Source organism: Rana temporaria, chromosome 4 (assembly GCF_905171775.1).
Source record: "Rana temporaria chromosome 4, aRanTem1.1, whole genome shotgun sequence".
Classification (NCBI taxonomy): domain Eukaryota; kingdom Metazoa; phylum Chordata; class Amphibia; order Anura; family Ranidae; genus Rana; species Rana temporaria.
The window spans coordinates 186,249,575-186,321,663 of record NC_053492.1 but is presented as its reverse complement, the minus strand read 5'-3'; the positions used below and the strand labels follow the sequence as shown (position 1 = coordinate 186,321,663).

The 72,089-nt window shown below is 42.7% G+C and overlaps 1 protein-coding gene across 1 annotated transcript; it reads right to left on the bottom strand.

The window, feature by feature from the left end:
• Nucleotides 1-55,409: 55,409 nt before the first annotated feature.
• LOC120936823 (leucine-rich repeat-containing protein 15-like) lies at nucleotides 55,410-68,473 on the bottom strand. Its single transcript, XM_040349515.1, has 3 exons — nucleotides 68,404-68,473; nucleotides 61,902-62,006; nucleotides 55,410-59,330 (listed from the first exon to the last, which is right to left on the bottom strand). Exon 3 carries the CDS (start codon nucleotides 59,321-59,323, stop codon nucleotides 56,570-56,572), a length of 2,754 nt encoding a protein of 917 aa, XP_040205449.1. The 5' UTR covers nucleotides 59,324-59,330; nucleotides 61,902-62,006; nucleotides 68,404-68,473; the 3' UTR covers nucleotides 55,410-56,569.
• Nucleotides 68,474-72,089: the final 3,616 nt, after the last annotated feature.

The following is a 72,089-nucleotide window of genomic DNA, read 5'->3' as shown; positions in this document are numbered from 1 at the left end:
GGAGGAGGATGTCGTCTATGTATCTGGCCTACAGGACAAGCTCCGGTCACGTTTTGTGCAGCTGCTCTTATTTGGTTTGCATTTTCACCTGTTTTTTTGCACCTTTTGGTTTAGTTTTTGGACTAGCGCAATATTTCCCTTCTTATTATTATTATTATTATAGTTTGTTTCATTTTATTATTATTCCTGAAAATAATGTTTTATAGAGAAGCCCTAAGTGTCAAATAGGCAAGGTACCTTATTTTTGTTTTCCTTTTTTTTTGGTTGAACTTTTGCAGCCACAGAAAATCCACAGCATACTAATGATAAAACACCAAATAAAACACTACAGGCATCCCCCACTTTTAAGTACACAATGGGGTTTATTTACTAAAGCTGGAAAGCGCAAAATCAGGCTCACTTCGGCACAGAAACAAATGAGCTCCCAAGTTTTTTTTACCAGGCTTAATTAAACAAGCTAGGTTTAGAAGCTCATTGGTTTCTATGCAGATGTGAGCCAGATTTTGTGCTTTCCAGCGATAGTAAATAATCCCCATTGTGTACTTAAAAGTGGGGTATGCCTGTATTAGAAAAACCTGGTCTGTACTACCATCTGTGCTCACTCAATATTTGCACTTGTGACCAGTACCGGGACAAGGTCATCTAGCGCCCCGGGGCGAACATGCCAAGTTGCACCCCCCCCCCAGATGTATGAGCATTATGTGTTAGGAAAAACCACCCACAAAAACACTGAGCACTAATCTATGTGCTTACCCCTAGGTATCATTTACCCCACATCCCAGTACAAATCTGCCAGACAAAATTTCCCCTCTCAGAACAAATCTTTGTCATCGTCCCCCATGCCTCAAATCCCCCAGCTCAAATGCCTCCCTCCCCCAAAAAAATCATCCTTCCTAGTACAAATCCTCTACCCCTAAAAATGTCCCCTTCTAGCACACATCCCCCCACACACACTTAAAATCCCCCCACTCCCAGCACAAATCCCCCCGCCCAAATCCCCCCTCCTAGCCCAAATCTTCTCCCCTTATCCCCCTCCCTACACAAATCCCCTAAATCACCACTCTTAGCACATTTTCCCCCAAATTTCCCCTCCTAGAAAAATTCTTACCCCGTGCCATTCCCCAAAACCCCCTTCCATCGCAAATCATCTCCCACCAATCTCATTGTGGAGCCCCCCACTGCTCACATGATATCACAGTGCCCAGGGCAGCTTACCCTCCTGCCCACCCCTTGTCCCAGACTAGTGAATAAATAATAATTTTCAATCATATACAATATGTGTTAAAATAAACAATACATGACATATCTGGTGATTTAAAAAGCTCATCAATTAAACATATACAAAAGAGACTGAAGAAAATAACAAGTGTGTCTTATGATATAGTACAGCACTGTTGTGAAAATACCAGGTAAAAGAGTTGCAAACATCATATTCTGTCCTATCTTCCTCATCAAATTCCTAAATAGTAGATGTTGACACAATTAAATTATCAGCACCTAACTTTCATAGGACCACTCAGTAATTACATCTTCCTGTACTTAAAGCGTTTGTTACCCCAAAACTTCATATTCCTGATATGTGCCTGCTGTACCATGTACTTGTATGAAAAAGTCTCCTGTTATCTTTGTATTGCTTACTTTTTGTGAAATCCCTGGTGTTCCTACCAGTCCCTTTGCTTTCCTATTAAATACTGACCACACTAAGCAGGAGAACACACCGTGGTCAGTTCTCTAGCTTTGCTGGGAACTCAGCCTGCTCTCCTCCAATGATCAGATCTATCACTTATAAAAAAAGGGGGGGGGTATTTATAATTTTATTTATGTCTAAACAAAAATATTTTGCCTTACTATTTTAAACTGAATGGGTTGTTTTACCAGGTCGTTTACAATCACTTTATGTATCCTCTCTAGTTATCCTGCATGCACTAGGCCCACCATAGAAATTAGTATGTGCTTTCAGCCATTACTCTCTAGGGTTGCACCTTATCAAGATGGAACACTTGCATGTGTGTATATGATCCCCCTTCCTCTGTGGAAGATGTTACAATTGTGCCATTTCTGATCTCATAATTGGGGAAAACCTCAAGCTTTACCAGAGTACGAGACAATCTGTATGGTCCCAGAACCGATTCAACATGGCTTAACCCGGTCCTATTTTTCACACATTCTCAAGAACCTTCCACCGTCCATAGATTGACATGTTTTTTATTTTCTGTACACTGATCGCATTCTCTGTATGACTGTGAATATATATATTTTTTTATTAATTATTCTTGCAGTAATAGGAATCCATTATAGGTAGTAACATGATCCTAATGATTACCACAACTATTCATAATACAGTTATAACTCTAAGGTTTTCTAAATATATGATAGAGATGTTTTAGGCTAATTGGAATTTAGATGAGTTTAGTATATTTTCTCACCAAGTCTAGTGGACTGCTAAGTAGGTAAATATTAGGATTCAAAGGAATTTCAAACTGTACAATGTCTTCAGTTCTATTAATCAGTCCACCAAGAATAAAATAAAAAAGTACTTTTACTTTTTCAACCAAATTGGGATAACTACTTTATATTTAATACATGTCCACACAAAACTTTAAAAAAAAAAAATACATAGAAAATTGTAGTTTACCATTTTTAGATGATCTATTCTGGACCCCATCAAGAAAAAAAAATCCTACATAGGTCTCTTTGTTTATGAGGAAGCTGGGCATCTGTGCTTGCCATAATTAACCCTGTCCATACTGTGCAAGCAGATCTACATTATCAGTTGTAACTAGAATTGAACAGTATCTGTTTTAGCAAATAGTTAAACGTTAAGGGGCTGGGCTTCTTGCATTGTATGTTAATGAGGACAGTCTTGGGACAGGTGAAGTCTGAGATTGTTCAAAAAACCTCTTCCTTTAACCACTTAAGACCCGGACCATTTTGGTGGTCAAAGACCAGGCCACTTTTTGCGATTCGGCACTGCGTCACTTTAACCGACAATTGCGCGGTCGTGCGACGTGACTCCCAAACAAAATTTACGTCTTTTTTTCCCCACAAATAGAGCTTTCTTTTTTTTTGGTATTTGATCACCTCTGTGATTTTTATTTTCTGCGCTATAAACAATTTTGAAAAAATGCAGTATTTTTTACTTTTTGCTATAATAAATATCCCCCAAAAATATATAAAAACAATTTTTTTCCACAGTTTAGGTCGATACGCATTCTTCTACATATTTTTGGTAAAAAAAAAATCACAATAAGCGTTTATTGATTGGTTTGTGAATGGACGTACCTGTATGCCAATCTGCCTGCCCATGCCATTCTGTCAATGTAAATAGTCGTGCGGCGGTCAGCAAGAGGTTAAAAGGAAAGAAATATTGGAAAAAACTATTTTAGGAATTTTTGTGCGAATGGGAGCATATTACAAACATATAGAGGGGCTTACTCAAATTTGACTGCAAATTGGAATACAGTTAAGAATCAACCAGAACAGTCAAAACTTGAAAGCTTGGCAGGGGTCATGTGGCATTTTGCTTTCAGGAAGACCATAAACAAGCTTTATGTCTGGCCATATGAGAAACACTACTTGATAAGAAAATATTAAAGTACCTTCTTCCTCTTATATAGAAAAATGGGATATTGTGGAGGCAATATGGACTTTTGTGGTACAGTATGAATTACAAAGTCAATTTACAAAAACATATACATTTATTTTACAAAATCATACATAATAAAATCAGCCTTAACCTCTTGGGATCCGCGCTATAGTCAAATGACGGCTACAGCGCGGATCCCAAAATCCAAGTGGACGTCAATTGACGTCCGCCCCTTTGCGCGTTCCCCGCGCGCGCTCCAGAGCGCGCAGCGGGGAACTGCTGTGCTGGCCGCGTCCCTTGGACACAGCCAATCACAGATCGCCAGGAACGGCCAATCAGAGTGGCCGTTTGCGATGCGATCTGTGCGGCCAATGAGAGATGATCTCATATGTAAACATATGAGATCATCTCTCATTGCCGTTTTACACAGAGACAGCGGTGCTGTCTCTGGAGAGGAGACCGATCTGTGTCCCTTGTACATAGGGACATAGATCGGTCACCCCCCCCCCCCAGTCACCCCCCTTCCCCCACAGTTAGAACACTAATTAGGGTACACATTTAACCCCTTCCTCACCTCCTAGTGTTAACCCCTTCAATGCCAGTCACATTTATACTGTAATTAGTGCATATTTATAGCACTGATCGCAGTATAAATGTGAATGGCGCCAAAAATGTGTCAAAAGTGTCCGATGTGTCCGCCATAACGTCGCAGTCCCAATAAAAATCGCAGATCGCCGCCATTTCTAGTAAAAAAATAAAAAATAATAATGATTCTGTCCCCTATTTTGTAGGCGCTATAACTTTTGCGCAAACCAAAAATATGTAGAAGAATACGTATCGGCCTAAACTGAGAAAAAAAATTGTTTTTGTTTTTTTAAATTGGGATATTTATTATAGCAACAAGTAAAAAATATTGTATTTTTTTCAAAATTGTCGCTCTTTTTTGTTTATAGCGCCAAAAATAAAAACCGCACAGGCGATCAAATACCACCAAAAGAAAGCTCTATTTGTGGGAAAAAAAGGACGTCAATTTTGTTTGGGAGCCACGTCGCACGACCGCGCAATTGTTAGTTAAAGCGACGCAGTGCCGAAAGCTGAAATTTCACCTGGGCAGGAGGGGGGTATATGTGCCCAGTAAGCAAGTGGTTAAATACATAGATCCTAGACATTGGATGCTGCTATATGTGGAACATCCATTCTCACCCACATAGCCAGCACCAAAAACTTGTGAATCTTTTTTGGCCTCGAGATTTGTATTGGCCTCGAGTTTGTATTGCTCAAAATTCCATCTTTCCATTGGGTCCTATCCTTTCCTACTGTGGGGTTACTATCAGAGGGATTAGTCTATACCTCAGTATTCTACTTTCAATACATGACAATATACCATGAAGATTGGTCATTAGTTATGTATTTTGATGTTATTATTGTATATCTGATTCATATGCTTTTTTGTAGATCTTTTTCTGACTTATACTCCTGAAGAAGGGCATAACATGTATAGTGTACAACGGGAAGATTAGTATCCGTACATCCAGTGTGGATTGACCATCTATATCTAATGTCCCTTGTATGTCAGATAAATGGATTTTCCACATATAGCAGCATCCAATGTCTAGGATCGATGTATTTCAGGCTGATTTTATTATGTATGTTTTTGTAAAATAAATGTATACATTTTTGTAAATTGACTTTGTAATTCATACCGTACCACAAAAGTCCATATTGCCTCCACAATATCCCAGTTTTCTTTTGTTAAACCTGCAGTCTGAATGAAAGAACTCAGATTCCTCTATCCATGCCAAGCTGTAATGATGGAGGAATCTTCCCAACTTTCTGTGGCAGCTGATTGGCTGCAGTCACTGTTTGGCAGACAATTTCTCACCTGGCTCCTTCGATCTTCAGATCAAAATTTGTTAAGATGAGTGGTGGTGGCAGGACCGCCCACAGAGCGAATTTCGGTCAATTCAGCAGAGATTGGACTAAATTTGATCGATGAGTGGCCAGCTTTAGAGGCTTGCTCCCTTATTTTATATAGGATTCACATATATGGTGTTCAGTAAAATGCATACAAATATGTGACTCTATTGTTGTGAGGAAGTAAAGACACAGTATTCCTTTCCTTTACTTAGGACATATGGGATAGATATCTCTGAGATAATTAATATGTTGCTATATTAAAGAGATCATTCTCTAAGGTGAGTTTACATCCTTACAAACTTTAAAAAAAAAATGTCTTAAAAGGAGTCATATTATAGGAGTTTTTGTACAAAATTAGAAATATTTAGATAAAGAAATATATCTAAAGGGGAATTTTGAAATCCATCTCTTAGCTCAGAAAAGTTTTTTTTGTTGTCAGCAAGATATGAAAGATATCGAATTCCCTTATTTCTCTGTGAATTCATTCTACCTGACTCCAGGCCCTGAGGAAAATCTTGATTATCTACAGGAGGAAAAAGAAGGAACACCAAGGTTACATTTTGTTTAATTTATTTTAAAACGAAAGCCTCGTACACGCGACTGGTTTTCTCGGCAAAAACCAGCAAGAAAACTGCTTCTTGCCGAGATTCCCATTCTTGTGTTTTACGAGGCTTTCAGGTTTCTCGTCAGGAGATCTGGCCAAAATCACGACGAGAAAAAAAGAGAATCTGCTCTCTTTTTTCTCGTCGAGATTCTTGTTGGCCTGTTTCCCGACGAGAAACCCGAGTGTGTTTATACTTACCAGTCGCCGTGGAAACCCGCGCATGCTCGAAATGACTTTGACGCATGCGCGGTAGCTTCCATGGCATAGGTAAGGTGAAGCAAGATGGCGGCTAGGGCATCGAATGTGACGAGTGCATGCTCATCGTACGTGATGACATCACCGCGTTCTTTCCTTTCAAGAGAACCGCGGTTCTTTTGAAACGAAAGTCTATACACTCGGGCGGCAAGAGTTTCTTGTCAAGAATCTTGTCAGGGAAAACGATGGGTTTTTCCTGACGAGATTCTCGGTTGTGTGTACGAGGCCTAAGAAAAAAAAGAGGTCGTGGGTATGGCGCTGCTCTTCTAAAGTGTATATGGGTGTGTGTTTCCCTTTAAATCGAAATAGATAAAAATAGGTAAATAAAAGTGCTTAGTGCTCTGTGTTTTCCCATGTGTCAGACCATTATTTGGTGAAACTTGGATATAATCAGTTATTAAAGGGTTGGAAAGGTTTGTTTTTTATTTTCTAAATAGGTTCCTTTATGCTAGTGCATTGTTGGTTCACTTAGCTTTTCCTTTGATTTCCCTTCTAAATGTTTTTTTTTCTTTGTCTGAATTTCTCACTTCCTGTTTCTCCTCAGTAAGCTTGCCCCCATCATCCATGGGGGTTAGTCATCCAGAACAGCTTACTGAGAAAGAACAGAAAGTGAGAAATTCAGACAAAGAAAACAAAGGAAAAAAAAACATTTAGAAGGGAAATGGAAGGAAAAGGTAAGTGAACCAACAATGCACTAGCTTAAAGGAACCTATTTAGAAAATAAGAACGAACCTTTACAACCCCTTTAAGCTGATGAATTTACAAATATACTATTACTCAAAAAATATGTAAATATTAAACTTTGTTTAAACTTCTTCTCAATATGTGCAAAAATCCCACAGTTAGATTACCAACACATACAATAAAAAAATGAAAAATGCAATATACTGTACGTACTTGTCACTTTATTTTCATTTTTTAATTGTCTGGTCACAGAATGGGCAGGTCCAGAGCAACATGGCTTCTGGAGTGTGTTGAATGATGCTGGCTATCAGACTGAGGACACCTAATGCAGAAAAGTACTGTATTCCTTCCTCCAATCTCTGGACTGGAAGTGAATATTGCAGCAAAATCTGGTTTACTTGTCATTTTTTTACTTTTAGGGCTATTAATTTTTATCTTGCTATGTTTTGCTCTGCTTTAAGGTAAACTGATTCTCGTGTTCTGCTAGACTTGCAAAATATCCTAATCACCAGCAAGTACCTTGATTTTGACCAAAGTGGATATAAAACCCTGCCTACAACACTAAAACAACCCATAGATTATGCTGTTTTTTTCCTTCCACCAGTGGCAGCCCGTGATGCAGGGGTGCAGCCCCCAATCCATGCGCCCAGCCCCTAATCTACATGCAGGGCACCAGATGCATGAATTCCAAATTGTTATTTTTATTTTGAAGCACATGATTAGAGCCTGAGGCTCTAAGTGGGTTCAAAAAAGAGTGGGCTCAGGGTTCAGAAGACTGATTGCCGCTGTCCATCTCCTGCGAGTGGGGAGGGGGGGGGGAGTTAAATTGAGCACCAGCCACCACTGCCTTCCATTAAGGGTGAAATGCAAAAAAAATGCTTGATTCCCCCATCACCACAGTCATTGTTGATGGGGAAATCACTCCCACAATGCTGTTGTGTTCTGCCAACAAGGAGCCTTCGCTTAAGCAGAACACAATGGTCACTGCTATTGGCTATAGCTGCTGGCAATGATCGCATGAAAAAAATAAGATATGCTGGCTGTACTGAATTAAATTGATGGATCAACTTCAGTAGAACTAGCCCTCCCATAGATGAATCAAATATCAACTAGTCCCTTCTGAGCTGGCCAAGATTCCATCCATCTATGGCTAGCTTAAAGCTGGCCAGACAATAGTAGATTAAAAACAAACTTTCTTACAAGCATTCCTACAAAAATTTGTATCCAAACTCTCAGTACATTTGATGGCTTGATTAATGTCATTTGATAGTACAGTATTTTAAAATGTTATTTGCTTTTAACATAACATTTTGGAACAAACTGAAGTTTCCAAACTAAAATTAATTTGCTTTTTCCATCCTGCTCCTTGAAATTTTCTTGTCACTTTGGCCGAAAAATAAAATCCATTTGACCCCACTAATGATTAGAATATTGAAGTAATGTTCCTAAAACAAAATAAATTTAGAATGAAACTGCTATTACCTTATGGTAGCTGTACATCTGTAAAATTTTGTTTGAAAGTTCATACACAAATTCTAAAAGCTTCTCAGAGCACGATGTTGTACCATCAGCAACTCAGCAAATTTCATTTGAAATCACTTAAAATTTTTGTTTAATTGCCATGCAAATGTTAACATTTTATTTTGAAATGCACAGAAGTCAAAAAATGTTAGTTCCTGAGAACCTAAACAAATGTTTGTGACAGACAGAAAAGTTCTGGTCCTTTTGATATCTACCAGAGGCAATCTAGTTCTTCAATTTATGTTAGTTTCATTTTATTTGAATTCATATGGTAACTATTTTTTCTATAAGTTATGTGATCACTTCACCCATGCAGTGGAGCCGTATCGAAGATGCTATGTTTATTAATAGCCAGATTCAGATAGACTGGCTTACTTTTGAGGCGGCGTAGCGTATCGCATACACGCTACGCCGCCGTAAGTCAGAGAGGCAAGTGCTGTATTCACAAAGCACTTGCCTCCTAAGTTACGGCGGCGCAGCGTGAATGGGCCGGCGTAAGCGCGTCTAATTCAAATGAGGATGAGGGGGGCGTGTTTTATGTAAATGACTCGTGACCTGACGTGAGCAATTTGGAGCAATATCCCAGTGTGCATTGCTCCAAAGTACGCCGCAAGGACGTATTGGTTTCGACATGAACGTAAATTACGTCCAGCCCCATTCACGGACGACTTACGCAAACGACGTAAAATTTTCAAATTTCGATACAGGAACGACGGCCATACTTAACATTGACTAGGCCAGCTATTTGTTCGACTAACTTTACGCCGGAAAATGCCTTACGTAAACGGCGTATCTTTACTGCGACGGGCAAGCATATGTTAGTGAATCGGCGTATCTCGCTGATTTACGCATTCTAAATCAGTCACTGCTATGGTCTTTGAAAGCCTCATTAATTACTGTACTGTCCCCAGCCCCAGTGCCCCAACTTGTCACCTGACCTGCTCCAATCAGGTTCTCTTTGCTCACCTTCTAATCTGGACTGTTCTGGTGTGGTGGGCCTTTGAGCGCCAGTCTTTTTTCCCTGGTCAAGGTTGGGGGCCCCCCTAGGCAGTCGGGCGGCTCGGGCCGCAGGCGGGAGGAGGAGAAATCAGGCAATGCACTGTGGGAGTCGGGACGGGCAGTCAAACCATGGATCTAAGCCAGCCAGCACTACAGAATGCCGCCACCTGCCGGGAGGTCACTGAAGCCTCGAGGAGTCAGGAGGTGCTGCTGCCGCGGTGGGAGAAGTAGAGGAGGTGGTTGGACTGGGAGAGCAGGGCAGCACTGTGTAAAGGCCTTAATCCTCTCTGCCTCGCTCTGAGACTCTGCAAATGTGACGTCACTGGTTGCTGGATGCCAGGCGGGGCAACCCAAGCAACCAGTTTGGCAATTGTCTATTAGGGTGACTGTGTGTCCTCATTTCATTCCGGGACACTATATTGTCCTGGAATGAAGGTGCCCAGGACACGGGACTCAAATGCGAATTGCGGGACAATCCCGGGCAATCGGAGACACGTGGGCACCCTACCGCTTGCTCATTACTCAATGACCAGTCGGGGATATTTGTGTTTTTGCATTTTATTTGGAACTTAGGTGGGAGAAGGGATGGGTGGGATACTCCAACTGGAGCTATTCACAATGGATAAGGACAACTCTCACGTGACTTCATCAGATTACTTGCTAAAGCAGTCACACTGCTTTAACCATACAGCCACATGTATGGAGGAATTAAGTCTTCTTGCTCTCACTAGCAGCAGACTTAATGTACTACATTATCCGCAGGATACTCTCTAGCATTCCCTTTACTGACACCCATCCACTGACTCTTCTAGCTGAAGGGGGCGGCCCTCACTTGACAGGCCCCAAAGACACAGATCTGTACTCCCAGTAGGCAGAATCAGATGGTGTCTCCTTTCCAGTCAACTCTGCAAGACCTTTGGGTTAAGCTTCTCTTTCTTTAGGCCCCTCAGTCAACCACCCATGGCAGCACAGCCTCCCCCCGCAGGAGAGAGCAGCCACTGCTCCCTCCTGGACTCTTTTTCCCGGCTCAAACAAACTAACTCTGAGCACATGTACTCTAGCTTTTTATACAGTATCCCAACATGCAATGCAACACTTTCTCTCTGCCAATTGCCAGGGCTGTAACAAAGCCTGTGCACGGACTTGTCAGGTCCCCTCCCACTGTCCAATATGCCTGCCTATTGGATCAGTGGGGGACAGTCAGAACAAGCTGAGCTGCACCTGAGTACAATGAGCAGACCTAACCATTAGATTCTGCTCCTTGGTAGGCAGAGAGGACTATAAGTTTTACCTGATCATCTTTGGGTAAGCAGAAAGACCAAAAACTATACTCTCGCCTAGCACCTACCTAGGACAGTGCTATATCTTCACTACAGTCATAAACAATCATTGAATTGTCACAATTATTCATTAGAAAATTGAACTGACATTTAGAAAACCACCTTTTTAAAATGAAATTCTAACTGTGTTTGGCTAGCTATAGAACTTTTTTTTATGGTGGGTGTGTCTTTTTTATAAGTTAGATTTTGTTTAGTTTTGTTATCAGATACGGGGTGGAAAGATGTCCTTTACCAGTTCAAGATTAGGTGAATAACCCAGTGGCAGATAAACTCCTAGTTTAAAGAAAATCCAGTTTGAGTGCCCGGAGATGTAGAGAAGCCAGCTATAGTCTTAAAATTGGGCTTATGTACTGGGGTTCATTTACAGTACTACTACCGGAGAGTGCAAAATCTGGTACAGCTCTGCATAGAAACCAATATGCTTCCATTTTTTTTTGTCAAAGCTTAATTGAACAAGCTGAAATTAGAAGCTGATTGGCTACAATGCACAGCTGTACCAAATCTTGCACTTTTAGTAAATCAACCCCACTGTGTTTTGTGGTACTTCCTCTTCTCTGGTATTAGTAGTACAGTAGTTAGTTATTTAGTAGTAAAGTGGGAAAAAAAAACTAAAAAAAACTTGGTTAACCTGCCTGGCGGTATCCCAGAGCGTGACTCAGGGTGTTTTTTTCATGCTGCGATCGGTATCCCCGAGTCACGCTCGGGGTAGCTGTGCAGAGTGTGCAGCGGCGCGGCTTACCTGCTCGCAGCATCCACAGACAAGTTACTCACCTTGTCCCTGGATCCTGCGATGCATCCCCGCTGTGTGAGCGAGCGGGTCCTCGCTCGATTCACAGTGTCCCCGTGTGCCGCCGATCTCCGTTCCCTGCAACGTTACGACGCACGGGGGCGGAGAACGGCGCCAAATTCAAAAAAGTAAATAAACAAAATACACACAGTATACTGTAATCTTATAGATTACAGTACTGTATGAAAAAAATACACACACCCCTTGTCCCTAGTGGTCTGCCCAGTGCCCTACATGTTCTTTTATATAATAAAAACGGTTCTTTCTGCCTGAAAACTGTAGATTGTCCAAAAGTGTCCCTTTATGTCAAAAATGGTTTTAGAGCAGCTAGAAAACAGCGATAATAAATTATAATCACTTGCAGAATTGTGCGATAGTGATTTGTGGGGAAATACGTCATAAAAAAATAAAACTAATGACAGCGATAATTCTGCAACTGAGCAAATTTCAGTGATTTTGAGTTGATTACATTATTAAATAATTTTTATTATAATTATATTATTATTTGTTATAAGTATTTATAATTATTTATTACATTATAATTTATAATTTTGTTTGTTTTTTTAAAAAAAATCATACCCGGGATGCCTATTAGATTCTTGTTTGGTCAGATTTAAGTAAGTTATTCCTAAAAATTACAGACCTACAGTATAAAACGCCAAATTTCCTTGTAAAATAATTGTACCGCTTTTGGTACGTAATTCAAGACAGAATCATACCGCCAGGGAGGTTAAGTATCTTGGCTGAAGTTTGGGGCAGTAGTAATATTGTAACTATAAAAAAAAAAAAAAAAAAAGAAGCAAACTCAAATATGTGTAGTCTGTCTCCCTCTACAGAAAATACAAGGAATTGCTAGAACAAGGCAGTAGTTTGAGAAGTCAGGCATTGCTGAGAAATAAACTAGAAATACAGCTTTCCTGCAAACATGGAATATGTTCTTCCTCTTTTCTAAGGTTGACCATACACTATACAGTCTGATTGTGAATCTAAAGAAGATTGTACAGTCAGTCAACTATGTAAGGGTCTGTCTGATTTGATGCTAATTGAATCAGTTATTTAGGTTTGACATTTTATTACATAGTTTCAGTAAATACACACTATAAGATTTTCTGCAGATTTTTGTCTTCAGATTTACCAAAACCATATAATATGAGGTCAAACCTTAAGGCTTCATTTCCATGGACGTTTTTACAGCCACTTTTCTGAGCTTTTTTTGCAGCTTAAAAACGGCTCTCCATGTTAGTCTATGGCCTCATGCCCACCATGACGTTGTTAAGCTGTAGATGGCTGAGCCGTTTTTAAGCTGCAAAAAAAACCCAGGACCAGTGCGTTCTGAAGCTCCAGCCTTAGAGCTGTAAAAACGCCAGACGTTAAAAAAAAAACATGGACAGGCGTTTTTAAGCTGTAAAAAAGGCTAAAAAAAGTGGCTGTAAAAACGTCCATGGAAATGAAGCCTATGAGTTTCAATTTGTATGAAATCAGGCAGGCCCTTGTACTACATGGTTTTGGTAAATCTGAAGACAAAAATCTGCAGAAAATCGAATAGTGTGTATGGGGTTTAGGCTCCATGCACACAGGACATTCAAAAAAGTCTTTCTGAACGTCGGATTGCTGGCAGGAAAACCCTGCTTTAAAAACATGTTTTTAACAGCGTTTTTTAAATGCGTTTATGCACGTTTTAGAGTGTTTTTCAGCGACTGTGTTTTTGGGTGCTTTTTTAAATTACACATTACATTCAGCTCTGCAATGTAAAAAACGCTGATAAAAGTACGTTTATGAGAGTTAATGTGCGTTTTTCAGCGTTCAACATTTTTTTTGGTCAGAAGAACTGCTCTTGAACGTGATTTTAGGGCGTTCAGACAACAGCCCATAAAAACCCCTGCTGATAATCTTCTGAAAAAAAAATTGTCCATGTGTTCAGAATAACTAGCAGCAAAAGTAGAACTAACCTCACAGTGCAGACTTCTATATATAGTGCTGTTCAATAAATTATCTGTATGGTCAGCAGATACATACTGAAGAAAAAAAGGACATTTTAACCCCTGAAGTGGAAAAAGAGATTAGCGTAAAAAAATACTGCTTAAAGCGGAAGTCCGCTGAATTTTTTTTATTAAAAGCCAGCAGCTACAAATACTGCAGCTGCTGACTTTTAATATTAGAACACTTACCTGTCCTGGAGTCCAGCGCCGTCCGCAGCAGAGGACGAGCGATCGCTCGTCACTCTGCTGCTCCCCCCGTCATCGTCGGTGAGGGAACCCGGAAGTGAAGCGCTCCGGCTTCACTGCCCGGTTCCCTACTGCGCATGCGCGAGTTGCGCTGCGCCTGCTGATTGGCTCCCGCTGTGTACTGGGAGCCGAGTGTTCCCAGCACACAACGGGAGGGTGACGTAATGCCCGCAGTCTGCCCGAGACTGTGTGGCCAGAAGTGGGTGCAAATACCAGTCTTTAGACAGGTATCTGCACCCCCTCCCCCCTGAAAGGTGTCAAATGTCACACCGGAGGGGGGGAGGGTTCCGATCAGCGGGAGTTCCACTTTAGGGTGGAGCTCTGCTTTAAGAGGGAACAAAAAAGATGGTAGGAATTAAACATACCAAACCATATAAATATGAAAAAAACATTGAAACCTATTTAGGGTAAATTTAATAGAAAAAAAGAGCCACTGGCTAAAACAGTGATATTACCCAACCCCAGCACCACATACAGTATAGGCAGGCTTTTTATAATCCCACTTGACTAGTCATAATGGGGATAAAACCTGCATGGATGTTATCCCCAATATACGGGATGATAACAAAATATCCTAGACTTTGCATACACGGTACAACCGTATTCCAAATGCGGACTACGGAAAATACTGTAGGAGAACCTAATTTCCATTCCTTCTAACAGATCAAATTCATACAGTATATCAAATAGACTCATGGAATCCATGCTATACCATGTGCTTAATGGAATCTACTCTAATCCTCAAATTCAGTCACCCACCTTATAAAGGCACACTCACCTACATTGACCCCTAAGTAAATAAGGTTGTCAAATATAACATGCTGAATGAAACATCCAATGACACTTGGACTCTCCAAAACAGCCGTCAGCTTTACAAATGCTCCCCCTATATAACTTGATCAAAGAGAGTATGCAAACACCATTACGCAACATATAACGTTTTTTAAAAGCAATAAAATCCTAAAGGATATCTACTCACATTAATGCTGTCTCCCTGCACTTGGGATACAGTCTTGGCTGGTGCTAGACTATTTTGCACCCTAGGCAAGACCCGCTATTTGCACCCTCCCCCCAAAAAAATATATTTTTTTAAAGTAAAACAACATGGTTGTTAAAGCGGGGTTCGACCCGCTATTTAAAAAAAAAAAGTCAGCAGCTACAAATACTGTAGCTGCTGACTTTTAATAAGGACACTTACCTGTTCTAGGCGCCCGCGATGTCGGCCCCACCGAGGCCGATCCCTCGATCCTTACTGAGGGAAACAGGCAGAGAAGCCTTGCTGCTTCACTACCTGTTTCCTACTGCGCATGTGCGAGTTATGCGGCACTTTGTGAATGGGTGGCTGCTCTCTGGGATACACACAGTTCCCAGAAGGCAGCGCGCCCCATTGACCAGAAGACAACGCAAGGAGGACGAGGATGAAGACTAGGAAGAGGCAGATTAGGAATATCCGCATAGCAACCGAAATTTCTGGTAAGTAAAAAAACTTTTTTTTTCATTTTTTTTTTTTTTTTTAACATTTTGGTGAATTGTTTTTTTTTTTAGGGTGGACCTCCACTTTAAAGCGGAGTTCCAACCACAATTAGCATTTTTTAAATGTATGTCCTTTCATCCTGCGTTTTTATAATATAAATCTGGTCACTTACTATTTTATAATCCGCCGCCGATCCGCATAGATATTCAAAAAAGATAGTTTATAAAACTATATCTACACCGTTGTCATTTTGCTTGTGGGCATTGTGAAGCCTATGGGCACTTACTTCCTGGAAGTCTTGGATGGGGAGTGATAATTGGACAGTGCACTGCATCCTGGGAAATGATGACACACATTTCCCAGGAGCATTAGGGGGAGATGATGTCAGAATCCTAGGTGGTTTCAAAGGCAGATTTCGTGGGACCGCATAGCAACAGGCATTTCCAGATGAGTAAAAAAAAAAAAAACTTTTTTTTTTCTTTTTTATTCGTAAGCTACAGTTTAAAGCAAAATTGTTTTTTTGATGAAACCTCCACTTTAAGGATGACCATCACATCCTTAGCAACCAATGTGTCGTCAGCTGTCAGCTGAATATAAAGAAAAGAATTGCAGCCACAAAGAAAAACAAAATCCATACCAAACCCTTATCCAAACATGCAGCCCGGCAGGCGAGTCAAGGAAGTGGGGTGAGCGAGCACCCCTTCCCTCCCAAACCATACCACCATGCTTTGAGGCAGGGTGGCTTGAGGACAGGGGCCCCTTCCCCACAACCATGGCCGGTGGTTGAAGGGGTCTGAAAGCTGAAAATTGGCCTGGGCAAGAAGGGGGTGAAAGTGCCCTGTAGGCAAGTGGTTAAGGAAAACAACTTTAATGAGAAGGATGAAGGAGTTTTGAGGCGCTGAGCAACCTTAAACTATGTTTTCCTATGTTAGCCTGTGAACTTAAAATTCATTGTAACAGACGATTATTGTCTACATTCGGTCTTGCTCATCTAAAGCTGACTATCCATAGCTCATTTTTTATTTATTTTTTACTTGAAGCTAAAAAAACTGACCTAATTCCGACACAAACAAGGTGGATGGGGAAATCCTCCCTGCTGTGTCATTATATTCTGATAGCGGAGGAGTCAGCTGGACTCCACCACTGTCAGAATACTAAGGTTTTCCAGCAAGCCTGTCAGACTGTAGACTGACTGCTTTCAAACAGGACTAGCCATAAATGGATCGACATTTGACCAGTCTTTTCTGAACCGGCCAAAATTTCCATCCATATATTGCCACCTTTAGGCTGCTTTCACATTGCAGCGTGGAGCCGCGGTGACGGTATAGCCGCGCTATTTGTAGCGCGGCTATACCGTCGTATTTACCGCGATATTCGGGCGCTAGCGGTGAGGTTTTAACCCCCGCTAGCGGCCGAAAAAGGGTTAATACCGCTGTATTACCGCGCTTTCCCATTGATTTCAATGGGAAGGTGCGGTATAGGAGCGGTGAACACACCGCTCCTATACCGCGGTAAAGATGCAGCAGGACTTTTGGTGCGCTCCTGCTAGCGCACCGCTTCAATGTGAAAGCCTTCGGGCTTTCACATTGAACACTGCAGGGCATGATTTTTCATGAGGTATAGCAGCGCTATTTTTAGCGCTGTACCGCATGAAAAACGCCCCAGTGTGCAAGGGGCCTTACTATCGCTGCTGTTTTAGCGGAATGAAGTTCATTGTTGACTTGCTTTGCTTGAAAAAAAATATGTACACCTGCAAGCTTGTGTGTATCTCTCCCTAGCTCAGTGATTGGAAATTAGAATAACGACCCTTTGAAGGAAAACCTTACTGTTTTCCTTCAGCTGGAAGGCCATTGGAAGGGCCTTCAACAGTGCAAAGTTAAACCTTTCTCACTGACTAGATGGGGTTCTCTTTCAGTAGCACATAATGGGTCTTTGCCAGGATACGCTTTGTTTTGTATTTATGCCAGTTATTAGCCTGTGTGCCTCTGTCTACCTATATGCAGGTGTTCCTCTTGCTGTCATTGACCACAATAGAAGGTGTGCAACTCACAATGTGGTTTGGGTGCTGGGAGCTTGCAGCAGCAGGTCTGAAGCAGGCAGGATGCAGGTGTTGTGAAAACACACTGGCAACTACTTCTTCTTTCATCTTTCATCCATTATTAGGGGACATCTATCTCAGATGTAATAACCACGACTTGCGATCTGTAGCTTGGTGAACTCTAAACCAACCACGCGTATGAAATAAATTCCAACCAACATCACTAGTCCTGTGTCAGCTTGTCCGCAGATAACAGTTTCAACTCTGTGATGCCAGGTGTACACAACAGTCTGTAAAATCAAGATTAACAGAAGACGTAATCTTATACATGCCTAAGTGTTTTCTAGAAAAACAGAGCAGGTATATTGTTTATAAACCTTGGAGAAATATATGGCCGTTTTGTGTATATTTTGTTTATTTTTTGTGCAAATATAAGAAAAAATGTATTTGAATATTTAGCATTTTCATTTTTAGCCAGCAGGTGGAGTGCAGGATTATTTTTCCTGTTTTCCAGGCTAACCTTATCTGTTATGCAGACAAAAAAAACTGTTGTTTACAGCACCCAATAGTTCAAGCTAGAATTTACACACAATTTGATGATTTAGAGCAGTGAATCCTCCATTTTTTTCCCAGGAAGCTCTAAAAAATTGTTCCATAAGTCAGTGGTTCTCAACCTTCTAGTGCCGTGACCCCTTGATAAAATTTCCCAAGTTGTGGGGACACCTAACAGTAAAATGATTTGAGTAGCGTGGGTTGTCAGCACCCAACCCCCGGACATCTCTTCCCCTCGTACATTATTAAAACCTCTTATGGTAAATTTTAGGATGTACCACTCTCTGGATGCCATTGTTAATCAGGAGCAATCTGCTCTAATTTCAGACAATGGCCTGGATTCAGAGAGCAATTGCGCCTGCGTAATCATAGTTACGCAGCGCAATTGCTGACTTGCGCCGGCGTTGCGAATGCTCCTGATTCAGGAACATCGTAACGCCGACTGCAGCCTAAAATCTGCGTGGCATAAGGCTCTTATGCCACGCATATTTTAGGCTGCATTCTTGCGATGGCCGCTAGGGGGCGCTCCCATTGTGCTCAGTGTATAGTATGCAAATTGCATACTAACACCGATTCACAATGTTGCGCGAGCCCTGCGTACGCAAGTTACGTCGTTTCCGTACAGCGTGTTTAGCGTAAGGCTGCCCCTTCTGATAGTAGGGGCAGCCAATGCTAAAGGATACCCGTCGTTCCCGCGTCGCCAAATTTGAATTTCACGTCGTTTGCGTAAGTGATTCGTGAATGGCGCTGGACGCTATTCACGTTCACTTGGAAGCAAATGACGTCCTTGCGACGTCATTTGCCGCAATGCACGTCGGGAAAGTTTCCCGACGGAGCATGAGCTCTACGCTCGGCGCGGGAGTGCGCCTAATTTAAATGATTCCCGCCCCCTATGGGATCATTTATATTAGGCGCCCTTACGCAGGGCAATTTTAAAGAGCGCACACGCAATTTACGGAGCTACTGCTCCGTGAATCGCGCGCAGCGCAGATAATTTGCGGGGGCGCAGGGCAAAAATGCTGCCCTGTGCCTCCGTAAAAAAGGGGCAAATCTCTTTGAATCCGGGCCAATGCTATTTACCTGGCTGTCAGGCTCATTTAAAAGCTTCAGTGCTTTCTGAGGCACAGACCTGGAGCCGATATGTTCTGATAATACTGATACTGATAATACTGCTTTAGTAGATTACCGTTCCAAATCTGTATGATTGTTCAGGATAAATGATTGCAGTTACAATAGGAGAAATGGCATCCCTTATCAATGGCAGCCTCATATTTCTATCCAAACTGTTTATTTTTTTACATCATAATGCAGTTAGAAAATAAGTCTAACATATGCAGTATCCAGGTAAAAGAAAAAAAAAAAACACAAAGACATACAAAACATAAAGTCAGGGTGCTTAGTACATTGGGAACCCAGTAATTGGAATGTAACATATCGTTGACAGCTTCACCGAATAGAAGCATTTTGTTTTGTGAGAAGGTAGGTTTAAAGGGTAAGTACTAATAAAACGATTTCAGTTTTAGATGGAGGTGGTGTTGTATACTCTGTAATGAGGTTACATAGTTACATAGTAGGTGAGGTTGAAAAAAGACCATCAAGTCCAACCTATGTGTGTGATTATATGTCAGTATTACATTGTATATCCCTGTATGTTGTAGTCATTCAGGTGCTTATCCAACAGTTTCTTGAAACTATCGATGCTCCCCGCTGAGACCACCACCTGTGGAAGGGAATTCCACATCCTTGCCGCTCTTACAGTAAAGAACCCTCTGCGTAGTTTAAGGTTAAACCTCTTTTTTGCTAATTTTAATGAGTGGCCACGTGTCTTGTTAAACTTTCTTCCACTAAAAGTTTTATCCCCATTGTGGGGTCACCAGTACGGTATTTGTAAATTGAAATCATATCCCCTCTCAAACGTCTCTTCTCCAGAGAGAACAAGTTCAGTGCTCATAACCTTTCCTCATAACTGATATCCTCCAGACCCTTTATTAGCTTTGTTGCCCTTCTTTGAACTTTTTGCTCTATTTCAAGTACATCCTTCCTGAGGACTGGTGCCCAGAACTGGACAGCATACTCTAGGTGCGGCCGGACCAGAGTCTTGCGGAAGAATTAATCGTTTTTTCTCTGGAGGTCAGTCCTTGGTTCTGCTGTTTTATCCAACTGCTAAAGCCAAAGAACATTTTTTAGCTCTTGAACATCAGTGGGTGTTTATTGATGGGGTCCAATTGGATAAAATACGCCACTGGGTGATTCATCCCGAAAGTATAGACCCTAGCAGCCTAGCTGTCATCTCATAGATAGCTTGCAATACTCAAAGTCTGAGGAAGATTTACTAAAACTGGAGCACTGAGAATCTGGTGCAGCTGTACATGGGAGCCAATCAGCTTCTACCCTAAGGGCTAGATTCAGGTAGGAGATACGACGGCGTATCTCCAGATACGCCGTCATATCTCTGAGTTGCGGCGTCGTATCTCTGCGCCTGATTCATAGAATCAGTTACGCATAGATTTCCCTAAGATCCGACTGGTGTAAGTGTCTTACACCGTTGTATCTTAGGCTGCATATTTACGCTGGCCGCTAGGTGGCGCTTCCGTCGATTTACGCAAAGGAATATGCTAATTAGGTAGATACGCCGATTCACAAATGTACGTACGCCCGGCGCTATTTTTTGACAGCGTTTACGTTAGGCTTTTTCGGCGTAAGGTTGCTCCTGCTATTATGAGGCGTATGCAATGTTAAGTATGGACGTCGTTCCTGCGTCAAATTTTGAAATGTTTACGTCGTTTGCGAATATGGCTGTACGTAAGTTACGTTCACGTCTAAAGCATCGACGATTTCTGGCGGAATTTCGAGCATGCGCACTGGGATTCTTTTACGAACGGCGAATGCGCCGTTCGTAAAAAAACGTCAAATACGTGGGGTCACACTAAATTTAAATAAAACACGCCCACATCATCCAAATTTGAATTAGGCGGGCTTACGCCGGAGCACATACATTACGCCGCCGTAACTTAGGGCGCAAGTTCTTTCTGAATACGGAACTTGCGCCCTAACCTACGGCGGCGTAACGTATCGGAGATACGTTACGCCCACACAAAAGTACGCTGGGCTACATGAATCTAGCCCTAAGTTTGTTTAATTAAGCTTTGGCAATAAAACCTGGAAGCTGATTGCTTTCTCTGCAGAGCTGCACCAGATTTTGCACTCTTCAGTTTTAGTAAATCACCCCCATAATGTATTACATTTCCTTTATTCCTATGCAACCAGGTGTATGGTCTGCTCTTCCTGTGCCAGTAGGTATCAAGGTATCGCTGTTACAGATTTCCATGATTTACTACTGGGGGAAAAAACTGTTCTCCAACCATGGAAGTGACTAAGTACTTATTACATAATCTCCCTCCTCTAGCTGCAGAAGGGCCAGACGCCCTTGAGAGTACACGTGTATAGCAGCAGATGAAGCATACAATTCCTCCAGGATGTATGCACAGAGGGGAATCCTGCTCTCAACGCTCAAGGGCTGCAAGACAAGGAGGAGGTCAGGAAGTAAACAAGATCAAACCACATTTACAGTTTTTTTTCCTTTCCTACTTGCTCATAATACATTTTATGACTTGTTTAAACACTCGGCTATAATATAGGAATTCGTTGGCCCCTGTGGTGTAAATAAGAAGCTTCTTCATATAATTTAGAGGTTGGTCCCACAAATATGGTGCTTGTAACTTCCCAGTATCCTCTGTGCCCTGCTATCCATGTGCTGTCCCCAGCCATCACCTCCCTGTTTGCATACATCCTGGAGCCTCGTGTCTGCCTTCTTCATGGGCAACATCTGGTACTTATTGATTTAAGAGCAATTAAAATGTTTCCTTTTCCTTAAGAATACACAAGTGATAAAATCAATTTGCATAAACATAAAGGCCTTTCAGACTTATTTAATACACTATATTGCCAAAAGTATTGGGACGTCTGCCTTTACACGCACATGAGCTTTAATGGCTTACCAGTCTTAGGGGCAGATCCACAAAGCGAGTACGCCGGCGTACTTTCAAATTTCCCGCGTTGTATCTTTGCTTTGAATCCTCAAAACAAGATACGACGGCATCTGGGTTAGATCCGACAGGCGTACCTCTTTATATGCCTTCGGATCTAAGATACAATTTTTCGGCGTCCGCTGGGTGGCGTTCACGTCGTTTTCCGCGTCGAGTATGCAAATTGGCTATTTCCGACGATCCACGAACGTACGAGCGGCCGTCGCATTCTTTTACGTCGTCTCTAGTCGGCTTTTTCCGGCGTATAGTTAAAGCTGCTGTTTCGTGGCGTATAATTAAACCTGCCATGTTAAGTATGGCAGTCCCACGTTTAATTTGAATTTTTTTTGTTTGTTTGCGTAAGTCATCCGTGAATCGCGGGAGTCCAAGTCAAAACAATGACGTCCTTGCGACGTCATTTCGTGCAATGCACAGCGGGAAATTTAGGGACGGCGCTTCATTTAAATGAAACACGCTCCCTACCCGCCCAATACGAATTCCGCACCCTTACGTCGCGAAAGATACACTACGCCGCCGTAACTTACGGCGCAAATTCTTTCTGAATTCGAACCAAAGAGAAGTAAGTTACGGCGGCGTAGCGTATCTCAGATACGCTGCGCCGGGGCAGATCTTTGTGGATCTGCCCCACAGTCTGTAGGGTTCAATATTGAGTTGGCCCACCCTTTGCTGCTATAACAGCTTCAACTCTTCTGGGAAGGCTGTCCACAAGGTTTAGGAGTGTCTATGGGAATGTTTGACAATTCTTCCATTTGTCAGGTCAGGCACTGTAGGACGAGAAGGCCTGGCTCTCAGTCTCTGCTCTAATTCTCCCCAAAGGTGTTCTATCAGGTTGATGTCAGGACTCTGTGCAGGCAAGTCAAGTTCCTCCACCCCAAACTCACTCATCCATGTCTTTATGGACTTTGCTTTGTGCACTGGTCCAAATCATTTGGTGGAGGGGGTATTATGGTATGGGGTTGTTTTCAAGGGTTGGGCTTAGTTCCAGTGAAGGGAACTCTTAAGGCGTCAGCATACCAAGACATTTTGAACAATGTCATGCTCCCAACTTTGTGGGAGTAGTTTGTGGGAATTGCCCCCGACCTCAGTCCTGACTGCATGCAACCCGATAGAACACCTTTGGGATGAACTAGAGAGAAGACTGTGAGCCAGGCTTTCTTGTCCAACATCAGTGTCTGACCTCACAAATGCGCTTCTGGAAGAATAGTTAAACATTCCCATAGACAGTCACTCCTAAACCTTGTGGACAGCTTTCCCAGAAGCTGTTTTAGCTACAAAGGGTGGGCTAACTCAATATTGAACCCTACGGACTAATGCCGCGTACACACGATCATTTTCGGCATGAAAAAAACGTTGTTTTTCAAAAACGTCATTTAAAATGATCGTGTGTGGGCTACACATCATTTTTCAGGTTCTGAAAAACGACAACATTTTTTTTCGAACATGCTGCATTTTTTAACGTCGTTTTAAACGATGTCGTTTTTCGGGTTGTAAAAAATGATCGTGTGTGGGCTAAAACGACGTAAAAAACCCGCGCATGCTCAGAAGCAAGTTATGAGACGGGAGCGCTCGTTCTGGTAAAACTACCGTTCATAATGAAGTAAGCACATTCATCACGCTGTAACAGACAGAAAAGCGCGAATCGTCTTTTACTAACAGGAAATCAGCTAAAGCAGCCCAAAGGCGAATGGAACTTCCCCTTTATAGTGCCGTCATACGTGTTGTACGTCACCGCGCTTTGCTAGATCATTTTTTTAAAACGATGGTGTGTAGGCAATGTCGTTTTAATGATGAAGTTGGGAAAACTTTGTTTTTTCGACATGCTGAAAAACAACGTTTTTTTTTTCATGCTGAAAAATGATCGTGTGTACGCGGCATAAGACTAGGTTGCCATTAAAGTTCATGTGCATGTAAAGGCAGACGTCCCAATACTTTTGGTAATATAGTGTATATGTGAAGCCTATTAAGATATATAGATAGATATATAGATAGATAGATAGATAGATAGATAGATAGATAGATAGATAGATAGTATATGCTTGCGTTTAAAAAAATAACTAAACCCATGGTTTTAACTGTTTCCCAAACAAATACATTCAAGGCATGCTGTTAATAATAACTGTCATTGTTGCTTGCGCTCTCAGCTGAACTGTCAAGCCATCAAATGCCATAACTGAGCACATATAGAGCACCATGACAACTGCAGATTAAACAAAGGCTAAGATGGCAGCTTCGTTTTACTTTAAGGCCTCATTCGCATGGCTAAATCTGCCATGGTGTGGTAAGTATGTTGCAAAAAGACTTGCCAAGGGACCCCTGTCTGTGCTGACAGTTGCAGCCACTAAGCCTGTACAAAGCAGTGAGAGTTTAGCAGCAGCTGTCAGCCGGTGTTCAGCTATAATTGCAGAGGGAGGGAATACCTGTGGCTAGGGCAAGTGATCAACCCTGGACACACAGGCCCAGATTCTCGTAGAATGGAGTAAATTTGGGCGGGCGTAACGTGCACTTCATGCAAGTGCTTTATTCACTAAGCACTTGCGTGTAAAGTTGCGGCGGCGTAGCGTAAATCACCCGGCGCAAGCCCGCCTAATTAAAATTTGGCGGGTAGGGGGCGTGTAGCATTTAAATTAAGCGCGTTCCCGCGCCGAACGTACTGCGCATGCGCTGTCCGTAAAATATCCCAGGGTGCATTGCTCCAAATGACGTCGCAAGGACGTCATTGGTTTCGACGTGAACGTAAATGGCATCCAGCCCCATTCACGGACGACTTACGCAAACGACGTAAATTTATAGATTTCGACGCGGGAACGACGGCCATACTTAACATTGATTGCGCCTCATATACCCAGGGGCAACTTTACGCCGGGACAAGCCTAACGTAAACGTCGTAACTTTACTGCGTCGGCCGCGCGTACGTTCGGGAATTCGCGTATCTAGCTAATTTGCATACTCGACGGAGAAAACGATGGAGGCGACACCTAGCGGGCCAAAAAAAATATTACATTTAAGATCCGACTTCGTAAGAGCCTTAGGCCCCGTACACACGGCCGAGGAACTCGACGTGCCAAACACATCGAGTTCCTCGGCCAGTTCAGCCCTGAAGCCGCCGAGGAGCTCGGCAGGACGAGAGCTCCCATAGAACAACGAGGAAATAGAGAACATGTTCTCTATTTCCTTCGTCGAGCTCCTCGTCGGCTTCCTCGGCGAAATTGTACACACGGCCGGGTTTCTCGGCAGAATTCAGCCAGAAACTCGGTCGGAAGCTGAATTCTGCCGAGGAAACTGGTCGTGTGTACGGGGCCTGACGCCTGTCGGATCTAATGGTTATCTATGCGTAACTGATTCTAAGAATCAGTCGCATAGATACGATGGCCCAGATTAGGACTTACGACGGCGTACATGGCGTTGCGCCGTCGTAAGCCCTTTGAAAATCTGGGCCACATAGTTTTCATCCAAGGATGATCATCTGTCCCTAACCACAGGTCATTTCTGGCTCTGCGACACCTTGCTTTTTACAGGCTCAGCAGCTACAACTATTGTTCTCAACATACTTGCTGAGCCATAACTGATTTGTTTGATTTGGGGCCTAGGAACCAAGAACTTACAGTACATGAATTATAATTTGTAATGAAACTTGTTTCTGAAGTTTTTTTATTTGTATAGTGCTTTTCTCCCTGAGGACTGCTGCTGATCGAAGAAGCCATTTTGGACGCACTCAGTAAAATATCATACTAGGGACTCACCAGCATGTCTTTGAAGTGTGGGAGGAAACTAGAGTATCAGGAGGAAACCCACACAAGCACAGGGACGATTTTCAAACTCTGTGCAGGTATTGTCCTCAATGGGACTGGAATATGGGACTACAGTGCTGCGGGCAGAAGTGCCGACCACTAAGCATTCCAGACAAATACTATTTATAAATGTTTTCACATAAGATTTTGTTCTGACTCCGATTGTTGTGATAGCGATATATCCCTTGCTGAGACCTCTATGCCTGGCCTGTATAAGCAGATATACTCACTGCGGACAATCCTTGTCAGACAGCTGAACTCGTCAATACCGATTCATTCAAAAGAGGTGTTTATTCTTTAAACTTCAGGGGTTACAGCAGATAACAGGAACAACAGATGAATGGTGATAGTATTGTGCGGTCAAAAGATGATGCCTTTCCTACCTTGGGCAGAGTACATGAGTGTCCTTCTACAAGTGGCTTGCTGGCTGAAGAGATGACACAGGAAGTACTCCACACAGGAAGCAGGGAGGGGCATACATACAGTGAAAATATGTGGTAACTCAAAGAATCACATAAACATGTGCATTGCAACAAAGGCCACTAGATGGCAGCATAGGATAACACATAGATTTAGCTATGAGAAAATAGTAGGCAAACCACACTATATAGACTCTAATCTATATAACAATGCTAATATTAACTGAGGCTATGCATCTCATATTCTATGCCCCTATTGGGGCAGCACACTCCCCGTCTGGCATGATAATGCCACTATTTACATAATACAACGGTAGTTATGCAAATAAACAACAGCGCAATTTGCTTGATGTCTTGAAAACCTGAAAGACATAATGGAGAACATGCATATAATACAACAACTATAATATAAGGCTTCAAGTTGTGACAACTAAAGTTCCAGATACTTCCTTCTCGAAGTCGCAGGTAGGATCCAACAGCATACCCAAGTAAGTTCAGTCTCCAAACGGCAAGAGCAAAATGAGTTCCGTGATAGGTCTGATGAAAGTCTTTACAGTCCCTATAATCCAAAGGCCTGCGACTCTTATGGCTCCCTCTGTGAAGTGTCTACCTTGGTGTTTCACCCTTTCATGGTAGTGCCGTATGAGCAAAGTGGTGATGTGATGGCGAGCAGGTATAATGAGAGGATTCTGTTCTTGCTCACTGAATTTAGCCTTGTTTAGGCGTCCGCCAACCCTTAACGTGCCATCATTGTCAATGAATGGGTTCAGGTTAGCAATTGGACTGTTTTTTGGAATGTCCCCCTTGTCACGGATACGTCTGATTTCTGAGCCAAAGACATCCTGTTGTACACTGCGTATTATGATCAGTTCAGCTTCAGCAATGTCTTTTGCAGAAAGAAGCTTTTGGCACATGTGCCAACCTTGACAGTGAGCATCTGTGAGCTTCGTGTGAAAGCAGTGTGCAATATGAACTAACCTTGCGGTGGTGCGTACCAGCCTTGTCCACTTGGAGAAACGTTCAAAGCGTTGACAGCCCAAGGCACATCTTTGTTCAGTTCTGGTGACAAGGGTTTTAACTTCAGGACGAACCTCTGGATCTTTGTCGGGTTCTAGAAGACTGAAGACGTCAGCCGTGGTTTCTTCTGGATCAGCCAACAAGAATTCAGGACCTGTTAACCAAGAAGAATTTACGAAGGCACTCGCAGACACTGGCCTGGTGCCATGATCTGCAGGATTAATTTCAGATGGAACATAATGCCATTGTTCAGGTTTAGATGATTTTCTTATTCTTTCTACACGGTTGCTGACATAGACATAGAAACGTTTAGTCTGGTTGTATATGTAGCCCAGAACAACCTTGCTGTCTGTGTAGAATTTGATGTCATCTATCTGAATGTCTAGCTCACGCAGTATGAAATCTGCAATCTCTACAGCTAGCACAGTCCCACAAAGTTCAAGCCTAGGAATTGTGTGTTCAGGCTTGGGTGCTAACTTAGCCTTCCCAAACAGAAACCCTACATGGGTTAGATTAGCTGAATCCCTTACCTTGAGGTAGGCAACAGCCGCTATGGCCTCAGTAGATGCATCTGAGAAGATGTGCAGCTCTTTCCTCCGACTGGTGGCAAGGGAAGTCGGAGTGTAGCAGCGTGGTATAAGGATTCCATCTAAGGCATGTAACGACTGTTTCCAGGACTCCCACCTTGAAAGTTTGTCTATTGGTAGTGGGGCATCCCAATCTTTGATAGTCTCTGAGAGCTGTCTAAGTATGGATTTACCTTGTATGGTGATGGGAGCCACAAATCCCATTGGATCGTATAGGCTGTTCACCACTGACAGAACTCCACGCCTGGTAAATGGTTTGTCTGCAGAGCTGACTTGAAAGCCGAAGCTGTCCTTTAATAAGTCCCACCGTAGGCCCAGACTTCTCTGCACAGGTGGCATGTCCATCCCCAGATTTAAGTCTTTAAACCCTGTGGCATGATCGCCAGGTTGAAAGGCTTTCATAACAGCAACACTGTTTGAGGCAATCTTGTGTAGTCTGAGGTTAGCCTCAGAAAGCATAACTTGTGTCCTTTGGAGCAGGTCTATGGCTTCTTCCGCTGTAGGTAAAGATTTAAGTCCATCGTCCACATAGAAATCTCTCTCGACGAAATGTCGAGCATCTGCACCATACTCCTGTTCTCCGTCAAGAGCAGTCCTTCGTAAACCATATGTTGCGACGGCAGGTGAGGGGCTATTTCCGAAAACATGAACCTTCATGCGGTATTCAATCATCTCATTGTTCATGTTGTTGTCACGGTGCCACAGAAACCTTAGGAAGTTCCTATGGTCTTCTCGTACAATAAAGCAATGAAACATTTGTTCAATGTCCGCAGTTATGGCAACTGGCTCTCTTCTGAACCTCATGAGTACACCTACAAGGTTGTTGGTAAGGTTAGGACCAGTGAGAAGAATATCGTTCAGGGATACGCCCTGATGTTTGGCACTGGAGTCGAACACTACCCTAATTTGTTTTGGCTTACGTGGATGGTACACTCCGAAGAAGGGTAGGTACCAGCACTCATCGTGTATTTGAAGAGGTGGAGCTGGCTCAGCATGCTCATTGTCAAAGATCCTCTTCATAAAGGTAATGAAATGGTCCTTCATTTCAGGCCTGTTCTTTAATGTTCGTTGAAGTGAGTTGAATCTGGATAAAGCCTGTTCCCGATTGTTTGGCAGTTTGACCTTTGCAGCACGAAGAGGCAATGGTGCAACCCAGCTGTTAGACTCATCCTTGAAGAATTCTTTGTCCATTATTTTGATGAACTCTCTGTCTTCAACTGACAAGGCTATTTTGTTGTCGTCACTTGTGGTACAAAACACTGTGGTACCTAGGTTGTCATCACACAGGATAGGAGTGGCATCAGGTACTTGGATGATGTCAAGAGGCTTCTCCTTTATTTCATAATGGTGAGGGCACTCTTTGAAGTGGGATGCGCGTCCATTTCCTAACATGTAAGTTTTGAAGGAGTGGATCTCAGATGATGTACACATTCTATCCAAGCATACATCGCCCACTATTACCCAGCCTAGATCAAGTCTTTGTGCATAAGGGGCATCCTCAGGTCCATCACACTGCTCACGTACCTTATGTACTCTAAGAATGTCTCTTCCTAGCAAGACTAAGATTTCAGCATTCATGTCCATTGCGGGAATCTCATCAGCAAGGTGCCTTAAGTGAGGATGGTGATATGCAACCTCTGGAGTAGGAATCTCTTCTCTTTCGTCTGGTATCTGGTCACACTCGACTAATGTTGGTAGGAGTATGCCCTCTTTCCCTTCGATATGAGACACCATGAACCCATCGACCCTTCTGCCGAAAGTCTCTACGCGACCAGAACAGGTTCTGAGAGTATACGGTGTGGCATGACCCTCAATGCCAAAGATCTCAAAGAATTTAGGCTTGACCAGGGATCTGTTGCTCTGTTCATCTATTATGGCATACATCCTGGCAGCTTTTTCAGGTTGACCCTCTGGGTATACCTTAACAAGGCATATCTTGGCACAGCACTTGTGATCTAAACCTTCTCCACAGACTTCTGTGCATGAAGAAGAAACATTCTCCTGGGCTAGAGCGTGGCTTCGTTGCTCCCCGCCATGATTTGAGAGAGGGGTGGAGGTAGGTAGCTGCTGTGGGCTGTCTGTAAGTGGAGTAGGATGCATAGCTGTCACATGTCTTTCGCTGCTGCATTCTGTGCACTTGATGACAACTTTACAGTCCTTGGCAAAATGACTATAAGAAGCACAGCACCTGTAACATACTCCAAGTTTCTGGAGAATCTCCCTGCGCTCTTGTAAAGTCTTTGCTCTCAGCTCTCGGCATTTCTTAAGAGGGTGAGGCTTCTTGTGAATAGGGCACTGACGATTAGGATCTTTATCACCCGAATCACTCTGGTATGCATGAGAGGATACGGGTGGTGAGATGTCTGTCCTTTTAACAGATATTGCTCTATGAAAGTCTCTGTGTTTAGCTGCTGTGTTGTCATACCTTGGAGATGGTGATGAAGCAGGCAAGTTGGGTTCACTGAAGCTGAAGCTGGGATCATTTCTCATCCAGGCTTGTTCACTGATGAACCTGCAAAAATATGAGAATGGAGGAAAGGATACGTTATAGTCTCTTTTGTACCTTGAGCCCTGCTGCGCCCATCTCTCCTGCAGGCCGTATGGCAGTTTAGACACCACTGGATTGACACCATGAGCAGTGTCCAGGAAGCTTAGACCAGGTAGACGTGGGTCTGTCTTTGCCAACTCTAACTCCATGAGGAGGTCACTTAGATCTTGGAGCTTGCTATAGTCTTTGTTCCCTATTTTTGGGAAGTTTTGCAGTCTCTTGAATAGAGCGCTTTCTATGGCTTCTGAGCTACCATAGGCTTGCTCAAGTCTTGCCCATGTGGCAACAAGACCTGCATCTGGGTGGTCAACATGTACTGTCCTCAGTCTTTTAACACGATTTGCAGATTCTGGCCCCAGCCACCTTATGAGCAAATCAAGTTCGTCCTTGCTATTAAGGTTGAAATTAGCAATAGCAGCCTTGAAGGTTGATCTCCAGGCCCTGTAGCTCTCTGGACAGTCATCAAACCTTGAGAGGCTGGTGATAATGAGCTCACGGCGTGCCATATAGCTGGCTAAGTCATTCAAGTCTGATCTCTCACTCTTTGGTGCCAAAGTAATCTGTGGAACCCCTTGGGTGTGAAAGTTCTCTGGTGAAGAAAGGTGAGGTTTACCAGGATGAAATGATGTTGCATGAGCGCTTAACTTTGGGGTAGTCTTTAAGGCTTCTGCTGGCTGTGGCTGGAGCTGCGGATTGTCGCTGGAAGTCACCTTGTTGATGGCAGGAGTTGATGTGGTTTGCTGCGTAGATGCTCTGGCGTTGTGGACTTGAGGAGACTCAGGCATTTTGAGCTGGGAGGTCCCTGAGTTGAGAGTGAGAACAGTGTTGTTAGTAGGAGGTACAGGAGATGACTCTGTATCTTTGTAAACATTATGCTTTAGCACATAATCACTGGTGCGATCAATTGGATCTTCCAGTTCTGCTGGGATAAGACAGTCTGAATTATTACTTTGACCCATTGCTTGTTCAAGGACTTTCAGCCTTGCTAGCGCACCTGCTTCCTCTTTCTCTATTTGCAGAATCTTTATTTGGGATTCCATTTCTGCTTGGCGAGTTTTGCTCTGGGCTTCCATCTCTGCTTCAAGAGCTTTGCTTTGGGCCTTCATCTCTGCTTCAAGAGCTTTGCTTTGGGCTTCCATCTCTGCTTCAAGAGCTTTGCTTTGGGCCTTCATCTCTGCTTCTTTCTTAGCAAGGGAGCTTTGCGCTTTTTTGGATTCAGCATCAGCGCGGGCCTCTATTAGCTTGTCGCTTAATGTTGAACTTCTGGAGCGAGAGGATCTAGAAGAACGTGCAGTGTGCTTGGTTGATGTTGATCTGTGAGATCTGGTCTCTTGCAGTTGAGCAATGCGGAGTTCTGCCTTACACTGAGCATTTTTCACTAAGAGATCCCTTTGTTGGTTCAGTGCATCAGTCTTGGTCAGTTCTGTTGAAGAGTCCTCTATATTACAGTCTTGCAAGAAAGCAGTGTATTTTGCAGACAGCCGTTGGTAGTGTTCATACGCAGCAGATAGGCGAACTATAGAATCTCCTAGTTCAGCTGGTCGATCATTAAAGCGTGGCAAAACTGACATGCAGTGTGCAGTTCTGTCCCAGAAGTCTGATAGCTTGCTGGAGAACTTATCTCTAGTGTATTCGTAGTTTTCTCTGAGTTTCTGTATTGGTTTTATTGTACGCTTGGGTCTTACACTCTGTTCAGCAATATCTGCAGAGTCTGCTCCCTGTACGTCTGCGGGTTCAGAGGCATGATGAATCTGCGTTGGTTCAGCCGTAAAAGAGTGTTCAGAGCCTTGTCTAGACATTTCTCACGGTTTTGTAAAAAATGGTACTGTCTCTTTAAGAAGACGAACAGCAGCTTAGACAGGTGGGGTAACACAGTTCAATTAGAGAAACATTCGCATGAAGCGCAGTAAGCTTGTGCGACCATGTGCTTTTCACAAGATGGCGGCTGGCACTGAGCTTGATTGCAGATTAGGCACACACATATACCCAGCATGCTGTAAGAATTCTATGCATCTTTTGACTGTTCTGACTCCGATTGTTGTGATAGCGATATATCCCTTGCTGAGACCTCTATGCCTGGCCTGTATAAGCAGATATACTCACTGCGGACAATCCTTGTCAGACAGCTGAACTCGTCAATACCGATTCATTCAAAAGAGGTGTTTATTCTTTAAACTTCAGGGGTTACAGCAGATAACAGGAACAACAGATGAATGGTGATAGTATTGTGCGGTCAAAAGATGATGCCTTTCCTACCTTGGGCAGAGTACATGAGTGTCCTTCTACAAGTGGCTTGCTGGCTGAAGAGATGACACAGGAAGTACTCCACACAGGAAGCAGGGAGGGGCATACATACAGTGAAAATATGTGGTAACTCAAAGAATCACATAAACATGTGCATTGCAACAAAGGCCACTAGATGGCAGCATAGGATAACACATAGATTTAGCTATGAGAAAATAGTAGGCAAACCACACTATATAGACTCTAATCTATATAACAATGCTAATATTAACTGAGGCTATGCATCTCATATTCTATGCCCCTATTGGGGCAGCACAGATTTACACAACCTTCACCCAGGATTCACACATTTTTGCAACTAAATCCAATCAGAATATCTCACAATTATGTTCTCCTGGAACGTTCACTTCAAATACTTATATATTGCCTAGTTATGGAATTGTTATTTCTCCACATGAAACAGACATAAAACTGTTGAAGGTCTTATTATTATCACATGACAAAGTCTACGAGATGGTAGACCTGAAATGTTTAAATTCACACATCATATGAAAGCTCCTTTATCTTTTCTCCATAAACAGGGCCAGGGCCGGCCTTAGGTTTTCAGGTGCCCTGTGCGAGCTAATCCTGTGCCCCCCCCCCCTTCAGCCTTCCAGTGCCCACCAATTGCAGCCCCATCAGCGCCCATCCAATGCAACCTACCAGTTCCCACCAAATCCAGCTCATCAGTACACACAAATTGCAGCCTGTCAGTGCTCCTATATCATACAGAGCAGCGACGTTCTCCTACTGTCACAGAGCTTGGATTTGAATCTCCCGGGCAGCCACTGTAACAAAGTCCCACCTCCTAGACCAGCTTGCGGCTTCTATGATACACGTCACACTGATTCAATTTTACTGCATTGGATCAGTGTTCCGTCTATCTCACAGGAGGCGGGACTTTGTTACAGTGCCACCAGGAATTTCAGACCAAAGCTTGTGCGATGTGCGAGACACACACAAGTAGTGGCATCACTAGGGTTGGTGTCACCTGGTGCGGTCAGCGGCCAGCAGGAACCACAGGTCAGCGGCCAGCGGGAACCACAGGTCAGCGGCCAGCAGGAACCACAGGTCAGAGGCCAGCAGGACCCACAGGTCCGCAGACAGTTCCCAGCAGGACCTACAGCCTGTGGGTCCTGCTGGGAGGTGGCTGCAGATCTGTGGGTCCTGCAGGGGGCTGGCTGCGGATCTGTGGGTCCTGCAGGTAGCTGGCTGCGGACCTGTGGGTCATGTAGAGAGCTGGCCGCGGACCTGTGGGTCCTGCAGGGAGCTGGCCGCGGATCTGTGGGTCCTGCAGGGAGCTGGCCGCGAATCTGTGGGTCCTGCAGGGAGCTGACTGTGAACCTGTGGGTCCTGCAGGGAGCTGGCCGCAGACCTGTGGGTCCTGCAGGGAGCTGGCCGCGGATCTGTGGGTCCTGCAGGGAGCTGGCTGCGGATATGTGGGTCCTGCAGGGGGCTGGCTGCGGATCTGTGGGTCCTGCAGGGGGCTGGCCGCGGATCTGTGGGTCCTGCAGGGGGATGGCTGCAGACCTGTGGGTCCTGCTGGGAGCTGGTCATGACCTGTGGGTCCTACTGGGAGCTGGTCATGACCTGTGGGACCTGCTGGCCTGTAGGCCACCATGGCTAGCTTCCAGCAGGACCCACGGGTAATGGGCAGCTCCCAGCAGGGGGGGAATAAATAGGATGATCATGTGGGGGTCAGGGTCTCTCACCTCAGCCATGGTCCGATGGCAGCTCAGCAGGACAGGTCCTCCTCCTTGCAAGTTGCATGGCCTCCTCCATTCCTGGGGGGGGGGGGTGATGGCGATGCTCCTGTGCTGGGGTCAATTTTCTATTACATGCACTGACTGCAGCCAGCAGCATAAGAAAGATCCAAACCCGGAGTTGTAGCACAACTTTTCTTTCCTCACTCACTTTCCTTACTCACTCCACCCACCGGGAGCCTCAGCACGCAGCCGTGGACTACAACAGAAGCCACGGCGGCAGCCGTCACGTCACTGAAGTCAGCTAGCTAGTGAGTGATGTGAAGTCAGCTAGCTAGTGGCTTCTGGGAGTTGTAGTGCGCAACTTTCTTCGAGACAGACTAGTGACTCGCTCGGAGTGAAGCCACAAGAGAAAAAATGTAATCGGGCGGCCGAGGCTCCTGGCGCCGCCCCTAAAAGAGCTTGTGTTTACTAGAGGACTGCACCGCCTCCCCATAGCGACGCTTTGGCACAGATTAAGGAGAGGAGGAGGGAGGGAAGCGCTCTGACACTTTGGCGCCCCCCCTCTAGGCGCCCGCCCTGGATCGGCCCTGTTGCCCATGGCGCCCTATGCGGCCAGACAGCTCGCACACCCCAAAGGCCGGCCCTGAACAGGGCAGAATGATTAACTTGATTTGCAGTGGCAACGACAAATCCATTATAAGAAAGATCCAAATGTCACCCAATCAAAACTTTTTACCAAAAAAGGTTTATCATATCTATTCTAGTGGCAATGTAATGGGACACTTTAGGGATATGGGATGAACAAAGAATAGAACATTTATTTTGCATTTTACGTGCCCAAAACAATAAAAGTGTTGCAGGACAATTTATTACTTTGTTGTATGTGAGTGGTGCATCATTGTCCATCCATACACATCCACCTCTCCTCTCCCTTCACACTGTCCACACCTCCTCTCTACAGTATTTATTCCACTGTGGTAATGGTGTACAATTGGTGTGAGTGCTTGTTCTTTTTTTTTTTTGTCATATCTCAGTGTTAAAACTATTTGGCGCAGCTGGCAAAACAACACATAGAAATTGTGTAACAGCATTGTTGATTTGGCTAATGGAAAATGCACAGATATTTATAGTAAATAAATGTTGTACAGTAAAACCTTGGATTGAGAGTAACTTGGTTTGAAAACATTTTGCAAGACAAGCAACATTTTTTGACTTGATATACAAGCGATGTCTTGCTATACAAGTAGCATTGCGTCACAAATGAGTATAAAGGAGAAGAGAGGCGCCTCTAAGTGTAGCAATATGGTTACATTTAAAAGGTACAACATTTAGCAACTCACATGGTTGCTGATTAAAGCAGGTATGTCTAACTATGCAGGCATCCAGGGTAAATCCGTCCACATAGACCATCCTCTGCACCACCATTGATATTGTCCCTTCCAGGCTGCGCTCCACAAGTGCTTCAAGCCTCGCTTTCAGATCACTCTACTGCAGGGTAGTCTTCCTGGTCACAATTGCAGACTGACAGCGGTGAGAGCCGACAGTGCGGAGGATGGTCTATGTGGACAGCTTTACCCCGGATGCCTGCATACTTAGATGTGCCTCTTTTAATCATCAACCATGTAAATTGCTAAATATTACATAGTTAGTCAGGTTGAAAAAAGACACAAGTCCATCCAGTTCAACCACAAAAAAAAATAAACAAACAATATAAAAAACACAGTAAAATCCCATACACCCAATTCCATACCCACAGTTGATCCAGAGGAAGGCAAAAAACACCAGCAGAGCATGATCCAATTTGCTACAGCAGGGGAAAAAAATCCTTCCTGATCCCCCGAGAGGCAACCGGATTTACCCTGGATTAACTTTACCTACAAATCTTAGTACTCAGTTATATTCTGTACATTTAGGAAAGAATCCAGACCTTTCCTAAAGCAATCTACTGAGCTGGCCAGAACCACCTCTGGAGGGAGTCTGTTCCACATTTTCACATCTCTTACTGTGAAGAAACCTTTTCGTATTTGGAGGTGAAATCTCTTTTCCTCTAGACGTAAAGAGTGCCCCCTTGTCCTCAGGGTTGACCGTAAAGTGAATAACTCAACACCAAGTTCACTATATGGACCTCTTATATATTTGTACATGTTGATTATATCCCCCCTTATTCTCTTCTTCTCAAGAGTGAATAAATGTAGTTATTCTAATCTTTCCTCATAGCTGAGCTATATCATTTTTGAGAACTGGTGCCCAAAACTGAACTGCATATTCCAGATGAGGTCTTACTAATGATTTGTACAGGGGGGCAAAATTATATCTCTGTCTCTGGAGTCCATACCTCTCTTAATACAAGAAAGGACTTTGCTCGCTTTGGAAACCGCAGCTTGGCATTGCATGCCATTATTGAGCTTCTGATCTACCAAAACCCCCAGATCCTTCTCCACTATGGATCCCCCAATTGTACACCTCCTAGTATGTATGATGCATGCATATTCTTAGCCCCCATGTTGTACCTTCATTAAATGTAACCCTTATTGCTACACTTAGAGGCTCCTCTCTTCTCTTTTATACTCAGTAGCTCCTTCTGGATTTTGTTTCTAATCCCCTTGTGGGGACTTTCATTTGTGGATGGACATTTCATGGTTACACAACCTGGTCACATAATCTTTTTATATGGAATATTATTTTTATTATTATTATTTTTTTTACTAGTATTGACGGCGATCTGTGATTTTTAGCAAGACTGCAACATTGCAGCGGATAGATTGGACACCTTTGACACCTTTTTGGGACCACAACATTTATACAGCGTTCAGAGCTATAAATAGCCACTGATTACTGTATAAATGTCGCTGGCAGGAAAGAGGTTAACACTAGGGGGTGATCAAAGGGTTAAATGTGTTCCCTCAGTGTGTGTTCTAACTGTGGGGAGCTAGGACTGACTGGGGGAGGAGACAGATTGCTATGCTAGGAACACACGATCTGTCTCCTCACCCCTGACAGAACCAGGATTTGTGTGTTTACATCGTGGCCACCGGGCACGCACATTGGCGCCTATGGCGGGCACATGCGTCCCCTATACCACTTCATGCGGCCACCGTAGAGCTATGGTGATTCTCACAGGGGAGCCATACTGCCGCCGTCAAATAACGATGGGTAGTCGGCAAGTGGTTACAGGAGTTCTGTCATTTTTTTCAGGTTGTCGGTAATTATCCCACATTCTGTCATTAAAAAAAGAGGTTGGCAACCCTACTAAGTATTAAGGTGACTTGTATGATAAGCCTTCCAAGAGTTTCAAGATCAGGAGTGATTAGTGTGCTCCTGCAGTAAAACATTGTTATATCTCATACAACACCACCCTCTGGTGGTAGCTTGAAAAAGTACAAGTAGTTGTTCCAGCTATTTTCTTTTTTTTTTCATTCAATTTTAAGTTTATTTTCAATAAAAGTACATACATTTGTATTATATCAGCAGTATACAAATCAATAATATACAGAAAACAGTAAAGCAAGTGCATTACTCCACATATTAGACATTCCTGTCATAGTAACTGTCCATCATATCTATCCATTTCTCATGTCCATCACCATACGGTGAGATTAAGACAGTTCATATAAGCAAAGGAGAAAAATTAGGAGTAACTAATAATTTATAATTAAATAAAATAACAATTTAATATGTTATAGGATCCCTTAGGACTATCGTTATCACACAATAAATTATATTTAAGAAAAAAAATCCCCATGTGTGTACTAGACCTAAGTTCACGGAACAAATAAAGGATAGGATTTCTGGAGAACAATAACCTCTCCGACACCCCCAACGGGAACTGCCTGTGTCCAAGAGATCAAGCAACCCCTTCAATCCCCCCTCCCTCCCTCTAATAGTTTTTATTAAAACCCACCGGTTTCTGTAATCATATATTCTCTAAACCCTCCTCAAACCTAATATCCCCAAAAGTTTGGTGTAATCCTTTAAAAACCTAAACATAGGTAAATACAAATGTTTATAATATTTTTTTTTTCTTTCCTAAACATAACACACTGAGAATGAGAAATAGTGAGGATTCTATCCTCATAGATAAGACAACGAGAAATAATCACATAAAAATCAAAGAAAGGAAGAGAAAAGAGAAAAAGAAAAAGATATGGCAGCCTGCCTGCCAATGAACACCATCATCTTCAGGATATAAATGTCTTCACAGCCTTCACGGGGTAAAAGATATTCCCATAAATTTCATCCAAGGTTCCCATATTTCATGGAAAAGAGTAGACATATCCAACATGGAACAAACCCTCTTTTCTTGTTCCATGATCCATGTAACCTTTTGTTTCATATACCGGATGGAGACAGTAGTTTTTTTCCACGCAGCTGCGATTGTGATCCTGGCACCCGTCAGAATGTATTGGATGAGTTTTCTAGTAACCTTGGAGGTCTGGGGTAACATTCCGTTAAGTAAAGCAATAGTGGGGGATTGATGTAAGTTACATCCTGTGACTCGTCTTATTATGTTAAACACCTTATTCCAGTATCCCCGTATTTTGGGACATTCCCACCATATATGTACCATAGACCCCAGTCCCTGACAACCTCTAAAGCATAGGGGCGAGGTTGACGGATACATGGAAGCCAGTTTAACAGGAACTAAATACCACCTAGTATAAATTTTTACATTAGCCTCTACAAGGGATATATTCACATATCCTTTAATGGATCTAGTATAGTTATTACACCAGTCAGATAAATCCCAAGTGTTATTAAGTTCCTTTTCCCAGGCCAACATATGAGGTAATTTGGTACAATTATTAGCAAGAGATTGATATATGATTGAAATATTTCCCTTCCTGATCAAACCCTGATCACAATTACTTTCATAAGGTGTCAATAATCCAGAGATCGAGTCACTATCCCATAGGCTTTGTGCATATTCATGTAGTTGGGAAAATCTTAGTTTTTCTGAGACAGGAAGACCTAGCTTGGCAATGAAGTGTTGTTCAGGAAGTGGACCCGAGCGTGAAAAAAAACGACCTATACGATACAACCCTTTATCATGCCACCATTTGAAAGAATCTATATCAATTTTAGCAACAAAGAGTGGGTCTAGAAAAACACTTGATAAAGGCCTGCCTTTAGAAATTAGAGAGGGATTGTTTTTAAGTGAATCCCATAAAAATAAGGTTTGAGAAAGAGTCGGAGATAATATAGAAGGCCTATTCTTGGTAGGACTCCACATCAACTCCTCTATCGTTAGATTCGGGGTCGCCTGCTCTTCTATATCTAACCAGTCAGGGCGTTCATGTTTAAGAAAGGTTTCCGATAATTGTGCCAATCTCGCTGATTGATAATACCATAATAAGTTGGGTACCCCCAGACCACCCTGTTCAGGTAAGTTATAGAGAGTGCGGGATGGAAGGCGTGGACCCTTATTGTTCCAAATAAACTTGGTAATCTTTCCTTGAAAAGATTTTAGATGACTTTTAATTATCGGTATGGGTAATGATCTAAAAAGATACAAAAGCCTAGGGAGAAGAGTCATCTTAACCAAGTTAATTCTACCAATCCAACCTATATTCTGAGTACCCCAATCTTTCAAATCTTTCTCAAGTTTTCTATACATAGGGGGATAATTGGCCAAATACAAATTTTGGATGTTGGGGGTCAAATAGATACCCAGGTATTTGATATAAGAGGTGTCCCATTTGAATCCATAATCTTTCTTCAGTAAAGAAACCGTGGATTCAGAGAGATAAACATTGAGGGCCCTAGACTTGGCCACATTCACAGTTAGACCTGAAACCATAGAGAATTTGTCTAAAAGAGAATATATTTCCGGTATGGATGTGTCTGGATCAGTTAAAAACAATAAAAGGTCATCTGCAAATAAGGCACATTTATGCTCCATTTTGGCACATCTAACTCCCCTGATGTTTGTGTTTTCACGAATAGCTATAGCCAGGGATTCCATAACTATTGCAAACACCAGGGGAGACAAAGGACAACCCTGCCTAGTACCCCTATGAATCTCAATAGGTTCCGAAAAAATACCCTGAAAGCGTATATTAGCTTTAGGGTGAGAGTAAAGTGCAGATAATACTCCAAGAAATTTCGTGCCAAACCCCCAACGTTTCATCACTTCGAACATGAATGGCCATGATACTGAGTCAAATGCTTTCTGAAGATCTATAGAAAGAAGCATTCCCCTTTGATTAGTATCACCAGTCCAACCCGAGTTCAAAATAGAGATCAGATCTACAGCCCTCCTAACCTGATCAGGACCTTGCCTTCCAGCGATGAAGCCTACTTGATCTTTACTAACATACTGGCCAATGAAAGAGGACATTCTATTGGCCATTATCTTAGTGAGTATCTTAAGATCGTTATTAATGAGAGATATAGGTCTATAGTTTTCCACCAGGCTATGATCTTTTTCTGGTTTAGGGATAACCGAAATATAAGCCAAATTAAGTTGCCTGTCTATGGGAACTCCACCGGTCATGTGGTTGAAAAATCTAACCATGTAGGGTGTCAAAATGCTCGAATATGATTTATAATATGCACTTGAAAACCCATCAGGGCCCGGGGCTTTATCTAATTTTAGATTTTTAATCACTAACGATATTTCTTCAGCGGATATGGGAGACTCCATTACTTCTCTATGAAATTCAGTCAATCGAGGAAGTTTCAGATTGTCCAGAAAATCATCCATTCCCACTGAAGAAAAATCAGCAGCGGATGCATAAAGCTTAGAAAATAAGTCCTGAAAGGCCTCCATTATCTTCCTAGGATTCAGGGTGAAAGAACCATCACTCATTCTTATTTTAGGGAGAGTCCGTGATTGAAATCTAGGTGACAATTTATGAGCTAGCATTGGGCCTATTTTATCTTTAAATTTATAGAAATTAGCACCAGTCCATTTCAAGTCTTCCCCTGCTTTAGTTGTAAGTATCAAATTCAAGGCAGATCTAGCTGCATCAAGTGCCTGAATTGGAAAGTTAAGAGGATCAGATTTATGTTTTTACGGAGTTCTAAATAGTTGTTTTCCAGTCTCCTTATGTCCAGGTTCCTTTGTTTCTTGAGGTTAGCGGCCACTTGTATTATTTTGCCCCTGATAAAGGCCTTGTGGGCAGCCCACAAAGTTTCAGGGGATACATCATCTGTATCATTATGCTCAAAATATTCTAAAAGAGATCGCTCAATATCCTTCATTAAGATAGGATCCTTCAAAATAGACCTATTAAGTGTCCAATGAGATACTTTAGGAGAAGTGTCCTCTCTCCTCAGTGACAAATGAACCATCGAGTGATCTGACCATGGAACATCAACTATATGAGACTCAATGGCAGCTGGGATGTGATGGTTAGAGATCAATATATGATCTATACGAGAATATGAATGGTGAGGGTTAGAATAGTGAGTATAATCTTTAGTTTTGGGGTTCAACTCCCTCCAGATGTCAGTCAATCTAGACTGATGTAGAATGCGTGCTACTTGTAAACTAATTTTAGTTGGTCTGATGATTCCATTAATAGAAGGTTTGGACTTATCCAATCCTGCATCAAAAGCTAGATTAGAGTCCCCACCCATAAGAATGATCCCCTCCATATATGGACGGAGGGTATCAAGCATCTGTGAGAAAAACTTTTTCTGACCTCTATTAGGAGCATAATAAGAAATAAATGTGTACAGTCTTCCATCAAGAGTACCTTGTAGCAAAAGAAACCTACCTTCCGGATCTCCAAATTCTTTAATCAGGTTAAAGTTACAATACCTAGAAAACAGAATGGCCACACCCTTAGTTTTGTTTTCTGCTTTAGCAAGATAAAATAACGGAAAGTGGGCATGCAAAAAGGAGGGGTTATATCGTTTAGGAAAGTGGGTTTCCTGAAGGAAAACCACATCTACACGGAGAGACTTGTAAACTTGAAAGGCTTTGCGCCTCTTAATAGGAGAATTCAACCCCTGAGTGTTGTGAGTAACAACACTAAGGGGTTTAGATACATCATTCGATCCAGCCATAAGTCTCATCAACATCTACGGACAGGCAGGACCATATAGATATCACCAGTAGTACCGTAAATATGAACAATGGCAGGCAGGCTGAAGAGAGGAGGAGAACATGAAGAAAAAAGAAAAAGAAAAATAAAGAAGAGATAAAAAAAGAAAAATAAAAAAACATTGTGCACAACAAACTATTAGATCGTGCAAGTTCAATTCGTAAACCAAGAATGGGGGAAGAGATTGATTCTCCTTCCCTCATTCAAACAAGAAATTTTAGCATAGTCCCAGAAAAGGACTATATTCTTACCCATTGGGTCGACAAAGTGTCGACACAAGAGATAAGTCGAGGTTTAACACCTCACCGTCGTCAGTTGTCGACAAATAAAACATCATGAATAAGACATTTTCAGCAATAAGACAATCGAACCAAAAAAAACGCATTAATTATGACAGTCTTTTAGAAATAAAATCCCAGAAGTTTTCAAGAAAAAAAAGGGTAAATTTTTCAGGGATATTTCAAATCAAACTTCAGGTAGCGGAGTCACTTCAAACTTTTCTGTACTTGACTTTGTTCCAAGGATTCTGATTCGGACTAGTAGGCGAGTTTCTTTTAGTAGATAGTTGTTGAGGTGGAGTAGTGTCCATATCCGGTCCGAGAGAGATAACTTTCAGGTCCAGTAAAAGTTTTTCTCCTTCTTGAAAATTGCGTACAACATGGTGTCTGCCATTATAATTAAATTTTAAGGCGAATGGAAAGGCCCACTTATATTTGATGTCATTGTTCATGAGGGCAGATAACAGGGGTTTCATCGCTCTCCTCCTCTGGATGGTGTAAGGCGAGATGTCGGAGAATATTTGTATTTTAGCACCTTGGTATAGAAGATTCTCCTGTTGTCTAGATTTTTTCATAACGTCCTCTTTAGTGGAGAAATAATGAGGCTTGACCACCACATCTCTGGGTAAGCCATCCTTTCTTAGTGGGCCCAATGACCTATGAGCCCTGTCTAGTTCCATTTTGGAAACGGGTATAGATGGGAGTAGAATTTTTATAATGTCCTGTATTGCCGAGTGTACGTCTATAATGGATTCAGGAAGACCTCTGACCCTGAAGTTATCTCTCCTCGAACGGTTTTCCAAATCATCTATTCTATCCTGAGCAGCCTCTAGTTGTTCTTGCATGAATTGCAGGTGGTCAGTATGTTGTTCAATTCTTGAAGCATTAGTATCCAGCTTACGTTCTATAGATTCGATCCTGCCGCCAAGACATTGAAAGTCAGCCTTAATGTCTTTAGTGATCTTCTCAGCGGTTTGAGTTAAACCCCTGTTCAACATTTCAGAAATTCTGTTATACAGATCAGCTACATTGAAGGAAGCTTCATGAGTGTGTTCAGTGTTTGTACCCGTATGTAAGGGGTTCGGAGAGGAGGTCATAGTAGGAGGTAAGTGGTCAGCCATTGCAGGTATTATTCCTTCCCTAGCCACGGAAGAATATGAAGCACTATGTGCAGCAGAGTCCAAGGAAAGAGGCAATGAGGTGGATAGCAAATGAGACGATGTTTGTACTCCAGAGATAGAACCCCCAGCTAGTGCCAGTGTGTTCCCATGAGAAGGGGTGTCTATATCATGAAAAGACTTGTCGATGACTGTATTTTTATTATTTTTCTTGCCTTGTTTCCCCTTCATGTATTCAGAAGTGTAATAAAGCTTTCACACCCACATGTGTTAAATTGTTATATACTGTAGAATTAGCAGCCCTTGAACACTTCCATATCATCTATCAATCAGGGTGTCTCATTGAAATGGTCAATCCAAATCCAGGCTACAACATCTATGTACAGTTAAGAAAAATTAAAAACTCAGTTGTAGGTGAATTCCACATATAGCATGTATCATGTATGTGTCATATATGTGGATAGGAAGATCAAAAATCGTATCTGTCGTCGACAACTATCGGACGGTGATTCGGCGGACCTCCTTAAGTCGCTATCATAGAAATAGCCATATAATGGCCTGCTGGTGTGTAGTTAAAAAAAAAAAAAAAAAAATATCTTACATCACCAGAACAGAACAGCAGGAAGGATGTTGCAGATTGAAGATAAATGAGACAATAATAAGTGTACTGTCGGTGTCCGGTCCCTGAGTGCTGTTTCCAGATAGTTTATATAAGTTAGTTGGAGCAAAGTGAGGGGATAGAAACCAACACTATGGTCACCGTTGGCATCCAAATCCTAAAAATTGTGGTCAGTCAGTTTCAGCACTTAGGCAATTAGAATAATAAAAATAACCACAGTGTTTAAACGTCACAAGAAAGGCAGAAGATATTATCTATACCAATAACAGTATAGCCGGGAGTGAGGCAATACAGAAACTGCAGATCCCAGGAGGTTTTCTTTTCCTTTCCCCCCTTTTTTTTTTATTATAAGTATTTGGGACCCCGAGGAGAAGGTCTATTAAGATACTGTTAGGTCTATGGAAATTCGCAGTTAAGCATCCATCCACATGTCTCACCCTGAGTATCAGTCTCCAGAGGATAATTTAATGAGTAAAAAAGCAAGTCTCAGTGGAATAAGCCACACTATATGATATCTGTGGTAATAAACTTGCAGGCCACAAGATGGCGGCGTCACATCTGCAGTTGTAATATTAATTGAAGTCTGTAATAATAAACCTGCAGGCCACAAGATGGCGGTGTCACTTCTGCTGTTGTAGTATATCTGAAGTCTGTGGCAATAACCTTTCAGGCCACAAGATGGCGATGACGCATCGGCAGTTGTATTAAAAACTGCGTCAGAGGGCCTCCGGTAATAAAAACGGAAGCCTCCTCTAGTCTCCGGTCGGATATTTGCTCCGGGAATCCTTCACAGAGCGGTGCCTCACAGGTGGGAGTGAGTCGGCGACCGATCCGTCCGCTGCACCCTCACCACTCGAGCGCGGTGTCGTCCTCTGCGGACTAGGCCTCAAGATGGCGTTGGAGTCTAAGGGTGGGAGTAGGCCTCGGTTCACACCGTAAGGTAAGCAGACGTCCCGGACACCCAGAAAGAGTACAGTGCCGTACAGGGAGAGTCCCGGGTACAGGATGAGGATTTTGGGGCACTATAAAAACAGAACGGGCGTTAGATGGCTACCGATTCAATAATGTCAGACGGAGCTCATCGAAAGTACGTCCAGCGCCATCCTCGTCCAGCCACGCCCCCGTTCCAGCTATTTTCAAGCACGTTATCCTCTAGTCTGAACCAGAGGAGGGCACAGAGTTCTGTATTGGATGTTCAAAATGATTTGCAAAAATAATGCTCTAACATTCTGTAAATTTGTGTATGATTATGTATGATTCATTCAATCATTTTAAAATGAATGGGAACTAGGGATGGGCATCATAACCTTTTAGCTGGACTTTTTAGGGTCTTTTCTCAGAATTGAATTGAATGTGGAATTAATCATACAGCACTTTACACAGTATGGAATTTTTATTTCAGAGTTTCTGTAGCATCAACCAGGGGAGTTAAGGCATCTGGAAAAATCTTTTAACTGATATTTTTTTTTTCTGATAAAGGGCCTTCTTAGTTGTAAGATATTTGTATTAAAGGGGTACTAAAGGTTTGATTTAAAAAAAAAAAAAAAATAACAAACATATCATACTTACCTCCGCTGTGCAGCTCGTTTTGCACAGAGTGGCCCCGATCCTCGTTTTCTGGGGTCCCTCGGCGGCTGTCTTGGCTCCTCACTGCATCAGATAACCCCCCTAAGAGAAGCGCTTTCCCAAGGGGGTTACCTTGCGGCCGTGCTCTTGAGTCCAGCATTTGCGTCCATAGACACGGATGCTGGACTTGGCCCCACCCCCGGTGCCTGCGTCATTGGATTTGTTTGACAGCAGCGCAGGCCAATGGCTGCGCTAGTCTAGAACATTGGGCCAAAATCCAGCGCGTTCTGGACGCGGGACTTTCGAGGGCTCAGGTAAGTAAAGGGAGGGGGGGCTGGTGGGGCTTATAAGCAACTGGAACCTTTAACACCCCTTTAAGAGATTATTTAAGACATTAGAAAAGCATCCTGGGTGCCTGAGAAATACATCCAGTGTGCACTTATCTGAAATGAGATATTATATACTGTAGCATCTAGCTTCTTTAGTATGTTTCCTTCTTTTTTGCTGCTGTTATCCAACTTCCTCCTAGAGGGTATCTACAGCCATTCTCCATGGTCTCACTGTATGAAGGAATGTTGCCCCCCTCTCTTGCTGCTCCTGAGATGGACTATGGGATTTGTAGTGTGCACAGAGCAATGCACATGGTCAGGGCAGGACTTAGGGTGGTGGGGGCCCCTGGGCTTGAGTGTTGAAGGGGCCCCCTGGAGTCGAGAATTGGGGGAATCGAAGTTGTTCAGCGGGGGGGCGAATTGAAGTTGTTGAGCGGGGGGGCGCATTAAAGTTGTTGAGCGGGGGGCGCATTAAAGTTGTTGAGCGGGGGGGGATTTTGCAGTTGTTGAGCGGGGTCTCAGACTGTCATTAGCCCGGCTGTCGGTTTTCTTCCCTTCAGCAGCCACAGTCCTCCACACACCGCTCCGGTTCCTCCTGCTTCCGTGCTGCCTCCTCTTGCAGTGCGGGAAAATTAACCCTTTTGCGGGACTGCGGGAAGAAGCTGTCTGTGCGGGAAAGTCCCGCAGAATCCGTGCGTGTTGGGAGGTATGCACAGGGCCGCCATCAGGAATTATGGGGCCCCTTACACAGCTCAAGGCATGGGCCCCCTGGAGCAGTGAACCTAGGGGGGGTGCTGCCGCCTGAAATTGAGAAGCGGGGGGGCTGCCGCAAATTGAGAAGTGGGGGGGCCTTTACAAAAAAAAAGAAGAAATAAAAATAAAAATAAATATATATATATATATAAAAAGGGGGTACCCATCGGGGGCCCTGGGGACAGTGCTTTCGAGCATGCGTCGACTTGATTCTGAGCATGTGTTAATTTTTGACCGATGGACTTCCACACAGACAATCGTTTTTTTCTATCGGTCAAAAATCCACAAATGCTCAGAATCAAGTCGACGCATGCTCGAAAGCATTGAACTTCATTTTTCTCAGCACGTCGTAGTGTTTTACGTCACTGCGTTTGGACATGGTCGGATTTTTCACCGATGGTCACTGCGTTTGGACATGGTCGGATTTTTGACCGATCAGGAATTATGGGGCCCCTTACACTGCTCAAGGCATGGGCCCCCTGGAGCAGAGAACCTAGGGGGGGTGCTGCCGCCTGAAATTGAGAAGCGGGGGGGCTGCCGCAAATTGAGAAGCGGGGGGGGGCCTTTACAAAAAAAAGAAGAAATAAAAATAAAAATAAATATATATATATATATAAAAAGGGGGTACCCATCCGGGGCCCTGGGGACCTCTGGGCCCTTTAATAAAAAGAAAAAATAAACCTCCGGGCCCTTTAATAAAAAAATAAAAAAAATAAACATTTATAAAAAATACATAAAAAAAAGGGAGGTTGCCATCCGGGGCCCTGGGGACCTCTGGGCCTTTTAATAAAAAATAAACAAAAATAAAAAAATAAACATTTATAAAAAAAAAAAGGGGGGGGTTGCCACATGGGGCCCTGGGGACCTCTGAGCCCTTTAATAAAAAAAAATATATAAAAAAATGTAAAAAATGTTATAAAAAAAACAAGCAATGATTAAGCACTTTGTGTGAAACGCGTCTACTGAATAGTGTGGCATGTTTTTTAAACCTTTGATTCTACAATAAACCAACACATTTTTCTTCATCTCTGGATGTGCCACTTTTTCGCTTTGTTGCATGGATTTTCTAGGTTGCGGACCTCAGCAGGCACCAAGTCTTGTTGCCACAGTAGTATCAAGAGATCTTTCATTTGCAGACAGCCTTGGAGCGGTATACACTCTACTTCCCTTTTCCATTGAACACAAATGCCCCCCTCTCCCACTGACTGGCAGCGCCTCAATCTGACCCCATTAAGTACCAGGACCCCTCATCTCCCCCCACTAAGCACCACTGCCCCTCAACTCCCCCCACTAAGCACCAGGACCCCATATCTCCCCTGACTGAGCACCAGTGCCACCCTTGTCCCCCCACTGAGCAGCAGTACCCCCTTGTCCCTCACTGAGCACCAGTTCTCCTCACCTCCCCCCAATGATCACTAATGTTGCCCTACTGGGATCCAGTACCCCCATATCCCCCCCAGTGGTCACCAGTGCACCTTTTTTATTCGCCCCACTGAGCACCGGTACCCCCATCTTCCCCCACTCATCACAAGTGCCCCCTTTTGCTCCACACTGAGAACCAGTACCCCATCATCCCTCACAGAGCACCAATGCCCCCCTTGTCCCCCACAGAGCACAACTACCCTTCTTCCCCTCACTGAGCACCACTGCCCCCTTGTTCCCCCACACTGACATTGTTCACCACCCTACTGACACCAACCTCTTCCCTACTGGCACTGTCTTCTCCAGGGGTGGGGAGAACAATGCAAGTCTTTGCCCCAGATGAAAGAATGTCTAACTTTGCCACTGCTGTGCCTATGATGAATTTTTCGGTCAGTGGCCAAATGTGATCATCGTCATTTTCATCTTGATAGTCACACAGTACAGGTTCTTTGAGCCACAGCACCTGTACTGTGCGATTATCATGATAATGATCATAGAAGAGGCTACATTCACACCGGTGACTAGGGCGCTGCGAATTGTAGTGACAGTTCTTCCTGTGGCTCTCAGTTGCCGCCCCCCAGTTCAATATATTGACAGGTCACCAGTGGCTGCACCTATTTCTAGCTCTCTTCCCAGCCAGTGATTACCTGGGGTGATCGTTGATGGACACAGACAACATTTGTCTAGCAGAAATCACTTTAGGTAATCGCTGGCTGTGCTGAGAGCCATGACTAGGCTGGGCCGCCAGCAACCTTTCATAGTTAGCGTGCCGGCTGCCACACCTAACCATTGAGAGACACAGGAAGAATTGTCGCTACAATTCGTACTGGCTATAATCTCTGATGTGAATGTAGCCTTAGGCCTCTTTTACACTTTTTGTTTTTTTGGGGTGGGTGCAGCTCAGATGTACATTTATAGAGTCCTCAACTGCTCCCCCTTCTACTGCAAGCACTTGAACACAAAGCTGAATTTTGTTTCGAGGCAGGTTCAGGGGTGGGTTTGATGGCAGGGTCGAAGGGGGCCCCGTTAAGTAGGCTGTACGAGGCCCCATGATTTCTAACAGCGGCCCTGACTAAAGGAGTTGAGAATTTGTACTCAATTAATTCAATAGAGATTCACTTAACCTATACAATTATGTAAAAAGGAGCCTTCTATATATTTTAGCCCCCATTCACATTGGCGTGATTTGACATGTGATTTGACAGGTCAAATCACATGTCAAATCGGAGCCTATTGCTGGCAATAGGAGCGTTCCAATCCATACAATCCCGATTTTGCGGCGCTGCACCGATTTCCAAAAGTAGTTCCTGCACTACTTTTGGTGACTTCGGGGGCAATATCAATAGACATCTGTGCATGAACCCGCACAGATCTCTTTCAAGTCGCCCCCAAAGTCAGACTAAAATGCAGCTTTGAAATCATGCAAGTTCAGATCATTAATTCCTTTACCAATATAACTGCACTTTCTGTACAATCTATACCTGTATGTTCCAAAGTAAACTATTAATATGAATCTGTGAGTTCAGACATTGAGGAATTGGAGTCTGTCATTTTTTTTTTTTTGTCCTTTTTATTTTAGTTGATAAATATTACTCTAATGTTTAGAGTCTGTTTATTCATATATATATATACACAGTACTGTATACAATCATTGTTTTACATTTAAAAATGTTACATGTGATAGAGCATACATGGATCACTATTCAAAAAAGGGTAGCTCTTATCTAAACCAAACATAATATGTGAAAAAAACAATGGGGTTTATTTTCTAAAGGTAAATCCACTTTGCATACAAGTGCACTGCGAAGTGCAATCACTGTAGATCTGAAGGGGACATGCAAGGAAAATAAAAAACAGCATTTTAGCTTGCACGTGATTGGATGATAAAATCAGCAGAGCTTCCCATCATTTCAGATCTACCCCTCGGATCTACAGCAACTGCACTTCCAAGTGCACTTGTAGTGCAAAGTGGATTTACCTTTAGTAAATAAAAGTACATCAAAGATCATCAAATATTTACAAAAGAAACAAAATACTAAATCATATTCTGAGCAATTCCAATTGCGGGAGGAATCACTGCGATTCTGCCGGAGATTTAATATTGCGGCAAATCACAGGACACTTGTGTGATACCATTCCTTCTTAATGGCACCCCAATCGAGGCGCGGTTTTACAGCAATAAATCATGCTGCAATCAGGAGCTTCTTTTGAGCGACAGCATCGTGCATTGCGATTTGCTGTGATTGCAGAACGATTGGGGTGCCATTAAGAAGTAATGGCATCGCACAAGCGTCCCGTGATTTGCCACAATTTCGAATCGCCGGCAGAATCATGTTGATTCTGCCCGCGATTTCGGATCACTCAGGTGTGAATAGCGCCTAATATATTCCACTGATCAGTGATGTCAGCAAATTTAACCACTTGCTTACTGGGCACATAAACCCCCTTCGTTCCCAGGCCAAATTTCAGCTTCCGGCACTGCGTCGCTTTAACTGACAATTGCGCGGTCGTGCGACGTGGCTCCCAAACAAAATTGGCGTCCTTTTTTCCCCACAAATAGAGCTTTCTTTTGGTGGTATTTGATCACCTCTGCGGTTTTTATTTTTTGCGCTATAAACAAAAAAAGAGCGACAATTTAAAAAATATATATATTTTTTTTTACTTGTTGCTATAATAAATATCCCATTTTTTTTTTTAAAAACTCTTTTTTCTCAGTTAAGGCCGATACGTATTTTGACGTATTTTTGTAAAAAAAAAAAAAAAAATCGCAATAAGCGACTGGTTTGCGCAAAAGTTATAGCGCCTACAAAATGGGGAACAGAATTATTATTTTTTTTATTATTTTTTTTTTACTAGTAATGGCGGCGATCTGCGATTTTTATTGGGACTGGGATATTGCGGCGGACGTATCGGACACTTTTGACACAAATTTGGCGCCATTCACATTTATACAGCGACAGTGCTATAAAAATGCACTAATTACTGTATAAATGTGACTGGCAGGGAAGGGGTTAACACTAGGGGGTGAGGAAGGGGTTAAATGTGTAGCCTGGGTGTGTTCTAACTGTGTGGGGGGAGGGGGGTGACTGGGGGAGGTGACCGATGCTGTGTCTCTATGTACAAGAGACACAGATCGGTCTCCTCTCCTCTGACAGCACGTGGAGCTCTGTGTTTACACACAGAGCTCCACGTCCCTGCTGTCACCTGCCGTGTCACCGACGATCGCGTGTACCCGGCGGACATCGCGGCCGCCAGGTACACGCATCGGGTCTTCGGCGATGCGTCGGGACACTTTTTACCCGGGTAATGCACATAAAAGGCCGTGTTTAAACGGCCACTTGGCACTTGAGAGCCGCGCTGCGGACGTATTTTGTCTATAGCGCGGATCTCAAGTGGTTAACCAGATTTCCCTATACACTCCACAAATAAGTGTCTTCAGTAAAAAGAGATTCAAGTCTTCGTTTGTAATAGTCAACTTTTTCCAAAGGGTGCCACCTATTATAACAACCAATATTAGAACAACTTGACCTGCATGTTTTAGGCATGTCTTTTGACAACATATTTATTTCCTCCTCGGGTAAGGCTCCTTTTTCACTTGTACAACTCCAAAGTCAACTTGGATATGACTTTGTCTTTGACCAGTCATAATGGACAACTGTTGCACACAAGTTGCATTGTATAACATTCAGGTTCGACTTCTGAGGGTTAACATTTAAGTCTATGGCCCTCAAGTTGCATGAAAATCGGACCAAAGTAGTGCATGAACTAGTTTGAAGTTGCTGCAACTTTAAGTTGCGCATATATGAATGGGTATCATTGAAAAGCATGGGGAATGACTTTTCATGCAACTTTGATGTCCACAGTTGCATGACAAGTTGCAGAAATGTGAATGGAGCCTTAACCATAACTCAAGCACCAATCAACAGATAAACATATGTCCCAAAATGACACATAAAACTTAAACAAAACAAAAGCTCTGATGCCGCGTACACGCGATCATTTTTCAGCATGAAAAAAAACGTTGTTTTTCAGCATGTCGAAAAAACAAAGTTTTCCCAACTTCATCATTAAAACGATGTTGCCTACACACCATTGTTTTTAAAAAAATGCTCTAGCAAAGCGCGGTGACGTACAACACGTACGACGTCACTATAAAGGGGAAGTTCCATGCGGATGACGCCACCCTTTGGGCTGCTTTAGCTGATTCCGTGTTAGTAAAAGACGATTTGCGCTTTTCTGTCTGTAACAGCGTGATGAATGTGCTTACTCCATTATGAACGGTAGTTTTACCAGAACGATCGCTCCCGTCTCATAACTTGCTTCTGAGCATGCACAGGTTTTTTACGTCGTTTTAGCCCACACACGATCATTTTTTACAACCCGAAAAACGACAATGCAGCATGTTCGAATTTTTGTCGTTTTTCAGAACCTGAAAAATGATGTAAAGCCCACACACCATCATTTTAAATGACATTTTTGAAAAACAACGTTTTTTTCATGCCGAAAAATGATCGTGTGTACGCGGCATTACATTTTTTTCATTTTAGCATTTTTATTTTAGAAACAAAAAACAGTATTGAATAAAACTCACATTTCATTAGTACACAATGGACACTAATTTAAAATACATTCAAAACAATTCCTTATATAGCAGCACCGGCTAAAACAATACCAATCTTCCACAAAACTCCAGGTATGGGATCAGGTACCATCAACTGACAGCATAATGAGGTAGATACTGGGGTAGATTCACGTACGGGTGCGCAATGTTACGGCGGCGCAGCGTATCGTATTTACGCTACGCCGCCGTAACTTACAGGAGCAAGTGCTGTATTCACAAAGCACTTGCTCCGTAAGTCGCGGCGGTGTAGCGTAAAAGGGGCCGGCGTAACTGCGCGTAATTCAAATGTGGAAGGGGGGCGTGTTCTATTTAAATTTATGATGACCTGACGTGATTGACGTTTTGTACGGACGGCACATGCGCCGTCCGTGTACATATCCCAGTGTGCATTGCTTCCAAGTATGGCGCAACATTGTATTGGTTTCGACGTGAACGTAAATTACGTCCAGCCCTATTCGCAAACGACTTACGCAAACGATGTAAAAAAATCAAATTTCGAAGCGGGAAAGACGTCCATACTTAACATTGGCTGCGCCTCCTAATAGCAGGAACAACGTTACGCCGAAAAAGCATTAACGCAAACGACGTAAAAAATTAACGCCGGGCGCACGTACGTTTGGAATTCGGCGTATCTAGGAAATTAGCATATTCTACGCCGACAACAACGGAAGCGCCCCTAGCGGCCAGCGTCAGAATGTACCCTAAGATACGACGACGTAAGAGACTTATGCCAGTCGTATCTTAGGCTAAAGTCGGCGTATCTAGCTTTCTGAATACAGAAAGTAGATACGCCGGCGCAGCTTAGCAATTACGCAGTGTATCTATGGATACGCCGGCGTAATTGTTCTCTGAATCTACCCCACTGACTTCACACATTGTACATCTGAAGTTGGAATGAAGGGTTAATGCCTCCCGCGTACACACGATTGGACATTCCGACAACAAAACCGTCGACTTTTTTTCGACGGATGTTGGCTCAAACTTGTGTTGCATCCACACGGTCACACAAGTGTTGTCGGAAATTCCAAATGACAAGAACGCGGTCACGTACAACACTACGACGAGTCGAGAAAAATGAAGTTCAATGATTCCAAGCATGCGTTGAATTGATTTCGAGCATGCATAGGATTTTTGTGTGTCGGAATTGGCTATAGACGATCGGAATTTCCAACAAGAACTTTTGTTGTCGGAAAAATTGAGAACCAGCTCTCAAACATTTGTTGTCAGAAATTCTGACAGCAAATGTCCGATGGAGCCTACACACGGTCAGATTTTCCGACAACAAGCTCACATCGAACATTTGTTGTCGGAAATTACGACCGTGGTACGTGGCATTAGTCTTTTATTTTATTTTAGAATCTAACTTTTAGCTTGTATTGATTAGAGCAGTGGTCACAACCCTGTCCTCAGGGCCCACTAACACCTCAGGTTATTAAAAGTCAGCTTCTCAGTCACAAATCCCCCCCCCCTGCACTGAAGGGCCTCTCTGACATATGTGCAACAGGTCACGCTAGAACCTCAAGCACATAGTGGGCCACCCCAAGCAACCGGTACATCCTTAATACTCTGTAGTTCATAGATTTGATTGTTTGCATGACCATGGCAGGAATGGCCTTATGAAGAAAAATAAATAAAACTATTTAAAAAATAATCCTACAAAATGTAGGATTCCCCCAACAACACCACCACTGCTGCCACTGATGCTGTCCACCACCATTACTGCCACTGATACCCCCACCACCATTACTGTCACTGATACCCCCCCACCACCATTACTGCCACTGATAGTCTCCACCACCACTACTAACACTGATAGCCCCCACCACCACTACCACGACTGATACCCCCCCACCACCAATACCCCCCACCACCATTACTGCCACTGATACCCCCCACCACCACTACTGATACCCCTCCACTGCCACTTATACCCCACCACCATCACCACTAGTGCGACTGATACACCCCCCACACCACCACTAGTGCCACTGATAATCCCCCACACTGCCACTAGTACCACTGATAAAACCCCCCACACCACCACCGATACCCCCCACACCACCACTGCTGCCACTGATCCACACCACCACCACCGCTGCTGCCACTAATCCACCCCCCCACACCACACCACTATGACCACTACTGTCACTGATCCCATCCAGAAACCACCATCCCTGCCACTGATCCCACCCCCCCACCACTGCCACTCATTTCATTCAATCCCCCCCTTCCACTACCACTCATCCCATCCCATCTTCCCCAACCACCACCCTCACCATTGATCCCATCCTCCCACCACCGCTGCCACTCATTTCATCCAATGCCCCCCAACCACCACCCTTGCCACTCATCCCAGGGGCATAACTACAGGGGTCACAATTGCAATGTCACACATGTTGCCCCTGTACACCTGGATGGGGGGCATATAGAGGAACAAATCCCCACTATTTTTCTCCTGCAGCCGCTAAAAGCCTGCTTTTCCTCCTATCCCTCTCATAGGCATTCAGTGGCTGCAGGAGGAAAATGGAGGGGATTTGCTCCTCCATATGCTGCCCCCACCGCCCCTCCTATGCAGGTCCTGCTACCCCCGTGATCAGTGGGATGGGCTCTGGCCAGAGGCCAGGGGGGGGGGGCCTTCATGGTTTCTTGCACCGGGGCCCTGAAGGTTCTAGTTACGCCTCTGTCACCAACACACCATGGATCTTCAAGTAATGCCCAGAAGTAATCACCTCACAGCAGAACAATGAACAGCAGAATAATGACTGCTATGCTTGCATGAGGAGGAAGAAATAAAAGTAAATAAAATGAAGTCGGCTGCTTTGTGCCTTTGAGGAGGAGGAGGTTGAAAAGTATACATATGCTCAGCACAATAAAAAGCAGTAGCTGCTCTGCACCCTGGAGGAGGAAGTTTAGCAATCATCAACAAAAATGGCTGCTATGCGCCACTGAGGCCAGGAATATATTACTAGATTATATGGGAGGGGTTGGAGCGTGAAGAGCTTTGAAAAAGTGTGGGCTTCACTGACACAAACTTTGCATTCAGTGTACAGGCCACACAAAGCCATTGGGCTTTCAGCAGGGCCTACCAGGAGAGTGTTGTCTTCAGTGGATAGATGCATCCGGGATCCACCACCCTGGTGCTTTACTAAGTATAAAGGGAATCAATATAGTCTAACTACACCCGGCAACAACATACATAGCAGGAATCCATTATGCAGCTGTACCTCATGTTGATGTCAATGATTCTGGTAAAACTTTTGTTAAATGACCCTATCTTCTTTGTGCATCCTACATGTGCAAAGTGGATCTCAGTACCTCATCTGCCATTCCAACTGGTATTGAATTATCAACATATTTAGGTTATACTGTAAATGTTTCTTGAAACTTAACAATCGTTAATGGTAACAAGATTTTAACTAGGAAAGTAAATCTGAACTTATGTTTTGTCCTTTTTTTTATGCATGTTGACCAACCTAACAGGATGTACTGGTATCTTTACACTGCGTATAGACTTGTGCAACCTGTAAGCAAATGTTATTAAAAACAATGTAGAAAAAATTTCAATACACAAAAGGGTTAAATAGGAAATAAATAAAAACTTGCAGTGGTGTATTTTATCTCCAAGAAGAAAATCACTGTCTTTAGAATGTAATGTTATGGTTGAAGGCATGGTGGCATTGTCTATCACTGTTGTTGATGGCAGGAATGTAGTAGATGATGTAGCAAAAAATGCAGTTGTTGCAGGTGATGTTGTCAAGTGCGTTGTTGATATCACTGTTGATGATAGTTCTGTTGTAGTTAATTTGCTAGTGATTACAGCTGTTGATGTGCATGTAGTTGATGCTTCTGTAGAGGACATCTCTGTTGTACCTCCCACAGTTGTAAATAATGTGGTGAAAGCTGTGCTGGGCTCTGAAGTATACATTGTAGTTAAAGGGTTCTCTGTAGATTGTATTGTGGTATGTAAAGTAGTTCTCAAAGCTGTTGTAGATTCTCCAAATGTTGTCATGCCAGCTGTTGTAGTTTCTGAAAGTGTTGTTTTTAGGGCTAGAGTTGTCTGTTGTACGGTCGTTGGCTCTTCAGTAGTAGTCTGAGCGAGAGTTGTTTCCTGTGGTGTTGTAATTTGTATAGTGGTAGACTCTTCAGTAGTAGTCTGAGCGAGAGTTGTTTCCTGTGGTGTTGTAATTTGTATAGTGGTAGACTCTTCAGTAGTAGTCTGAGCGAGAGTTGTTTCCTGTGGTGTTGTAATTTGTATAGTGGTAGACTCTTCAGTAGTAGTCTGAGCTAGAGTTGTTTCCTGTGGTGTTGTAATTTGTATAGTGGTAGACTCTTCAGTAGTAGTCTGAGCGAGAGTTGTTTCCTGTGGTGTTGTAATTTGTATAGTGGTAGACTCTTCAGTAGTAGTCTGAAGAAGAGTTGTTGCTTCTGGTGTTGTGATTTGTATAGTAGTAGGCTCTTTAGTAGTAGTCTGAGCAAGAGTTGTTTTTTGCGGTGTTGTGATTTGTATAGTTGTAGGCTCTGTAGATGTCATGTCTGTGGTTGCCATTGTTGTTGTACTTTGTACTGTTGTAACTTCTTTGGTTGTGGTTTGCGGTAGTGTTGTTACAGATGGTGTTGTAGGCTTCATTGTTGTTATGGTGGTAGTTGTAATTTCTTGAGTTGTAGTTGGAAGAAGTGTGAAAGGAGCTGTAGTTTTCAGTGTTGTAGGGGTGTGAGTTGTTACAATGGGTTGTGTAGTAACCTGGGGAGTTGTTGTCAGTTGCTTGGTAGTTGGGTGAGTTGTGACAATGGCTCCTACTGTGGAAATTTGAACTGTGGTAATTTGTGTTGTTGTTGTTATTACAGTTGTTGGGCATATTAATTCATCTGGCTTCAAAATTGTTATTTTGATTCCATTATGATAAGCAGGTGACACACAAAGTATGTTATCAGCATCTTTGACTTTTGCTTGATAATTCATTATCCAGTCATGAAAACTTTGCATATTACAATCACAAGCCCAAGGATTACCACCTAAGTACACACCAGTCAGTTTGGGAATTGAGTCAATAGAAGGCACTGGAAAGTTGGTGAATTGATTTTCATTAAGTCTCAGTGTCCTTAACGTTGGAAGGAAAGAGAACACATCATCTTGTAAGCTACTAAGTAAATTCTTTTGTAAATTAAGCTCCGTTAACTTGTCTAGACCTTTAAACATTTCCTTTGTTAAAGCATTTATTTGATTGGAAGAAAAAATTAATTTTCTTAGCAATTTAAAGTTACTAAATGCTTCATGTGGAATAATTGTCAAGTTGTTTTTGCTCAAATCAAGTTCGGTTATGGGCATGCTATCAGTTATTTGACGTGGAAGCTTCTGGAGTTTATTTGAGTTTATTTTGAGTTGTTTAATCTTATTAAGACCAAAAAATGTATTATCTGGAAGTTCTTCTATTAGGTTGCCATCCAAGTAAAGTTTTTCAAGATTTTTTGATTTGGCCAAAAAGTTTTGGGGCCATTGCTCTATCTTGTTCCTTGAGACACTGAATTCAATGAGTTCGTGGTTACTGTCCACCAAACCTAGTGGAAGTTCAGTGAGATAATTTTCATAGAGCCGAAGGACTTTTAGTTTAGTCAGTTTGGAAAATATGTCTTCAGGTAAAGTCGTCAAATTATTTTTTGCTAGATGTAACATTGTAAGGTTAACAAGATTGTTGAACGGATCTTGAGGCAATGACGGCAGTTCATTAACATTTAAATATAGTTCTTCTAAATTGTCCAAGCTGTCAAATATACCTTGTTCAATCATACTGATCTTATTATTTTTCAATATCAGCTTTTTCAGACTCCCAAGGTTTTTAAATACTCCACTCAATAGCTGCTTCAAATCAGCATTTCCAGATATCTCTAGTTCAGTGAGATTGGACAAACTGTCAAATGCACCATCCTCAATTGACGCAATTTTGTTGTTAATGAATGCTATTTTTTGCAGTTGACTCATGTATTTGAAAGCATCTTTTCTTATTGTTGATATTTCTGTTTGCACAAAGAAGAGCTCTGTGGTTTTTGGTTTTATGGATTTAGGAATCTCAGCAATGGGGCTCGCAAAGACTTCTTGGTAATCTTTTGGGCAGTCATACTCTTTTTCACATAATTTGACAGGGCCGGGTACAGCAGCCTCAAATAAAATCAAAAGAACGAGTAAGGACTCCATTCTGTTTCTGTTAATACAAAAAATAAATAAGTATTTATTAGGCTTATGGATACCTGTTCACCAAAAAGATAAACTTAACCTATTGGGTAATAAGATAAAGTAGGTAAATATTTCTATTATGCACTTGTAATTTCTAGCAACATTTGTTTTATACACCATTAGTGGGCAATTATCAAACCATTTTCCATTACATTAAAATGGATTTAGATGGCTCCCTGAATGTATCACAAAGGCTCACCCAGTTGTATATCCTGTTGCGTACCTACTATACCCCACACAGGCTTAATAAGATGAATCCGCAACTCGACCCTACCTGTACACGTTGCAAGAGAGACCATGGAGATTTGATTCATATGCTATGGAGATGTCCCAAACTCCACACTTATTGGCAGGAGTTGTGAGTACCGTTAACTCAGCATTTGGCGTGACTCTTCCACAGGACCCGAGGGCATGTCTCTTGGGGGCTCTGGAGGAGTACGAATGGTAAGAGGCGGACAGGGAAGCGATACACAGGGTGCTGTTCCAGGCGAGGAAGCTCATCATGGTTCATTGGAGAGCTGAGGCTCCCCCGACCCATGCTGAATGGATTGCCAATATCAGGACAACGTTGAGGATGGAGAAACTGGTCTATCAACACAGGGGTACCGCCCACAAGTTTGAGAAGTTATGGGCAAAGTGGCTGGATGTACCGGGTCTAGCCCTGCTGGACTTGGTGATGGATAGGTTGCTGGGTATTAATGTTGGGTGAGACATGGAATGTGATTGGACGCCACGAGAGCGCTGTCCGGAGTGATGGTGGGGGGGGGGGATTTACCTCCAGAATGGGGTTGCTATGTCTGTACATGTTATTTTCTCTCTGTTTTTTATTTCTATTTTGTTTATGTCCCCGATATGTCGAGGGGATTTTGTATGCCTTGTACCTCTGCAAGCTAAATAAAACTTTTGTTGAATTTAAAAAAAAAATAGATTTAGATGAGTCACCAGTCCCTGGTTTGAAAAGTATCTAAGGTCAAGATATAAAATTGTATATTAATTCCCACATTGTATTTTAAAGTGTAACTAAAGGTAAACCCTTTGTTTTTTAATTTTTGGATAGAGTGGAGATTAGAACACCTGTCAGTTTATAGTGCCGCCTGTGCTCCCTTTAGGGAGATTCACCCTCTCTATTTGTCCTGTTTACTGTTATCTTCGAAAGTGAAGTAAATAAAATTTAAAATTGAATTGACAACAGAACAGTAATAGAGGGGGAATTCTTCCAATGGGGACACTAGTTCTAGTGACCCTGGTGACACCCCGAGATTCCCTCACTTTAGAGGAATTTCCTCTCACTTTGGCTGTGGGACAGGAAGTGAAGGGAAAATTCCCCAATGGGACACAGATGACAAAAAAACAAACAAACAAGGGTTATACCCTCCCATACGCTATCCAAAATGAAAAAAAATAAAGTTTTGCCTTTAATTATACTTTAATTAATTCTAGCTACTTCTAAACTGAAGTGAATCTTTTTACACATTTACTTGAATTCTGTGACACATATTCGCTATGCCCTGTGCGTAGGCACTGCTGTGTCACAGAATTCACAAAGCCTGCCTTCTGAATTACAGAGATGGTGAGATGAGGAGTTTCAGGAGTTCGAATCAGTATAGGAATCCCTGCTTTCACTGTATTTCATAGCGTAGCCGGACACCGAAAAGTCAAGATTTGCATATAATTTCAATTGCCGTGTTTCAAGATCTACTAATCATTTTATGTAGTAAAAGGTGACAAGGAATGGCGCCCAGGGCCGGATTCAAGACAAGGCCAACAAGGCCAGGCCTTGGGGCGGCAGTGGGTGCAGGGGCGGCACTGCAACTGAGAGGAGAGGACACTTTTATTTCGGGAGTCCCCCCCTGTCATGTCACAGATGGTGAGAGGAGAGAAAACAGAGGGGGTGAGATGGTTCTCAATGTCATTTTCGGCAGCAGCACCCCCCAATGATCAATGTAATTTTTGTCAGCAACATTCCCCCCGGTTCTCAATGTTTTTTTTTTGCAGCAGCACACCCCCGCCTCTCAATGTCATATTCGGCAGCAGTACCCCCCCTGCTTCTCAGTGTCCTGCCGAAAAAGTCCCCCGGCGGATAATGTCCACCCTGTACTGCTCAGGCGGGGGTTTCATTGAAGGACCCGGCCTTGGGGCAGCAAAAGGGAGTAAATCCGGGCCTGATGGCGCCAATACTATATATGAATAATTGGTGAGTGAAGCTGTCCCTTTAAAAGTGGATAACTACTCCAAAAATAATGAAAAAATTATTTAAGTAAAGTGTGGCGCTACCTTATAAAACTAATAGACAAATCATTAGATGTGATCAAGTACTAAAAAATAAATAAAGGATCCAATGGATCTAGTGGTGTGTATCCCCAATCCAATAAATCACATAACAGTGAAAGCAATCTAATTAAATATATGCACAAACCGAAGAAAATCCAATCACCGTAATATAGAGGGTGATACTGTAGCAATAAAAATAAATAAATAGTCCTCAAATTGATAAAAGTGATGATCCACCTCAAACCGTGCGTGAAAAGATCACACTCACCAACACTTAAACACTGGAAATTACTGGAGGGATGAAGGGTTCCCTGTTACCAACTGTGAGAGGGATGATGGTTCCTTGTTCTTTGATAACTTTTAAGCAATCATACTAAAAAAAAAACATAGGAGACATAATATAGGGAGAATCATAGCATAATATGCTTAATACCAGGGATAAATGCAGGTAGATGAAACAATGCCCACTCACATTGGAAAGTGCTATGTTCTAGCACCAACATTAACAGCTTAAGATACCTCTGCCCGCCGTCCTGATGGCCACGATGTGCATTTCAAAGACGGGGGATATGGAACCAACAAGCCCGGAAATGATGTCAGAAAAGAATGGACACACGAAGAAAAGATCCTATTGGGGGGTATTGGACTTTCAAGGTGCTATTCACTATTCAAACTATGTCACAGTTTTAGTTCAAAAAGTTTTTTTTATTATTGCATAGAAAAAGAGAGAAAGAGTATACAATAATACATTTCCTCCATACAATTGTTCCACACTTTACGTTCTACATGTTTTGCCTTACGGCTTCCTCAGGAACATATTGGATATTCTTTTCTAATGGGTAAATGTAAATAGAATTACAAATTCATATCAAATACTAGTCTACGAAATTGAGTAAAAGTTTTTTTATGTAAGCATAATTCTTATTTCTTTTTACAGTATAGCAAAGATTTTTAATATACAAGTAATATACAGAGACATGCATTGATACATAACATGTCACAATTATTCATCGACTGTCACGTAATTAATAATGTGAAAAGGGTATACAGGCATACCCCACTTTTAAGTACCCAATGGGATTTATTTACTAAAGCTGGAAAGCGCAAAATCTGGCTCACTTCTGCATAGAAACCAATGAGCTTTCAAGTTTTTTACCAGGCTTAACTGAACAAGCTGGGGTTAGAAGCTCATTGGTTAATATGCAGAAATGAGCTCGATGTTGCGCTTTCCAGCTTTAATAAATAAACCACATTGTGTACTTAAAAGTGGGGTATGCCTGTACAACTTTATAAACAATACTCCTCACTTTTGATAATCCGGCTGGATTTGATGTGAGCTCCACGGGTATATATCTGTGCTTAACAAGCTGCTCTGACACCATCATATACATAATAGGCTCTGAATATCCCTCAAGTGGACTGTGGACTCAAAGCCATTTATTTGAAGGTCTCTGCAATCATCCAGGTTCAGCCTTACATGTATGTATAAATTCAAAAGAAACTTCCTTAAATGTCTTATTTTTAAGTATTTTATATGAATTTGTAATTCTATTTACATTTACCCATTAGAAAAAAATATCCATACATGTTCCTGGGGAAGCCGTAAGGTGAAACATGTAGAACATAAAGTGTGGAACAATTGTATGGAGGAAATGTATTATGCCGCGTACACACGATCATTTTTCGGCATGAAGAAAGCGTTGTTTTTCAAAAACGTCATTTAACCACTTAAGGACTAACGACTATATACGTCGGCAGAATGGCACCGCTGGGCACAATCACGTAGCTGTACGTGACTGTATAAAGCCCAGCGGTGGGTCACGGGCGCGCACCCGCCCGCGGCGTGCTCCTGCGACCCGGTCCGAAGCTCCGTGACCTCGGCCGCGGACTCGCGGACCTGATCGCCGCTAGAGTCCCGCGATCGGTCCCCGGAGCTGAAGAACGGGGAGAGCCGTGTGTAAACACGCCTTCCCCGTTCTTCACTGTGGCGCTGTCATCGATTGTTTGTTCCCTAATATAGGGACACACAATCAATGACGTCAGACCTACAGCCACACCCCCCTACAGTTGTAAACACACATGAGGTCACACTTAACCCCTTCAGCGCCCCCTTGTGGTTAAATCCCAAACTGCAAATGTCATTTTCATAGTAAACAATGCATTTTAAATGCATTTTTTGCTGTGAAAATGACAATGGTCCCAAAAATGTGTAAAAATTGTCCGAAGTGTCTGCCATAATGTCGCAGTCACGAAAAAAATCGCTGATCGCCACCATTAGTAGTAAAAAAAAAATATTTATAAAAATGCCATAAAACTATCCCCTATTTTGTAAACGCTATAAATTTTGCGCAAACCAATCGATAAACGCTTATTGCGATTTTTTTTTACCAAAAATAGGTAGAAGAATACGTATCGGCCTAAACTGAGGGGGATATTTATTATAGCAAGAAGTAAAAAATATTGCATTTTTTTCAAAGTTGTCGCTCTATTTTTGTTTATAGCGCAAAAAATAAAAACCGCAGAGGTGATCAAATACCACCAAAAGAAAGCTCTATTTGTGGGAAAAAAAGACGCCAATTTTGTTTGGGAGCCACGTCGCACGACCACGCAATTGTCAGTTAAAGCGACGCAGTGCCGAATTGCAAAAAGGGGCCTGGTCTTTTACCTGCATTTTGGTCCGGGTCTTAAATGATCGTGTGTGGGCTACACATAATTTTTCAGGTTCTGAAAAACGACAAAATTTTTTTTTCGAACATGCTGCATTTTTAAACGTCGTTTTAAACAATGTAGTTTTTCGGGTTGTAAAAAATGATCGTATGTGGGCTAAAAAGACGTAAAATACCCGCGCATGCTCAGAAGCAAGTTATGATACGGGAGCGCTCGTTCTGGTAAAACTACCGTTCATAATGAAGTAAGCACATTCATCACGCTGTAACAGACAAAAAAGCGCAAATCGTCTTTTACTAACACGGAATCAGCTAAAGCAGCCCAAAGGCGAATGGAACTTCCCCTTTATAGTGCCGTCGTACGTGTTGTACGTCACCGCGCTTTTCTAGATAATTTTTTTAAAACGATGGTGTGTAGGCAATGTCGTTTTAGTGATGAAGTTGGGAAAACTTTGTTTTTTGGACATGCTGAAAAACAACGTTTTTTTTCATGCTGAAAAATGATCGTGTGTACGCGGCATAACTGTATACTCTTTCTCTCTTTTTCTATGCAATAATAAATATAAATAACTTTTTTAACTAAAACTGTTGTGAAACAGTTTGAATAGTGAATAGCACCTTGAAAGTCCCATACCCCCCAATAGGGTATTTTCTTTGATTTTTCTTGTAAAGGGATGATGGTGCTAAACAATTAAATATGGATATTGAATATTCTAAATCATCTACTTAAAGGATGGACACAAATCCTCTATGCATTTTGTGTTGTACATGTCATCAGAAAGCTTCCTGAATCCTGATATCCCTGTTTTTTAAATGCACGTTGTGGCTGTCAGGACGGTGTGCAGAGGGACCTTAACCTCCCTGGCGGTATGATTCTGTCTGAAAAAACATGCTGAAAGCGGTACAATTATTTGCAAGGAAATTTGGCGTTTTATACTGTAGGCCTGTAATTTTTAGGAATAACTCACTTAAATCTGACCAAACAAGAATCTAATAGGCATCCCGGGTATGACATTTTTTTAAAAACAAAATTTTAAATTATAATATAATAAATAATTATAAATAAGTAATAATATAATTAAAATAACAATTATTCAATAATGTAATCAAATCAAAATCACTGAAATTTGCTCAGTTGCAGAATTGTCGCTGTCATTATTTTTTTTTTTTTATGACAAATTTCCTCACAAATCGCTATCACACAATTCTGCAAGTGATTATAATTTATTATCGCTGTTTTCTAGCTGATCTAAAACCATTTTTGACATAAAAAGACACTTTTGGTTGCTATGGACAATCTACAGTTTTCAGGCAGAAAGAAAGGTTTTTATTATATAAAATGACATGCAGGACACTGGGCAGACCACTAGGGACAAGGGGGGTGTGTTTTTTTTACATACAGTACTGTAATCTATAAGATTACAGTATACTGTATGTAAAGTGTTTGTTTACTTTTTTGAATTTGGCGCCGATCTCCGCTCCCATGCGTCGTAACGTCGCAGGGAACGAAGATCGGCGGCACAGGAGGACGCTGTGTGAATCAAGCGAGGTCTCGCTCGCTCACACAGCGTGGTGACATCGCTGGATCCAGGACAAGGTAAGCCAGCGCACGCTGCAGGCTCTGCAGGTCTACCCCGAGCGTGACTCGGGGTTACCGATCGTAACATGAAAAACCCACCCCGAGTCACGCTCGGGAATACCGCCAGGGAGGTTAAGCTGTTAATGTTGATGCTATCACAAAGTACTTTCCAATGAGGGTGGGCATTGTTTTATCTACGTGCATTTATGATTGATTGAATGAGTGACTTGTAGAGCGCTACACATGCGAACTGAATCGCTTCTAGGCGCTTTTTGCAGCCAGTGTCTTGCTGGCTGGTGCGGTCATTTACCCCGTAGGATCTCGACACGCTTGGGACAGTCGTACACACATATATACATATATACTGGGCCAATTTGGATCCATTGGATCCTTTATTATTTTTTTTTTCAGTACTTCTAATTATTTGCTATTAGTTTTATGATGTAGCACCACACTTTACTTTACAAATTGTTTCACTACTAATTAATCGTTTTCACTGAAGGAAATTTCTGCTTATGCATTTTGTCTACCACATGCTCAGTTTGAAATGCCCAAGCTTCAAACACATTCCACACACCAGGGTTAACTCTCCACTAAAGCCTGGTGTGTGGAATGCGTTTCAGGTGACATAGGTAGGTTCAATAAAAACCAGCCTGTGTGTATGGCAGCTGGGAAGACCAGCCGCCAATCAGTGCTCTTAGCCAATGAGCACTGACCAGAGTGTTCCGTCCCCCTGTCAGAATACAATAGAACAGCAGGGGAGATCACTGTACTAATGTCAGATTGTTAGTACATCGACTCCGACTGGAGCTGTCAGTTTTTATTTCTCTCAACCATCTGGGTTGAACGGAAAAAAAAACGAGTGGTGTGTACTAGGCTTAAGCTTAAAGTGATTTTCTCATATAGACTAGTTGTATCGCCCAGAAAATGACCTAGGTGATTGTGAAGGTTTCAGTGGGTGTTCAATGGCACAGCCTTCAGTTCTCAAGAACTAGCTTTATTTCCCCTGATTTTTCAGAATTGCTTTCCTCTACCCTGGTCTGCAGAATATTGATGGTAATGTTTCTATCAGGAAAGCCAATGCAGGAAAGTGAGAAACCGGAGGAACAGGGAGCTGGGAAGAAGGTAAGTTAAGCTATCTCTTCCCCTATGTTGCACATGCAAATGGGAGTATGTAGGTCTGAGAGAAAGGTGAATTATTGAGCTGCTAATCATAAGCAGTGCAATTAACTTTACCATCTAAACAAAAGTTAATTTAGACCAGGGGTCTCCAAACCTGCGGCCTGAGGGCCAGATGTGGCCCTTGCTAGCCTTTATCCGGCCCTCAGGGCTTTATTCCTCCCACTGATATGAGGCACTATTCTTCCCACTGACTCCAACAAGGGGCACTTTTTCTTCCAGTTATACCAATGATGTGATACAATTACTCCTACTAATAGGGGCACTACTCCTTATCCTACTGATCGCAAACTATGAGGCCATATTTATTCTCACCAATGCTGTGCCCGGGGCATTTTCTACCCCGGTAGCCACAATCCGGCCCTCCTAAAGGCTAAAGAACAATAAAATGGCCCTTTGTTTGAAAAGTTTGGAGACCCCTGATTTAGACAGTATAAGAATCATACAGCACTATTGCATACCTCCCAACATTTTGAGATGGGAATGAGGGACACCTACCAGCAAATGTATGTAAGCATAGGACATGCCCCCCGCCACACCCCCTTAAAGGAGAATTAACCAAATAAAAAAAGGTTAATTAAATCCTTTTTTACAACTACTATTCCTTTATTTTGGCATTTGACATTTACAAATGCAGCAATTTAGAAATCAGATGAAAGGTTTAGCACTGGGAAACACTTTTTGAAGGATAACAAGTGTATTTTATATACAACTATTTAGATCAGACCAAAATGAGGGACAAATGAGGGGGAAAGAGGGACAAAGGGACATTGCTCCAAATCAGGGACAGTCCCTCAAAATCAGGGACAATTGGGGGGCTATGCTATTGGCTGGTATTGTTTTTTTTTTTTTTTTCTTCTTCTTCTTCTTCTTCTTCTTCTTCTTCTTCCAGAAATGATAAAGGTTTCTTGAAAGATGACTTAACGTATCTTGTAATCATTAAGCTGAACCTGTACTCATTTTAAACGTATAAAGCAACTGTGCAAACACATAGGTCCTTGTAAAAAGATAGTGGATGTCTCCTGCTGCCTGTGCCACTAAATTTCACACTAATTCAGAGAAATTGTCCCAAGATGTCCTTGCACCCATGGAGGTTTATCTGGTAAAAGCACATAGGTTGTTCACTTTACAAGAACATTTTCAATTAGCTTACCACATTTACTAAGCTAAGGGAAAATTTTCTTGTAAAGTAAAACGTCTATTTGCCTTTAGTAAATCAACCCAGTGTGTACATAATTATGTGTTAGTACACTAATACAGCCAATCCTTGTTGGGTATCAGATGTAGCGTCACCCTTTTAAACTGCTGATAATAATCTGATATTAATGCCCATAAGAGGGCCTTACCTTCCTTGTAGCGACCGCAGGTCCGAGTTTTTTCTGGTACTAACACACATTTTCTTGACCAGGATTCTTAGTCCTCTGCAGTTCTTGCAGGCATTCTGCTTACACAGACTCTGCAGTCCTATCTCTCATTGTAATAACCTAAACATATGCACCTCAAAGATAACATCCTGCCTGAATATCTTCTCTTGCATATTTATGATTGCTGATTATGAAACATGGCATTCTTTTTCTGCTTCAGGCTGTATGCACTTTATCTGCATCCAGTTAACCTGGTTGGAGGGCATATGTTGGAGAATTCCTCAAATGAACCACATACAGTCTGTACAGTCTGCTGCATTTAAACCCTTAGCGTATTGTAGCTTAACACATTGAGAACAACAAAAAAAAAATGTTCCCCAGTAAATTATTTGTTAAAATTCTTACCCAAGCACTTGCAGCTAACAATCAATGATGCTGACTACTCCTTTCTCAATGCTGCTTGCCTAAACTTCCAGTCTCTATAGGAAAGAACTAACAGGGGACAGTGCAGTCGCCAGTCATTCTGTTAGCGTGGAGAAAGAATGGGGCAGGGACAGGGAAGCCTTGCCATCCTAGGCCATGGAGCTGTGTGTTTCTTTTGGTGTAAACCGTGTATGGGGATACAGCTCTTGTACCTGTACAAATGGGCCAACCTGAATGGGGAAACCTAGAACAGCGGTCATGGCACCAGTTTAACCACTAGAGTACCGGGCCATCGTCAAATGACGGCTCCACGGTTACTCTGAAAATTCAACAGGACGTCATTTGGCGTCCTGTATTCTTGCGGCCACTGGGGGGCGCGCGAGCGCGCCGGCGGCCGCGCGCGCGCGCCCGGCGCGTCCCCGAGATGCCGATGCGCGTGCCTGGCGGTCGCGATGTCCGCCAGGCACTCGGAATCGGCGGCTACAGGGACAAGACGTGGAGCTCTGTGTGTAAACACAGAGCTCCACGTCCTGTCAGGGGAGAGAGGAGACCGATCTGTGTCCCTTGTACATAGGGACACAGCATCGGTCACCTCCCCCAGTCACCCCCCTTTCCCCACAGTTAGAACACAATTTAGGGATACATATTAACCCCTCCCTCACCCCCTAGTGTTAACCCCTTGAATGCCAGTCACATTTATACAGTAATTAGTGCATATTTATCGCATTAATCGCTGTATAAATGTGAATGGCGCCAAAAACGTGTCAAAAGTGTCCGATGTGTTCGCCGCAATGACACGGTGACAGTAAAAAAATCGCAAATCGCCGCCAATACTAGTAAAAAAATTAATAAAATAAAAATGCCATAAATCTATCAGCTATTTTGTAAACGCTATAACTTTTGCGCAAACCAATCAATATATGATCATTGCGATTTTTTTTTACCAAAAATATGTAGAAGAATACATATCGGCCTAAACTGAGGAAAAAAAACGTTTTTTTTTTTTTAAATTGTGATATTTATTAAATAAAAAAGTAAAAAATAGTGTTTTTTTTTTAAATTGTCACTCTTCTTTTGTTTATAGCGCAAAAAATAAAAACCACAGAGGTGATCAAATACCACCAAAAGAAAGCTCTATTTGTGGGAACAAAATGATAAAAAAATTGTTTGGGTACAGTGTAGCACGACCGCGCAATTGTCATTCAAAGTGCGACAGTGCTGAAAGCTGAAAATTGGCTTGGGCAGGAAGGGGCGTAAGTGCCCAGTATGGAAGTGGTTAAATAGAACATGAACAATGATTAAAATATAAAGAAACAACATACTCAGTAAGTGATTAAAAGAGAAGTAGGGCTCTTTTGGCCCTACTTCTCCTGTGGGTCACAGGAGTTCACTTAGTTCTGCACTCCTGTGACCCGTATTCAGTTGGCAGTGGGCTAAAACCTGCTGTCGGCTGGCGTCACAGGGTCAGTTTAGACTCGGCAGGGATCCCGACAATAATGTCAGGATCTGCCCAAATGCTTGTCGCTAAAAGCCTGAGCCAGCCAGTCCCCCACAACCTGGTGCACCAGTGAGTGCTGGAGGGGCAGACTGAGAGAAAAGAAAAAACAAAAGAGGGAGGGCGCACCGACCTAGTGCATTATCATAAGAGATTTTTATTTTAGTAAAAACAAGTGATTTATACTCACAAACGAGAGTTTGAATACAGCTTTGTCAATTAATCAGACCATTCTTCTTGGTCCCTGACAGCAAGACTTGATGATACCGAGGATTCAATGGTACCCTTTAGTGGCGGAACGGCTAACGTTTCTGGGGCGCACCCCTTTCCTCAGAGCCTGAGAGGTCTGTTATGGCTCTCTCTAGAAAGCCCTCCAGTATATATATGTGTGTGTGGGTGTGTGTATAGACAGGCACCTGCACAGAGTTAGCAAATCCCGCCCCCAAATTAGTCCCTTAAAGGGAAGCAAAGATCTGCCTCCTCAATGGGATCAGTGATCTAGGCTCACCACTGTCACTAATACTCCCTCTAGTGGGCAAAAATAGAAAACTGATGAAACAACGGATATGGGGAGAAAAAAAAAAAAAAAATATATATATATATATATATATATATATATATAAATAGATGGCTGCGGAATTAGGTTGTATTGTTAGTGTAGCACCAGTCTTATGGGGTGGACTGGGCTGAGAGGCAAATTAGTCTAGCATACCCATAAAGCGGCTGCATTGCTTCCTCTATGCAAGCGGCCGGCCGGCATTCCTCAACTGTGGATGAGTGGGGGCGCTGCTTCTAATTTTGACTTTTATTAATTTATTTTTTACACATCCCTGTCCCATTGCAGAGATTTCTCTTGACTTCCTGCCCCATAGCCAAACAGGAAGTGAGAGTAAATCTATGCAAATAAAGGGAGTCCATTGCCCCCAGGCCCTCAGAACTCTAGTGTCCCCACTCGTAATTAGAAAGGGGCGTGGCCTTGACAGGAAGGGGTGGGTCATATTTAAATTAGAGGGTGCACGAGTTTAGTCAGGCCTAGGGCAGCACAAAACCTAAATACACTACTGACTGTAGCTCTGCTTGTTTGTGGCGGTGGTGATGATAATGGACAGATCTGGAAGAGTCTATATGTTTTTAAACAGTCCAATTTGTAATACAAGTGCTCTTCTGCCTACCCTCCTGCATTATTTCCTAGACAAAAATGACCATGATTAGTGGTGATGTCCTTGAAACACACAACAGACTGTACTTAAGGCTGCATTCACACTATAACGCGGCGTATTTTGCCGCGACAAATTGTGGCGTATTGTACCGCGATTTGCCGCGACAAAACGGGTCGTTTTAACCTTTTTTTTTTTTTTTTTTTTACAACACATTGTTGTCTATGCCGAACGCCGAAAGCCGCCTGAAAAAAAGGGTCCGGGACTTGTTTTCAGGCGGCAGGCGTACGGCGTTTCGGTGTTCAGCGTGAGATGTGAACCATCTCATAGACAACAATGTAAAATCGCCCCTCCAGCGGCACGAGCGTCGGGCGTCGGGCGTAAATACGCCAAGGTGTGAATGCAGCCTAAAACTGAAAGTTTTATATCATCAAAATAAATGCAGTCTGGATAAGCCAAGACATTCTGTTGCCAGTTCTTGAAAACACAGAATAAATACACCATTGTCATTATTGTCACCTGTTGCCACTACCCAGCACCATCAGCAACTGCTGGTATAAACAAAGACTCCATTGACCATAGCTACTGCTTTC

What these genes read in the sequence shown, in the direction of transcription:
- LOC120936823 (XM_040349515.1), bottom strand. Translation starts at nt 59,323, where the DNA reads ATGGAGTCCTTACTCGTTCTTTTGATTTTATTTGAGGCTGCTGTACCC.